This window comes from Cololabis saira, chromosome 18 (genome assembly GCF_033807715.1).
Source record: "Cololabis saira isolate AMF1-May2022 chromosome 18, fColSai1.1, whole genome shotgun sequence".
In the NCBI taxonomy this organism is placed as follows: domain Eukaryota; kingdom Metazoa; phylum Chordata; class Actinopteri; order Beloniformes; family Belonidae; genus Cololabis; species Cololabis saira.
The window spans coordinates 40,566,302-40,637,981 of record NC_084604.1 but is presented as its reverse complement, the minus strand read 5'-3'; the positions used below and the strand labels follow the sequence as shown (position 1 = coordinate 40,637,981).

The 71,680-nt window shown below is 44.0% G+C and overlaps 2 protein-coding genes across 7 annotated transcripts; one reads left to right on the top strand and one right to left on the bottom strand.

The window, feature by feature from the left end:
* Nucleotides 1-19,302: 19,302 nt before the first annotated feature.
* LOC133464841 (CXADR-like membrane protein) lies at nt 19,303-23,381 on the top strand. Its single transcript, XM_061747028.1, has 5 exons — nt 19,303-19,333; nt 19,646-19,960; nt 20,268-20,564; nt 23,060-23,194; nt 23,374-23,381. Exons 2-5 carry the CDS (start codon nt 19,831-19,833, stop codon nt 23,379-23,381), a joined length of 570 nt encoding a protein of 189 aa, XP_061603012.1. The 5' UTR covers nt 19,303-19,333; nt 19,646-19,830.
* A 2,735-nt stretch (nt 23,382-26,116) lies between these two features.
* On the bottom strand, nt 26,117-56,192 carry LOC133418485 (NACHT, LRR and PYD domains-containing protein 5-like). Of its 6 annotated transcripts, none has more exons than XM_061707194.1 (12): nt 56,168-56,192; nt 53,826-54,156; nt 43,087-43,212; nt 42,795-43,004; nt 42,475-42,594; nt 41,867-41,945; nt 40,998-41,205; nt 38,311-40,549; nt 38,008-38,181; nt 36,416-36,586; nt 27,058-27,104; nt 26,117-26,954 (listed from the first exon to the last, which is right to left on the bottom strand). In XM_061707194.1, the coding sequence occupies exons 3-12, from the start codon at nt 43,167-43,169 to the stop codon at nt 26,404-26,406; spliced, it is 3,882 nt and encodes a 1,293-aa protein (XP_061563178.1). In that variant the 5' UTR covers nt 43,170-43,212; nt 53,826-54,156; nt 56,168-56,192; the 3' UTR covers nt 26,117-26,403. The 6 variants fall into 6 exon arrangements, with proteins under 6 accessions (XP_061563178.1, XP_061563177.1, XP_061563179.1 ...); XM_061707193.1 differs by lacking the exon at nt 56,168-56,192 and adding an exon at nt 54,819-55,050 and having other exon boundaries at nt 53,826-54,163; XM_061707195.1 differs by lacking the exon at nt 56,168-56,192 and adding an exon at nt 54,819-54,835.
* Nucleotides 56,193-71,680: the final 15,488 nt, after the last annotated feature.

Below are 71,680 nucleotides of genomic sequence, written 5' to 3'. Positions count from 1 at the left end.
CTTTTCTCTTTCAAAAGTGTTACCGTGGCGACGCTAGACGCCAAAAGGCGCGCCCCCCCTTCATGTGATTGGTCCATATTTGATAGTTCCCCAAAAGTCACCAAATTTTGCATGCAAGGCTGGCCTGGCAATAAATTTGATATTTCATGGTTTGCATTAATGGGCGTGGCCTAACGGCTCAACAGCGCCCCCTAGAATACTATTCTCTGCCATAACTTTTGAATGGTTTGACATAGAGAGTTGTGGGTGGTGTCATCGGACTCGATATTGAGTACTTGACCATAATTGGTGAAAATTAGCTCCGCCCCTTCTTCTGATTGGTTGTCCATATTTCCTGTCATAAATTTTTAATGTTTAGACATAGAGTTGTGGGTGATGTCATTTCTGATATGCTTATGGGGGGCGGTGGCCGTGAGTGCGAGGGCCCGTTCATCGCTGCTTGCAGCTTTAATTTGTGTTGAAATCTCTTCTCTGTGCTGACAAACATAAATATGTAGGTTAAATATGTTTCTTGAGTCAGGTTGATGTGTGAAGTGTAAAACTTTTTCTCTGCAACAGGAATCTGTGGTGTACAGTATTGGCTCTATTGGCCTGGAAGTCGCCTCGTTTTACCGTCTAACGTTGGTTCAACATCCAACCAATGTTCTGATGTTGAATGGATTCATTACAAAGATCTAAAGGCAAACAGACATGTCACGTTTCTTTATGGAAGTACTGTGAAGACGTCACCTGGAGCTGACAGGATGAGTTTGAGCAGTGACTGCTCTCTGATCATCAACGGCCTCACTGCTGAAGATGATGATTGTTACAGGTGTAGGATTGGAGATGAATACTGTTCCAAATATATGTGTGTGATTGTTTTAACAGGTGAGTGTTTTGACTTAATAACATCCAGACTGTCAGTTTGAATCCTCCTCATCAACTCTGAGTGAAACGCTGTTAAAAGCTTGTGTGGATTTGTCAGCGACATGAACGTCTGGTGTGTTTGGGATCGTCCTCAACATGATGGATCCTCTCAGAGGAACTGGACCACAAACACCTGACGTTTATTTACACGTTGAAATATTTGATGTTTCCATCAGAGAATCACTCAGTAAAACTGGATCAGTAAAATTGACTTTTCTAATTTTTCGGAGTGTTTTTCTCTGCAGCAGGAATCAGTGATGAAATCGTTCTCCATCACAGACCTAGAGATGACGTCGTTTTACCATCTAACGTTAATTCTTCATCCGGCCACTGTCCTACACTTGACTGGGTTTACAGCAGCATTCAAAATACAGAGCGACACTTCAATGTTCATCATGGAAAGATTGTGAAGACGTCACCTGGAGCTGACAGGATGAGTTTGAGCAGTAACTGCTCTCTGATCATCAACAACATCACTGCTGAAGATGCTGGTTATTACAACTGTTGGATTAGAAATACTGTTGGTTCCTCCCACACAGGACGTGTGTTTCTGAGTGTTTTAACAGGTGAGTGTTTTGACTTAATAACATCCAGACTGTCAGTTTGAATCCTCCTCATCAACTCTGAGTGAAACGCTGTTAAAAGCTTGTGTGGATTTGTCAGCGACATGAACGTCTGGTGTGTTTGGGATCGTCCTCAACATGATGGATCCTCTCAGAGGAACTGGACCACAAACACCTGACATTTATTTACACGTTGAAATATTTGATGTTTCCATCTGAGGAGTTTCTCATAATCAAGTGGCTAAAATAACAGTTTTTTGTCTTCTTCCAGTCTCTCCATCTCCACCAGATGTGGATCCAGGAAGGGATGGAGACGTGACATTACGCTGTTCTCTGGTGAGATTCAGTGGTTTCGGTCCCTGTAAGCAGAACAGCATCATCTGGGTGGATGAGACAGGAAGTGTGCTGCTTGGTGAAGGTGATGGGTTTGTGTCTGGAGGACAGAACAACTGTGTTTCTGATCTGATGGTGAAACATCAGAGACGCTCCAAGAGAAGATTCACCTGCCAGGTTGTTGAAGGAGACAGAGTGGAGATAGATGCTGAATACACGCTGGACTTTACAGGTAAGACCCTGAAATCATGGAGACCAGGAAACTAGGTGAACTGGAAACCCGTTGCCGCTCTGACAGTCCATAATCAGATCATAATCAGTCCATAATTTTAAAGACTAGGTCATTTACACGGCTCATATGTTATGTGAGGTACTCACGCGACATATCTTTGGAAATTTAAGATTCTTGTGATTCCAGCAATATAAACCATTTCAGGATATAATCATAGCAGCTGGTAAAAATCAACACCACAAACACGAACGTGTAAGTGCTGTAACTTCCGCTGTGCACATCTCCAGACCAGAGTTCTCAGTCTCAAAATGGAGCCTGCACCCCCCCCTTTTGATTGAAACCTCATTGATTGATTCGACCATACGGGAGCTTCCCTTTCCTTTTGATTGACACCTCATCCGACCAATAGGAGCTTCCCTGTCCCCTCCACAGCCTACATAGCGAATGAGCGCCTTTATGCAAATTAAGTGCATGTCCATCTTTTGTCATGAAAAAGAAATTTGCCAATTGGAGCAATCGCTCTGATGACTGGCACATTGTATAGCCAATGAAATGCTGAACACAACGATGTGCAGCTTCAGGGGGTGGGAATAAAACCCACAGCTGGGAAGTCAATGCAAAGCAGTGAATCACTGCAGCAAATGAGACGTGCGTCCGTGTTTTGACTCTTTTATATGTATTTATTTATTTTTATATATATATCATATATCATCAATATTGATAGTGAATCTGGATACATGATGTATACCTCTAAGTGTCAGCTTTTATTAGATGCCAACACTATGACTTTATGTTGAAAGGTTCAAGAGTTCTGTCCTTTTATCCAGGTATTTTACCTGGTTATCCAAGAGTCTTTATGGCGTCTCCAAATGGCCATTTTTGGAAAGGTCTAGACATAATCTTACAAAAACATGTGTAAAATACACATTTTTTGTGGTATTGTTATCAAACTTGAACTTGCACTAGATAAGGCTTCAGGCTGTAGGACCATTGTCTTTTCCAGCTAATAAATCACAGATTCTCTCATCTGCAGAAATCTGGTTAAAAAAAAAATTCCAGCGGACATAAAAACCTTCTATTTCACTGTGTTCAAACTTATATGACTCAATGCTAGTAGCCGTTACATTGATTCTTACAGTTGGGGGAAAAACTTCAGAGAGTTACCTTTCAAAAGAGACCAAAACCATCCATGTACTTCAAACGGTTCAAGAACAACTTTCAAATTAACTTTGGGTATAACTTGGATAGGCGTTTTAGGCAAATTTACAGGAGTGGCAAACTAGGAGTGGAATGGAGTTAATGAAAAGGAAATAAGTGTTGGGAGTTGGGCTTGTTAAAGTCCAATGTTGCTTTTCTGAGTTGACAAACCTAAATATCTGCGTAAAATCTCTTACTTGGTGTGTTGAGTTTAAAATGTTGTGGTTTTCTCTGCAGCAGGAACCGGCGTGAGAACAATCATTCTCTACCACAGGGCTGGAGATGACGTAGCTTTGCAGAATAACGTTGACTTATCGTCTTCCAACTGCTCCGATGTTGAGTGGATTTACAGCAGAGACACAAGTTCAGCGTCTCATGAGGAGTTTTGTTCTGGAGGAGCTGAGAAGACGTGGCCTGGAGCTGGCAGGATGGACAGGAACTGCTCCCTGATCATCACCAACATCACCGCTGGAGACGCTGGTCTCTACGAGAGCCGGCTGAGGGACAAGTACAACACCGTTGTGTATCTCAGTGTTTTAACAAGTGAGTATTTAGACTGTGTGGGAAACAGTGCAACCAGAAACACCCAACCCTTGCTGGGTTTGTCCGTCCCAGGAAGGGTTTCCCTCTTTGGACCCTGACATTGAACGGGATGGAGAAAAAAACATTCATCATTTATCATTACGCAATGATTGATAATATTTGTAGCTTAATAAAACAGTTTAGGAAACTATCTGTGGATTTTGATTCTTTGAAACAAATCTATGTCCTGTTTGTTACTGTAGCATAGCTGAGCGGAGCTTAGCGGACTAGAATATCTTCCGTTGCTAAGTCGTATCTCAGGTCCATCCTAGTTACTGGAGAAGTCAACTCTGGTTCCATTAAGGAACTTATGGGACGGTAATGATTGTTCCAGGTATTAGTCAGACCCTCAGGTGTTAAAAACTACCAGGTTCTTATGGGACAGTAGTGATTGTTACAGGTATTAGTCAGACCCTCAGGTGGTAAAAACTAACAGGTTCTTATGGGACGGTAATGATTGATCCAGGTATTAGTCAGACCCTCTTAATATTTTTGTTTTTTGGTAAGTGACCGTGGTATAAGCGGGATAATTCCCTTCCAGGTGGACATTAACAGAAATATATGGACTTCACAGAGGCAAACCGCCGACGGTTCACACACCCCCGTCCTCCATATATTTCTGATAATGTACACCTCGTCAGGCATTATCCCTTACATAACTCAGCAAAGCTGAAACGGTAAGATGAAGAATAATTCCTCACATGTTAGAAATAAGGTTTTTGAGTGAAACTACAGTGTTTTGTCTCCTTCCAGTCTCTCCATCTCCACCAGATGTGGATCCAGGAAGGGATGGAAACGTGACATTACGCTGTTCTCTGGTGAGAGACCGTTACTTCGGTCCCTGTGAGCAGAACAGCATCATCTGGGTGAATGAGACAGGAAGTGAGCTGCTTGGTGAAGGTGATGGGTTTGTGTCTGGAGGACAGAACAACTGTGTTTCTGATCTGATGGTGAAACATCAGAGACGCTCCAAGAGAAGATTCACCTGCCAGGTTGTTGAAGGAGACAGAGTGGAGATAGATGCTGAATACACGCTGGACTTTACAGGTAAGACCCTGAAATCATGGACATAATAAAAACTGGATGTCATCATTCAGACTTTACACTTTTAAACAGTTAAAGAGTTGATATTGACTTTCTGACCATTTTGTTGAATCTTTTGATTCCAGATGAAACCGGATTGATTATTGGATGGGTGGTCGGGGGACTGATGGTGGTTCTGGTCAGCATCGTTATGTTTACCATTTACAGGATGAAAGTTAAAAGGAACAATCCCAGAAATCAAACAGGTGTGTTTGACCTGCCTGTCAGGTTGTTATTTAATTTCTGAAGTTAGACTGAGTTGAACTCTGAAACAAAATCAACAAACAGCATATTATCAAACTGGAATGAAGCAGTTAATGTCAAGAAGGTTGTAGTGAGGACCCAGATGCAGGAGAGCAGGATACAAAACCAGGTCAACACACAGTCAAAGTTCAGGAGGCAGTCCTCTATGCCGGGCCGACCGGCGAAACAGTTCGGGAGGCCGTCCCAGGGACTTTGGCTTGGGCTGTGGAGTGGAACTTGGCTTGGGGAGTCCAAGGGGCCTGTTTCAGGGGATGCCGGGTCCTCGGCAGAGGCCTGGGCGTCGGCCAAAGTGCATCCTGGACCATCATTGGAACAGTAACAGGAACTGATGCCTCCGGGACCACCACCGAAACAGGAACTGGTGTGTCCGGGACCAGCGCTGGAACAGGAAGTGATGCGTCCGGGACCACCTCCGGCCAACCAGGAATCCAGAGTTCTGCCTCCCGGTACACATATTGCCAGAAGGCAAAACTTTCTCTCGTTGGGTCCATGCTGGCTGCTCCGTTCTGTCAGGAAGGTTGTAGGGAGGACCCAGATGCAGGAGAGCAGGATACAAAACACAAAACATGAACAAGAATCCAAAAATTACAGAAAAACCTGACTGTGGAAACATGGAGGTAGAAACAGTCCGGACCAGCAGGGAGCAGAGGAAAGACAAGACCAGATATACACAAGGGTTAACGAGACACAGATGCAGACGATCAGGGCAGATGGAAACAGGAAAGTCAAGACAGAACTCAAACACAAAGACATGGGCTTCAAAATAAAAAAGGAAAATGTCAAATCAGGACAGTTAAAGATGTGATTGTTTGTGAAAGTTAATTAGAAGTTATATTATTGATAATAATAATGACAGGATAAAGATATTAAATGTGTAATCTTGTCAACTAACTCTAAGAATTTAACATTCTTTGTTCCAGATGTTCAGTTGCCAATGCAGCAGTATGTGAGTATCTTCACTAATATTTCATATTTTATATATATCTATCTTTAAAATATGAATATATATGGAATATCCAGGTTCATCAATCGTTTCCTGTTTGTTCATTTCTATCAACATTTGCTGCTGATTATTCTGATTTTCTGTTAATAAACATAAAATACCAGAGAGTCAATCATTATCGTTGTCTTAGTTGACTAACAAGACATTAAATAAACATTTATAGCTGCTCACTTTCGTAAATGTTATTAAGGAATGATTTTTCTGGTTTTTATTCAGATATTGATGCTTAAACAGTTATGATTGTAGATTAATTGTATAATTGCAGATCAATTTCACAAGAACCATTAAGAACGGTCCATTATCATGTAAATATAATCTTAATCCCCTTCTGGTGGTGAAAACATGAATTACAATAACATTGTATGTTTCCACAGGTGAACAAGGATGAAGATGATGATGATGTGTTGATCTATGAAAACGTTGAAAACATGTATGCCTCTGTCCGATCCACAGATCAATAAATCAGCTGTGTGTGATGGAAACATTAGCGTTAGCCTGGATACAGATCATCAAAAATACTCTTTTCCTCTTTTCCTCGGCGTCTCTCCTGCATCGAGGCGCCTGATGGATGTTTGAGCCGCTAGCATGCTAACGATGTATTAAATCTCCTAAACTGGGATCATCTCTCTTTATTCCTGTTAGTTTCATGCATATATTAATCATGTTTGTAAAATAGCATTTTCACAAAGATTAGGAACATCCTCTCGCAGAGCGACGCGTGTTCTGACCTAGTTGGAACCATTTTAGTAAATATTTAGCCACTAGGGGCCGCCTTCTTGGTTTTTCTTTATTGACTGTGACCGATTGTAGAGCTGTGCGGGCAGCGGATCACATCCATCCTTTTTTGGGGAATCAGTTGAAGGCATTGTCTGTAAGTACAGTTTTAAGATACATATATTATATTGAAGTTACATTTGTTTTAATCTGAGTTTGTATTTTGTTTCATTCTGTTTATCAGTTGTAGTTCAGTCAACTAAAATCATTGGTAGTGCTCTGTCAGCTATATTGCAGCTTTATATTTGTAGCCTCACGTGCTTTATACCTTTAAGGTACCGAGAAATATGTTGATTGATGGGGTTTATCCAATAAGTGTTCATTGTTGTATTCCTTTTATTTCAGTTTTACCCAATTCATATGCTGTACACAATAAAGCCATCATTATCCGCTACAGTTTGTGGAAGGAGTTATCTGTCTGCCTAGTTGAGGAAGGGGGTGTTATGGGGTGAGGGGTGAGGTGCATATATGGGTGATTATTTAATTAAGGGAGTTTTTCTGTCCCCAGGGTAGATTTTCAAGAAAAAAAATATTTTTAGAAAAAACAATTATTGCATTTGTTAAAGTTAGGTTGTAGTAGCTATGAAAAAAATAACTGTGTCTCAATGATGACATTTTAATACTTTTTCAGTGTGTTGAAAACTCAAATGTGCAAGAATTTCACTGTTTTGGGTTTGTCCCCAACCCAGACTTTTTGACCGCCCCTCTATAATAAAGCAATAAAAAGTGCTAAATTCATTAAAACTTTACTTTGCATTTCCTTGTAACAACTTAAAAAGGCCTTTTTCAAATTCATATAATTTATATTTGTTCAATTTGCAATTTATTTATAGTTAAATATCGCTGTCCCTCATACATCTGTCATTACCATCACACGCAACATTTTAGAGAGCAATAAAGTTTTTACAAACAGTTATTTACATTGTTGCATGCAAATTAGATGCTCCACAGGAACATTCCCAGACATGAGGCAGAAGCCTGATCTTTTGATGCTCACATATGTAAGTAATTTGATGTTTTATACATCCTAATCTGAGAGTAGGTTTATTAGGCGTCATTACCAAACAAGTCACTAGTTGAGTATTTTAATTCATTAATAGGAGATTTCCCTTTATTTACATATATTCAGTGTACAGTGTGCCTAGCTAACCAGTTAGCTTAGCTAATCAAAAAAATTTGCCAACATTTTCTGCAAAGAGGGAGAATTGTCATTACCATCACGTGTCATTACCATCACAAAAGTGACTGTGATGGTAATGACTATCAGTGATGGTAATGACAATTTATCTGTTAATCACCTTATAACTAGAATATATTAGCTTAATTTATCATGCACTACTTTACTATGATACATAATTGAACAGTGACAAATCATAATTTACATTATTTTTGTTTGAAGATGTCAACATGGCCCCAGCTAAACCAGCTCAACGGTCAAAGAAATACAGAGACAAAATCAAGGAAGATCCTGAAAAATATCAGCAATATCTTGAAAGAGAAGAAGAGATACAAAAAAAGAAAAGAGACAGGAAAATTGAAAGCCATCTCACAATTATCAAAGCGGGAACAAAGATGCAGGAGACGACAGTGGAAAGTTAATCAAAGAAACAGTAGGGCCAGTAATAATTCTGCAGTGTCTGTACAACCGCCTGGATGAGCCATCCAGTGTGATGTGGATCTACGAGCCAATAAGATTCGCCGCGTTTTCATTACGTAACCAAAATGCAAACCACGCCCACAACTATAAAACCGTGTAACTGCATGCGAGCGTCCGACTATCGTAGCACTGCATGACATCAGACGCTCTCTGTCCATCTCCCTCCAGCAGCTGCCACTTAATTGAGGTTTTTGTAGTGAAATGAGGAAGAATCATAGAGATAACTTCTCATTTCAACTAACTGGATCAGCCGTTCCCCATCCGTGACCGTTTCCTACAGCGCTTTCAACCGGCTTTCAACGCGAGCGACAGGAAGAAAATAGAAGCAGGGCCAACAAATGTTCAGCTCAAAACGGCGCACTGCGTCGTGCTGCGTCGCTGCGTCCAGTTAGGACAGTCCAATAGAAAATAAAGACATGGAATTGATTTTGTCGCTGGCGCTCGCTCGCATCGCATAAAGCCTGAATTATGGTTCCGCGTTAAATCGACGCAGAGCCTACGGCGTAGGGTACGGCGTAGGGTACGGCGTAGGGTACGGCGTAGGGTACGGCGTAGGGTACGGCGTAGGGTACGGCGTAGTGTATGGCGTAGCCTACGGTGCGCGTCGCCGCGTACCTTATGCCGTAGGCCAGGGGTGGGCAATCCTGGTCCTCGAGGGCCGGTGTCCTGCATGTTTTAGATGTTTCCCTGCTTTAACACACCTGATTTGAATTAATCAACGTCATCAGCTTGTCATCCAGGGCTGCACAATTCTGTTAATGACACGGTCACTTGTATCATGTTCCAATGAAGCAGGGAAACATTTAAAACCTGCAGGACACCAGCCCTCCAGGACCAGGATTGCCCACCCCTGATGTAGGCTCTGCGTTGGTGTAACGCGGAACCATAAATCAGCCTTAACTCCGCCGGCTGGAGCTTCCACCATTTTTTCGTAGCGGTGTATCTCGTCATTCAGGCAGCCAATCAGCACAGTGCCTCATTATCATAGCCCCGCCCACTCAGAATCCCACATAGAGAATGAGGTTAGAAACGGTAAAGATAAAGACATGGCCCAGAGGCTGAATTTCCAATTTATTTAGAAAAAAACAATCAAAAGCTTGTTTTTAAGACATTCAAGGCCTGTTTAAAAAATACATTAAATGCCATAATAGATCCCCTTTAATATGGGTCACGCCACTGTTGCTGTGCATGAATTAAAATGCTACACACTAATTTGAGAGTGCTGAAATCTTTATTTTCTATTTTATCAATTTTGGATTGACACCCATCATATGGGAAATTTGAGTTGAGCATGCCAATTCTCTTGTTTGATCCTTTTTTATGTCAGAATCGAACCAGCCCGCCCGAAGAAGATATTATTACATAAGCAATGCTGTGGTAGTTCACCAAATAATTATTTTAGTGGAAGGTTAAGTGTTCAAAAGGTGTTGTTTTTAAAAAGTAGTGTTTTCTTTATCTTTGTTGTCAAAAAAACAACAAAAAAAACACCAGTGTTAATTTTTATGTCATTACCAAAACATGTTGTCATTACCGGAATACATTGTCATTACCGTCACAATACACTTTTTGACAGAAAAGTTTGCTTTTTTGTTAACTTGGGTTTTACCTCAATCATTGTGGTAATGTTTAATTGTCTACATTTGCATTTTCTGAAAAAATATGCATTGCAATTCAAATATTCTCATTAGTATGCAATATTTCATTGTTGTGACGAGGCAATATATTAAAAAGTTAGAGAGAACATGGTGTTAAAATGTATTTTAAATGTACTTACAAATATTTAGAACATGATTCTTAAAGAGCATGTTTTGTACTTACTGGAATGATTGTGAAAACTTTGCTTGTCAAATCATTTTGTTTTAAAATCAGTGTTTTGTTTTTGTGATGGTAATGACATTTTACTGTGACAACTTTGAAAAAAGCATCATAATATCAAAATGATCATGAAGTACAATCAAAGCTATGCTAAGATCTTTGTTCCAGACCAATTGATAAACCTTTTGAAATAGAAAAAACAGAGATTAAAGAACTTTTTTTTTTCAAAATTCCAAAAGTCAAAAGTGCCCCGAATTGAAGAATCACCCATATATATATATATATATATAGTGGACATACAGTATAAGTTACTGCAATAAAATTACTTATTTGCCCTCTAGCGGACATATAAGTTATTGCATTAAAATTACTTATTTTTAAATTCAATTCAATTCAATTTTATTGATACAACAGATGTTGTCTCTCGATGCTTTCCAGAGATCCAGAACATGAACATAAACATAAATATAATTATAAATGTAATTATAAATATAATCCCCCGAGCAATTATTACATAAACAATGGCAGGTAAAAACTCCCTTAGTGGGAGAAAAAGCCTTTAGCCAAACAGTGGCAAGAAAAACTCCCCTTTAGGAGGAAGAAACCTTGAGCAGGACCAGGCTCATAAGGGGGGACCCTCCTGCCGAAGGCCAGACTGGTGGGTCAGGGACGTCAGCAGCACAGCAGGCAGGTGGAAGCAGTAGCAGGATGACCAGAGGGGGGGGACGCAGGCAGGCGGAGCAGCACTCTAGTGGACACATAAATTACTGCATTAAAATGACTTATTTGCCCTCTAGTGGACACATAAATTACTGCATTAAAATTACTATTTTCTTCTTAACAGAAACATGGTTACAGGAGGAAGAGTATGTTAGTTTGAATGAATCGACCCCGCCCGGCTACTTTAATCATCATATTCCTAGAAACACGGGCCGAGGCGGAGGAGTTGGCATTAAAATGCATTTACTTGCCCTTTTAGTGGACACATATATAACTGGATTAAACTTTATATAATTGCCCTCTAGTGGACAAATAAATTACTGCATTAAAATTACTTATTTGCCCTCTAGTGGACATTTAAATTACTGCATTTAAATGCATTTATTTACTCTCTAGTGGACATATAAGTTACTGCATTAAAATGACTTATTTGCCCTCTAGTGCAGTGATTCTTAACCATAGGGCCGCGGCCCAATGTTGGGCCGCGAGCGCCATCTAGTGGGCCGCAAAAAAAAAATCAGTTTTGTAAGTGTGGGCCGCGGGGGCCGCGGGACTGCATAGCAACTCCCGACCAAATGAGGAGAAGACACTCAGCTAGCTGTACGTGTAATAGTAAGAGAAATGGTGTGTTTTTACAGAAAAAAATCCTTTATTTTGCACAGAGTAGGTTTAGATCCGCCAGGATCAGGGATCCTACGGCGTAGGGTCTGCGTCGATTTACGCGGAACCATAATTCAGGCTTAAGGCGGACGTAATTGAAGCCACCATGAGAAGGGGAAAGGGGGGCGTGATTTGCCAGTGATTGCCCGGCGGCGGCTCCGTGGGGCTCGCTGCCGAGAAGGAGACGAGACTCCCGGGGGAGCTGCCCCGCAGAGGCGGGCCGGAGAGCCGGAGGAGCCGCCCGACTGAGCGGGAGCCGACGCGTCCCCGCGGCCGCGGAACCCGCTGCCGCTCGGGCGGCGGCGGGTTCCGTCGTTACTGCTGAAGGATGGTAGATGCGTGGGCTGAAGTGTCTGCTGGACTGGACTGTTGTTGCAAAAGCATCGGAAAGTGACTGGGTTGCAGCGCGGAGAGCTGCGGGCTCGGATGAAGCCCGACACGCTGAGTCCTGACAACTGATTAATTTAATATCTTAAATAAAATAAATCTTAAAACACCCATGTTTGAGTCCAGATACAGCTGTGAGGCAGCTTTCTCCACAATGAACATACTTAAAACTAAATATCGTTCCAGGTTCACCAGCAGCACCTTCACATGAGAACCTGACACCATCCAGCCCAGATTTAAAGTCCTGACAGGAGAAAGCTCAGTTATCTCACTGAACAACAGAAAGTGGGGGCATAAGATTATAAGAGGGGAAGAAAGAGAAACTGCAAAACTGTTAAATTGTTAAGATGTGTTTATATTAATTTAGTATAAAAATGTGTTGAGACAATTAAAAAAGAAAAGGGGAAATCCAAACTGCTGGTAGAGAAATAAAATAAGATAGCATTTGAAAAATAAAATAAAATCAATTTTATTTTTAAGAGAAAAAAATATGTGTAATTCAAGTTACACATGTTAAGTGGCAAATATTTTTGAAATGTACTTTTTTAATATAACAGTCAGATGCAGATGTTGATACAACTATGAGGCTACTTGAATATATACACACACATAATATATATATATATATATATATATATATATATATATATATATATATATATATATATATATATATATATATATATATATATATATATATATATATAATGATGTTCTGGACCTTCGCTTGAGTAAATCTTCTCTAAATGGACCTCTTAAAGTTTTAGTTGAATACCCCTGCTATACAATTTTAATATTTAACGGGCCCCGGGCCACTCTGTACTGAAAAAATTGGGCCCCAAGGTCAGAAAGGTTAAGAACCCCTGCTCTAGTGGACACATAAATTACTGCATTAAAATGACTTATTTGCCCTCTAGTGGACACATAAATTACTGCATTAAAATGACTTATTTGCCCTCTAGTGGACACATAAATTACTGCATTAAAATTACTTATTTGCCCTCTAGTGGACACATAAATTACTGCATTAAAATTACTTATTTGCCCTCTAGTGGACACATAAATTACTACATTGAAATACATTAATTTACTCTCTAGTGGACATATAAGCTACTGCATTAAAACTACTTATTTTCCCTCTAGTGGACACATAAATAACTACAATAACCCTGAAGAGATCCATCAGAACCCTGGACAGCTCCATCAGCGACCGGCTTCGTCACCCGCGATGCGTCACTGAGAGGCATCGCAGGTCCTTCCTCCCCGCTGCCATCAGACTTTACAACCAGGCTGATCTCAGTAGCTAACGGACAATAAATAACATGTTCAATAACAAGATGTGAAATAACCATAATATGCAATATCTGTCTGTCTACCTCACACTCACTCTACCTACTTTTTTGCACAGTTTTTTTCCCTTTGCACTACTTTTATTTCCATCACAATGTATATACTGTCTATATCTTGTAATTATATATATTTTTTACTTTTTACTTTTTTACCCCCTTCCCTGCATGTTGTGTTAAGTTACTGCTGCTAACATGTGAATTTCCCCATTGAGGGAGAAATAAAGGACTAGCTTATCATATCTCTTATCAAACCACAAGCCATTTCTGTGTTTCCAACTGTGTCTGTATTTATTTTCCTCCTACGCCAAACAAACAGTCAAAAGCAAGGCAAGATATTCACTCTCAATTTGTAGACATTTCAAGCAGTCAACAAAAAATGACACTCTCCCTCCTCCCCCTCTTTCCATGCAGCCGCCGCTGTGAACAGGTGAATATTCATCCATTCATTCAATTACTCCAATCACCCGCTTGTAGACTTTCAACAAAGTTGGGGGCTGCGTGACATCATCGTGTCATAATTAACCGTTATATCTTGAAAACTAAAGCAGCACAAATTAAATCTCTTTCTGCACAAACCACCACAAACCACCCAAGGCAGCACAAACAAACAAGACCATTTCGGTTAATTTTGAACAAAGTCGGGGGCTGCGTGAACTTAGAATGACCCTTGAAATATAACGTGATATCTTAAAAACTAAAGCAGCACAAACAGAATTTCCTTATGCACAAACCAGCACTAATGCAGCACTAACGATTGAGAGTATTTTCACTGAGTTTTGCGTGGGGGGGGGGGGGGGGGGGGGGGGGGGGGGGGGCAGCTTCACGCAGGTGTTTGCCCACTGTGTCATCTTTATAATCCTGCAAATTCTCTGCCTCACCTGTTGCTTGTTTGTTTCGCAGCCAACTCTGCAGAGATGTGCTTCCTTTAGCTGCCTCCTTGAATTGTCCGTCTCTCTCCCGGATGCGTGTCTTTTCCGTGGGCATTTCGAATTGTCTTCATTTTAACGAAACATACAAAATTAGATTGCTGTTTAATCACATTGAGTGAATGATTTGAATGGTGCATTATTTCGATCATCCATCTTGCTTGATAAAACAAAATCAGCAGCTGGCTGTCGGATTATTTAGGCTCACTAAACGTCCCAAACTTGACATTGGATTTCAGAGAAGTTGATTGTGATCATTTGTTAAACTGTGTAGGCTGTGTGTGTGTCTGCTGCGTGTGTGTGTGTGTGTGTGTGTGTGTGTGTGTGTGTGTGTGTGTGTGTGTGTGTGTGTGTGTGTGTGTGTGTGTGTGTGTGTGTGTGTGTGCTGTGTGTGTGTCTAAAGGTGAACACTTGCACATAAGAGGGTGGACCTCGTCCCGGGTCCTGCAGAGCTGCTGTCCTGCAGGTTTGACATGTTTCCCTGATTCAGCAAAAACCCTGAGGGCGTCCAAATAGTGCAACAGACCGGATAGATGGACATATACTGATGAAAAATGAAAATGATTCTATCAAGTGGAGGATATTGAATGTTGCTTCTCTGTTGACAAACCTAAATATGTAGCTTAAATATGTTTCTTGGGTCAGGTTGATGTGTGAAGTGTAAAACTTTTCTCAGAGTGTTTTTCTCTGCAGCAGGAATCAGAAATTCCCTCCTTGCTGCTGCTGCTCGTCTCCTCCTCAGAAGAACTATACTATATACTATACATACAAAATGAATGGGAAAGCCGGCGGCAGCTGCCGCTGGGCGTCCTCTATGTGAAAACCGCTTAAGAACGGTCAATTATCATGTAAATATGATCTTTATCTCCCTTTGGTGGTGAAAACATGAATTACAAGAACATTGTATGTTTCCACAGGTGAACAGGGATGAAGATGATGATGATGATGTGGTGAACTATGAAGACGATGAAGACCTGCCTGCTTCTGTCTGATCCACAGATCAATAAATCAGCTGTAAACCTCTAGTTAATATTAGTAAACCTCTAACCTCGGGCGAAGAAACGGGCGAAGAAATGGCATAAATTGCACAATTAATTCAAAATGGCCGACTTCCTGTTTGGTTTCGGCCATGGTGCATGAGACTTTTCTTTAAGTTGTGACATGATACAGGTGTGTACTGATTTCCGTGTATGTACGTGAAACCGTATTGTGGGGCTTGAGGCACAAAGTTTTCTAGGGGGCGCTGTTGAGCCATTAGGCCACGCCCATTAATGCAAACCATGAAATATCACATTTTTCACCATGCCTGGCTTGGTGCAAAATTTGGTGACTTTTGGGGCACGTTTAGGGGGAAAAAGGACCTCATTTGGTCGGAAAAATAAAAACGAAAAAAATTCTTCAGATACAATAGGGCCTTCGCACTGTAAGTGCTCGGGCCCTAATAAATGTTCAACCATTGACACAGGATGACTTACATACTGCAGAACTGGAAATTGCACGCCTCTGCCAACAGCAAACATTTCACAGGGAAATCTCTCTCTTGGAGAAAGCAGCATCATCTGTGCCAACCAACAGTGACATCTACAGGTTGGATCCCATACTCCAAGATGGGCTGTTGACAGTAGGAGGTCGTCTGAGAAAATCCATGCCTGAGACAGTAAAACATCCAATAATTCTGTCTAAAGATCAACACATATCCAAACTTATGGACCCAATCACATGATATCTACACTTCGAAAAACCTACTGGATAACAAATGCAAACTCAGCCTGCAGAAAAATCATTGCTGATTCTGTTACCTGTTGTCGTCTTCAAGGGAGAGTTGGAGAACAAAAAATGTCTGACCTTCCAGCTGGAAGACTCCTGCCAGATTTACCACCATTTACCAATGCAGGTGTGGATTATTTGGGCCCTATTTGTGATGCCAAGAAACTTAAGTTGCGTTTAGTTTTGTCTTGTGTCTATGTTGTCTCGTGGCTTCCTGTTTTATTTTGAAATCTAACTCTCCTCTCATTTTGGGTAACTTGGCCTTTCCCCTCGTGTGTTTTCCTGCTGTCTGATTGTCGACCCCGCCCTGATTTGTTCCACCTGTTTCCCATTACCTTGTGTGTGTGGGTACTTAGAGTTTGTGTTCCGCTCTGTGCCAGTTCATCTTGTCTGCTGCGTCAAGTGTTCGAGGTTCCATGTCAGGCAATTTGTTAAAGTCAGGTTTTGCATTTCTTTGTGTCTTTGCAGTTTGAGACTTTTCCTCTGTGGAGTGATTTTTTGTTGATACTTTGCATTAAAAGATTGTTTTATTTTGAACTTGTCTCTGGTCGTGCATTTGGGTGCAGAGGGGGATTCCAGGAAGCGGGTTTTGTGAAAACTCTGAGTTTGTTAAGCCTGGGAAACCCGGAGTTCTCAGTTCCAGAAAGTGACGTAACTCAAACTCTGAGTCAGTTACTATGGCAACTAACCCTGTGAACCTAACCTGCTCGCTAGCAGGTTTTCTTCAATAAACGCTGATTTTCTCTCTGTCTCCTCCCTCAGTGGCGTCAATTCAGCCAATGGGCCTGTACGCAATACACAACCGTTTTCTGCACCACGGACAGCAAGCGGCAGAGTTAGAGAGCAGAAAAAGCGTATCTGACAAACGCAATTTAACTCATTGGGTTCACTTTATTCACTATGTCAGTGCAACAATATCACAGGGACATCCGAGTTTAACTTCAAACAGTTAAAGTCCAAATGCAAAAAGGAGAGGGAGGAAGCAGAAGACAGAAAGAGAGAGAGAGTAAAAAAGTCAAATATTTCCCTTAAACAGATTTATAAGAGGGTAGGGTGATTTGATATCTTACCTTAAAATGAACTTGCATAATTAATCCATCAGTGGCTAACAGCCTCGTTAATATCTTCTGATGCTGGGGCAACATTGGACCATCACTTGCCTTCTTTCTTTTTTTTTAATTGCGTGGTTGTCTGTTTCCTTTTCATTTTTGTAAGTTAGTAACACTGCAGAGCTAAAAACCAGATTGATAGCGACCACTGTCGTCAGGGACTCTGGGACATCACATTTCAAGATATGAGGGGGGGGGGGGTACAAGTGTTGGGAAAGATAAGATAGATAGATAGATAGATAGATAGATAGATAGATAGATAGATAGATAGATAGATAGATAGATAGATAGATAGATAGATAGATAGATCTGAAATATAAGGTTTTTAGACAAATATCATGTAAAGTGCAAACTAAAATATAGTCCAGTTGTGGCAGAGGTGAGTGTGTGAGACTGAGTTCAGGAAGAGTTAAATAGTCTTATGGCTGTGGGGACGAAGGATCTCCTGAACCGCTCGTTCTGCAGCGCAGTGAGAGGAGCGACCGCTGCAGCAGCTCCTGCTCCTCTGCTGCTGCAGGAGGCTGTGGAGAGGGTGTCTGCTATTGTCCATTATAGCACTCAGCTTGTTCAGTGTGGCCCTCTCCACCACAGATCTTAGCGGGTCCAGACTCCTGCCCAACACTGAGCCCGCTTTTTTCACCAGTTTGTCCAGTCGCTTGGTGTTTTTGATTGCAAAGCTGCCCCCCCAAACACAGCAGCAAAAAAGAGTGCACTGGCCCCCACCCTGTGGTAGAACATGGTCATCATCTCCACACACACATCAAAAGACCTCAGTGTCCGCAGGAAGAACAGGCGGCTCTGCCCCCTCCTGTAGAGGGCGTCGGTGTTCGGGGACCAGTCCAGCTTGTCATCCAAGAGGACCCCGAGGTATTTGTAATGTATGGACAATACCTAGTGAAATCCATCATGTTGTTCTGATATGCATTTGTAGTTATTTTATATGTATTAAGTAATAGAATAAATCAATACAAATAGACACAGAGTAATTCCATAAATGTATAAAAAAAAAACATTTACATTTTCCCCTGAAGCCGAGGTGTGGCGACTGCCCCTGATCTAAATGACAATGAAATTTAATTCAATACCATTCCATCACTGTTTTCATCGGTAATATTACAAGACAGTGAGCTTAAATGTTAAATGAATAGTGCATTCAAACTTACACATTGACTGCAGCAACTTTCTCCCACGCCAATTGTCTCCTTTGCTGCTGCAGCTGTGTTTTTTCTGAAATATGCTGTCATACTCGCCATACGCACATATTAACACTTCTAACTCCAGTGGCGTGAAGTATGTGGATCTTTTGTTGTCGCCGGTTACCATGGTGAATCGTTGTATCAAGGCTCCATTGATGATGCTTTTTATTTTCTTCACGCACGCGCTTAACTCAAGGTTAACAAACTCAGAGTTGATTGAACTAACTCATATCCTGGTCTGGAACCGAAAACTCTGAGTTTCCTATCTCAGGGTAAGTCAACTCAGAGTTCAGGTTTAGACTCAGAGTTTGATGAACCTGCTTTCTGGAATACCCCTCTGATCACTGATTTCAGTACGTTCAAATAAGCCGAAGTTTCTGTTTCTGTTTCTGAGAAATAAATCAAAAACAAGAATGTTTTGCTCTTTTTTATTATTTTTATTTTATTGGAAACCAAATCTATTGCTATTATACAACAAATCCACCTTAAGGGTCAACTAAAATGTAACAACAGTAAATCGTCAACAGAAACACCTTTGCATGTTCACTTTTAAACAATTCAGGGTTGTTTCCTGTAACTTTGACTTGTTGTCATATATTTCAGGAAACAAAGACACATTGGGGGTTGTTGGTTTTATTTTACCCAGAAACAGGAAGTTCCACCTTAAGAAACAGGAAATTCCACCTTCACGAACAGGAAGTTCCTTCATCACGTACAGACGTGCAGCAGAGAGAAGCATCATTTCATCCAGCAGAGACAGAATGACTCCACGACTGCAGCTCTTCATCACTTTACTGCTTCACTTTGGAGGTAAAGATCAACTCTGACTCATGTTTTAGGGTTTCATTTGATTTAAAAAGACTGTAAAAACCACTCTGAAGTTGTCGTGTACCGTTGAACGTTGCTGTGTCACTAAATGTGTTTTCTTTAATAAAACTCACCTCTGTTACAATCAGACCACTTAAAGACGACGTTACATAACTCTGAATGATTCACCAGAGATTATGTGTATTGAAGTCTCTTCTCTGTGCTGACAAACCTAAATATGTAGGTTAAATATGTTTCTAGGGTCAGGTTGATGTGTGAAGTGTAAAACTTTTCTCAGAGTGTTTTTCTCTGCAGCAGGAATCAGTGATGGAATCATTCTCCATCACAGAGCTGGAGATGACGTCGTTTTACCGTCTAAGGTTGGTTCATCACCCGACCAATGTTCTGATGTTGAATGGTATCATTACAACGTTGAAGACAATATAAAATACATCGTTCTTAATGGAACTATTGTGAAGACGTCACCTGGAGCTGACAGGATGAGTTTGAGCAGTGACTGCTCTCTGATCATCAACAACATCACTGCTGAAGATGCTGGTCAATACATCTGTAGGATTAGAAAAGGTGTTGGTTACTCTGTCACATATGTGTATGTGAATGTTGTAACAGGTGAGTGTTTTGACTTAATAACATCCAGACTGTCAGTTTGAATCCTCCTCATCAACTCTGAGTGAAACGCTGTTAAAAGCTTGTGTGGATTTGTCAGCGACATGAACGTCTGGTGTGTTTGGGATCGTCCTCAACATGATGGATCCTCTCAGAGGAACTGGACCACAAACACCTGACGTTTATTTACACGTTTAAATATTTGATGTTTCCATCAGAGAATCACTCAGTAAAACTGGATCAGTAAAATGAGGAGTTTCTCATATTCAAGTGGTTGAAATAACAGTTTTTTGAGTGTTTTTCTCTACAGCAGGAATTGATCTCCATCACAGAGCTGGAGATGACGTCGTTTTACCATGTCACATTGAATCTTCATCCGACGACTGTTCTAATCTTGAATGGATTTACAACAACATTCAAAATGCAGATGAACACTTCAAGGTTACTGATGGAGATATTGTGAAGACGTCACCTAGAGCTGACAGGATGAATGTGAGCAGTAACTGCTCTCTGATCATCAACAACATCACTGCTGAAGATGCTGGTCATTACATCTGTTGGAATGGATATGGTGATTCCACATCTGTGTATCTGAATGTTTTAACAGGTGAGTGTTTTGACTTAATAACATCCAGACTGTCAGTTTGAATCCTCCTCATCAACTCTGAGTGAAACGCTGTTAAAGCTTGTGTGGATTTGTCAGCGACATGAACGTCTGGGGCCTCATTTAAAATGGAGTGCGTAGGATTCATACTAAAAGTGCACGTACACTCAAAAGCCGAAAATGCCGTGCGCAAAAAAAAAACCGGATCAATAAAACCGTGTGCACGCAGATTTGCACGCAACGTTCCTTTATGAATCACAGACCAGCTGGAAGGCTGCGCAGTTGAATCCACCGCATATCCCGCCCTCTACACGCCCATAAATGCATATGGATGAGCCTACTGAGCATGTGCAGTGGCTTCCTGCAGCCTGTTTGGCGTCAGAATGAATTAGAAGTAGCAGCCACCGTGACACTGACTTTCACGGAGACCTAGATGTTGTAGATGATGTGGCGGACAGGAAAACCACATTATTTGGTGGTCACAGTAAAAGTTAGAATAAGTATATAAATAGTATACAATAAAATAAAGTGAGTGGGTGGCAGCACGCCGTTGCTGCGCTAAACGCCGTGAGTTCCCCGGCGCAACAGGGGGACACACGTCCCCCCGTCTTTTCAAAATCATGTTTTTTTTCCCCTTACTTTTTACAGTTCTCAGCCTTAAATTGAAAATTATCAAGACACTGTATGAAAGCGATACGAAAACGGCCCCGCAGCCCCGCTTCACCCCCCGCTCCCTCTCCTCCTCTCCCGTCTCCCCTCAGAGCTGCTCAGGGCGGGTTTATGGTTCTGCGTCACCGACGCAGAGCCTACGGCGCAGGTGCGCGTCGCCGCGTACCCTACGCCGTAGGCTCTGCGTCGTTTTAACGCGGGACCATAATTTAGGCACCATACACCTGCACGTAAAGGTTTCACGCGCGCGTAACACTCATATGAAAAAAAATCTGAGTCCCTTTAGAGACTCCGTGGGGCTCCCTAAACGCAGCCCCTCATTTGTTCTGTCCTAAAGCGGTGGGTGAAGGAGGTTCCCGGCGTGTCACCGCGGCTGCAGCTCCAGCAGCAACAGAGTCCTGACTGACTGAGCTTCACACACAGAGGAACACGATCAGCACTATTTTATTAAGTCTGATATATGTTGTGATATGTGATGACATTATTAAGAGTATGACATGAATCTGGCTTCATTTCACCACCTCACCGCCTGCGTCGCCATTTCCCCGTGTCTTAAGTAAATTCTTACGGGAGGGTCGGGGTTGCCGTAAAGATACGCAGATTTTTCGGTTAGTTTTTTCTTTTTAGATCCGAGGCTTTGCGTAGAAGGTGGCTTCCGCAACTTTCAGGCGCTTTTTCTGCGCAAGCAAGCTTTATAGATGAGGCCCCTGGTCTGTTTGGGATCGTCCTCAACGTGATGGATCCTCTCAGACAGTGGCGTCAATTCAGTCAAAGCTAAGATACGGCAAGGTTACGAGTCACAGAATTTAACTACAGTATCAGTCAACATGCCCAGCAAATCACATAATTCTGCTATGTAGCTTACTATTTTTTTACTTTTTCAATTGCAGCCTCACTCACATCCTGCTAACTATGAACACTACACTTTAACAACGAGTGGATCAATTCAGCCAACGCGCCTTTACGCATCCGTTTTCTGCACCACAGACAGCCAGAGCAGAGTTAGAGAGCAGAAAAAGCGTATCTGACAAACGCAATTTAACTAATTCTGTTCACTTTATCCACTATGTCAGTGCAACAATATCACAGGGACATCCCAGTTTAATTTCAAACAGTTAAAGTCCAAATGCAAAAAGGAGAGGGAGGAGCAGAAGACAGAAAGAGAGAGAGAGTAAAAAAAAGTCAAATATTTCCCTTAAACAGATTTATAAGAGGGTAGGGTGATTTGATATCTTACCTTAAAATGAACTTGCATAATTAATCCATCAGTGGCTAACGGCCTCGTTAATAGCCCGACTCCCTCCACTGCTGGGGCAACATTGGACCATCATTTACCGTCTTTAAAAAAAATAAATTAGTTAGTAAAACTGCAGCGCGCTAAAGACAAGATTGATAGTGACCACTGTCGTCAGGGACGCTGGAACATTTCAAGATATGAGGGGGAACAAGTGTTTGGAAAGATAATACCTAGTGAAATAGATCATGTTGTTCTGACTTGCATTTGTAGTTATTTTATATGTATTAAATAATAGAATAATCAATACAAATAGACCTTGCCGTAACCAATTGACACCCTGTCTCAGAGGAACTGGACCACAAACACCTGACGTTTATTTACACGTTGAAATATTTGATGTTTCCATCAGAGAATCACTCAGTAAAACTGGATCAGTAAAATGAGGAGTTTCTCTTATTCAAGTTGCTGAAATAACAGTGTTTTGTCTCCTTCCAGTCTCTCCATCTCCACCAGATGTGGATAAAGTCCAATAAAGTCAGTTAAAGTGTTAATATCGACTTTCTGACCATTTTGTTGATTCCTTTGGTTCCAGATTCCAGTGTGATCAATACCAGATTGATTATTGGATCGGTGGTCGGGGGGCTGATGGTGGTTCTGGTCAGCATCGCTACGTTTCTCATCATTTACAGGATGAAAGTTAAAAGGAACAATTCCAGAAATCAAACAGGTGTGTTTGACCTGCCTGTCAGGTTGTTATTTAGTTTCTGAAGTTAGACTGAGTTGAACTCTGAAACAAAATCAAACAGCATTTTAGCAAACTGGAATAAAGCAGTTAATGTAAAGAAGGTTGTAGTGTAGTGTTAATTGGTCTAAATCCACAGTTTTGTGTGTTAACTGCAATTTTAGGAATATAGCCAATACTAGATTACAATCAGGGAGCATTAGATATTTAGGCATAAACATCTCCTCTAGGCTGTCAGAGTTAATAAAATTAAATTATGTTCAGCTTTTAAAGAAAATAGAAGATGATCTTTCCAGATGGAGCTCTCTCCCCATTTCGCTCATGGGTAGAATATTCACCATTAAAATGATGGTTTTACCAAAAGTAAACTATTTTTTCTCAATGATACCATGCAAACCCCCTCTTTCCTGGTTTAAATCATTGGACTCATTTGTATCTGTGGAAAAATAAAACACCACGTATTAGTTTGAAGACATTGCAAAAATCCAAAGAATATGGAGGTTTAGAGTTACCTAATTTCCAGTATTACTTCATAGCTAATAAATTACAGTATATTGTAAAATGGTCGAAAAATCATCCTTTAGAGTCAATGGCTGGACTCAGAGCAAGTGTTTTGCAACGAACTAGAAATCTCAGAGTTACCATTTATTAGTCAAAGCATTAAACATCATCAATGTTTCAAAAGCATTAATATTAGCACAACTCTGACAGCCTGGTGGGAATTCCTTAAAGTAGCTAAAATTTCACTTTTTCCATGTGTTGATTCCCACCGGTGACGCTGTGGGTGCTGAAGTGCGTGTTAGTTCCCCCATGACTTCAGCACCCACACCCTGGGTGGGGTTGGCGAAACGGCCTTTCTGTGTGGAGTTTGCATGTTCTCCCCGTGTTCCCTTATGGCGCTTTTCCACTATCACCTACTCAGCAGGGCCTGTCCCGGCTCCACCCGTTTTGTCCTCGTGTGTTTTTCCACAGCCAGGTGAGAAGTGTGCAGGTTGGGGTGAAGCTGCTGTGACGTACTCGATTGCGCAACAGCTTTGTTCGTGTCGGCGCTGATCAGAAAATCAGCTGGAGGCGCGAACAGCTGAGAATAAAACAGAGCTCCTGGTGGATCTGATCGTTCCTTATCGCCCGTCTACATCCCTTTTTTAATTCTCTCGTCAGCCACCAGGTTTATGAACATCTGCACCTCAGAGTTGGATCACCAAACAGACGTTTGCGCTGTATAATAAAATTGCTGCGAGCAGCGAGTCGTTCTCGCGCTGACTCCCACTTCCTGATTCAAACGTCTGACGGCCCCGCCCCCCGACCAATCAGTGGCGTGTATTGTGGTGACGTCAGATATAGTGCTGGCTCAGCCCGCTTAGAACCTTGGCAGAATGGTTACAGAAAAACTATCTGCTTGGAGCGACTCCACCCGCCTTGGCCCGTAGTGGAAAAGCGCAAAACGGGGTGTGGCGGGTAGAAGCAAGCTGAGTAGATACTAGTGGAAAAGGGCCATTAGGTAGCTAATGTGAGCTTCCCTCACAAAAACATGCACCAGTCCTGGCTCTACTGCCCCCTCTGGCCAACCGGGGAACAGATGGGGTGGGGAGGATCCGGCCGGAATAACGTGATCCTTCCACGCGCTACGTCCGGCCGGAGAAACCCCACCCTGTCTGGTGAAAAGAAGCTGCTGCTCACTCCTCAGGTTAAGGAGGAGACCTGAGCTCAGTGCAGGAACTCCCGGGGTTGGTAGAGGATGGAAATGCCCAGGACTGTTAGGTAGGAGCTCTGGGTGATGAAAAAAAAAAAAATGGGAAAAATCGGGGATAAAAATATTTAAGGAAAAAAAGAACGGTCCATTATCATGTAAATATGATCTTGATCTCCCTCTGGTGGTGAAAACATGAATTACAAGAAAATTGTATGTTTCCACAGGTGAACAGGGATGATGATGATGATGATGTGGTGAACTATGAAAACGATGAAGACCTGCCTGCTTCTGTCCGATCCACAGATCAATAAATCAGCTGTGTGTGATGGAAACATTAGCGTTACAGAGCAGCAGACGGATGTTTGGTCTCTGAAAGCTCAGCTCTGTTTATTTTGTGATCTTCAAAAATACTATGCAACTTTTACTCAATATCACTCCTGCATCGAGGCGTCTGATGGATGTTTGACCCACTAGCATGCTAACGATGTATTAAATCTCCTAAACTGAGATCATCTCTCTTTATTCCTGTTAGTCTCATGCGTATATTCATCATGATTGTAAAATAGCATTTTTCCATCTCTGTAATATCACAAAGATTAGGAACATCCTCTCGCAGAGTGACGCGTGTTCTGACCTAGTTGGAACAATTTTAGTTAAATATTTAGCCACTAGGGGGCACTTGTCTCATTCGTGAGCCTCATGGTCTGTCTGCCCCCCCCCGGAACCCCCTCGATGTTCCGGGACCTCTTCATGGACAAATTAAGCACTGACCAGCACCAAGAGAACATGTGACCTCCACCCAGGAGTTGAAGGTCAGAGAGGAAGAGGAGTCATCACTTCATCTTCACACTGATCCAGTACTTGAATATTTTTACACATGCTGCTGATGTTTTTACATGTTGGATGTTACATGAATATTTCCATCTTCTCACCTCATTTTTACATCAACAACTTTGAAAACTGAAGGAATCCAATTAAAACAATCAGATATTCAGATATATCAGATATATCATAATCAATCAAATATTGTAAAAACTGTAAAAGTTGAATGTAAAATGAAAATGTTTAGATTTGAAGCTCAAACTTTCTTTCAGGGAAGAAACAAGACTTTAAGAATCTAGAGTCAAACATGAAAACATTTAGAGACAGAATCAAGAATAAAACAAGAATAGATAGATACAAATCTTATTTATGATCAAACATCAACATCCAGTAAATTATTTAATGTTTAAATGCGAAAAAGATCAAATAAAAATACAATAAATCAAAAAATGTAAGATAAATGGTGATTATCTCCTTCTTCTTCATCATCATCATCATCATCATCATCATCATCATCATCATCATCATCATCATCATCACCATCATCATCATCATCATCATCATCATCATCATCACCATCATCATCATCTTCATCATCATGGAGACACTGAGGAACTAGAACCAGAGTCCAAGTCCAGGATCCAACAGAGACAGTTTCTCTGAGCGGAGACTCTGGAGACTAAACTGGACACAGAGACACTGAGGAACCAGAACCAGAACTGTAGAGTGTAAATCCAGCAGAGAGAGGTTCAGAGAAGCTGGTGTTGAAGGTGTGGAGGTGGATCAGTCTGTCAGAGACAGAGACTTCATAGAAGGACAGAGTTCCAGCAGGAACGTCCACGTAAACTGCTGCTCTGTTAGAGTCTGAAGATGGAGATGAGTAGGTGGTGGATGTTCCTCTGTTATTGTGAAGGACACTGTACTGATAACCTGGATAACAGTCCAGCCTCCAGGAATGATCGTTTCTTCCAAACCAACAGTCATCAGAGTCTCCTTTCCTGCTGATTCTTCTGTAACTCACTGATACAGAAACCTCTCCGCTCCACTGGACCTCCCAGTAACAGCGACCCGTCAGAACTTCTCTACACAGCAGCTGATCCCAGTAATCAAACCTGTCTGGATGATCAGGATACGACTGATACTCCAACAAATACGTCATCTTCCTGTTGTCATCAGACAGTTTGATGCGTTTGTAGACTGTGTTTGTGTCGACGGTGAGTTGACAGGAATCTGATGGAGAGAACAAACAAGCAGCTGCAGTTATTATTGATCAGTTATTGATCACTGATGGACTCATGAAGGAGTGAAGATGGTTGAATAAAAACACACGTACACTTCCTCAGACCTGGTGTCAGAAATCGTTGTCCAGCAGGCTCCACCCTGGAAGGAGGAGGAGGAAGATCAGACCAGATCAGTCTCTCTCAGAGGAAGCAGCGATGAGAGTGTCCTACCTGAGAGTGTCCTACCTGAGAGTCCTACCTGAGAGTGTCCAGTCTGAGAGTGTCCTACCTGAGAGTGTCCTACCTGAGTGTCCTACCTGAGAGTGTCCTACCTGAGTGTCCTACCTGAGTGTGTCCAACCTGAGTGTCCTACCTGAGAGTGTCCTACCTGAGAGTGTCCTATCTGAGTGTCCTACCTGAGTGTCCTACCTGAGAGTGTCCTACCTGAGTGTCCTACCTGAGTGTCCTACCTGAGTGTGTCCTACCTGAGAGTGTCCTACCTGAGAGTGTCCTACCTGAGTGTGTCCTACCTGAGAGTGTCCTACCTGAGTGTCCTACCTGAGAGTGTCCTACCTGAGAGTGTCCTATCTGAGAGTGTCCTACCTGAGTGTGTCCTATCTGAGTGTCCTACCTGAGTGTCCTACCTGAGAGTGTCCTACCTGAGAGTGTCCTACCTGAGAGTGTCCTACCTGAGTGTGTCCTACCTGAGTGTCCTACCTGAGAGTGTCCTACCTGAGTGTCCTACCTGAGTGTCCTACCTGAGAGTGTCCTACCTGAGAGTGTCCTACCTGAGTGTCCTACCTGAGAGTCCTACCTGAGAGTGTCCTACCTGAGAGTGTCCTACCTGAGAGTGTCCTACCTGAGAGTGTCCTACCTGAGTGTCCTACCTGAGAGTCCTACCTGAGAGTGTCCTACCTGAGTGTGTCCTACCTGAGTGTGTCCTACCTGAGAGTGTCCTACCTGAGTGTCCTACCTGAGAGTCCTACCTGAGTGTCCTACCTGAGAGTGTCCTACCTGAGAGTGTCCTACCTGAGTGTCCTACCTGAGAGTCCTACCTGAGAGTGTCCTACCTGAGAGTGTCCTACCTGAGTGTCCTACCTGAGAGTCCTACCTGAGAGTGTCCTACCTGAGTGTGTCCTACCTGAGAGTGTCCTACCTGAGAGTGTCCTACCTGAGAGTGTCCTACCTGAGAGTGTCCTACCTGAGTGTCCTACCTGAGAGTGTCCTACCTGAGAGTGTCCTACCTGAGTGTCCTACCTGAGTGTCCTACCTGAGTGTGTCCTACCTGAGTGTGTCCTACCTGAGAGTGTCCTACCTGAGAGTGTCCTACCTGAGAGTGTCCTACCTGAGTGTGTCCTACCTGAGTGTGTCCTACCTGAGTGTTTCCTACCTGAGTGTGTCCTACCTGAGTGTTTCCTACCTGAGAGTGTCCTGTGTCCTACCTGAGAGTGTCCTGTGTCCTACCTGAGAGTGTCCTGTGTCCTACCTGAGTGTCCTACCTGAGAGTGTCCTACCTGAGAGTGTCCTACCTGAGTGTCCTACCTGAGTGTGTCCTACCTGAGAGTGTCCTACCTGAGAGTGTCCTACCTGAGTGTCCTACCTGAGTGTCCTACCTGAGTGTGTCCTACCTGAGAGTGTCCTACCTGAGTGTCCTACCTGAGTGTGTCCTACCTGAGTGTCCTACCTGAGTGTGTCCTACCTGAGAGTGTCCTACCTGAGAGTGTCCTACCTGAGAGTGTCCTACCTGAGTGTCCTACCTGAGTGTGTCCTACCTGAGAGTGTCCTACCTGAGTGTCCTACCTGAGTGTGTCCTACCTGAGAGTGTCCTACCTGAGAGTGTCCTACCTGAGTGTCCTACCTGAGTGTCCTACCTGAGTGTGTCCTACCTGAGAGTGTCCTACCTGAGTGTCCTACCTGAGTGTGTCCTACCTGAGTGTCCTACCTGAGTGTGTCCTACCTGAGAGTGTCCTACCTGAGAGTGTCCTACCTGAGAGTGTCCTACCTGAGTGTCCTACCTGAGAGTGTCCTACCTGAGAGTGTCCTACCTGAGTGTCCTACCTGAGTGTCCTACCTGAGTGTGTCCTACCTGAGAGTGTCCTACCTGAGTGTCCTACCTGAGTGTGTCCTACCTGAGTGTCCTACCTGAGTGTGTCCTACCTGAGAGTGTCCTACCTGAGAGTGTCCTACCTGAGAGTGTCCTACCTGAGTGTCCTACCTGAGTGTGTCCTACCTGAGTGTCCTACCTGAGTGTGTCCTACCTGAGTGTGTCCTACCTGAGAGTGTCCTACCTGAGTGTGTCCTACCTGAGAGTGTCCTACCTGAGTGTGTCCTACCTGAGAGTGTCCTACCTGAGAGTGTACTACCTGAGAGTGTCCTACCTGAGTGTGTCCTACCTGAGAGTGTCCTACCTGAGAGTGTCCTACCTGAGTGTGTCCTACCTGAGAGTGTCCTACCTGAGAGTGTCCTACCAGAGAGTGTCCTACCTGAGAGTGTCCTACCTGAGTGTCCTACCTGAGAGTGTCCTACCCAAGTGTGTCCTACCTGAGAGTGTCCTACCTGAGTGTGTCCTACCTGAGTGTCCTACCTGAGAGTGTCCTACCCAAGTGTGTCCTACCTGAGAGTGTCCTACCTGAGTGTCCTACCTGAGAGTGTCCTACCTGAGTGTCTCCTGTGTCCTACCTGAGAGTGTCCTACCTGAGTGTGTCCTACCTGAGTGTCTCCTGTGTCCTACCTGAGAGTGTCCTACCTGAGAGTGTCCTACCTGAGAGTGTCCTACCTGAGTGTGTCCTACCTGAGAGTGTCCTACCTGAGAGTGTCCTACCAGAGAGTGTCCTACCTGAGAGTGTCCTACCTGAGTGTCCTACCTGAGAGTGTCCTACCCAAGTGTGTCCTACCTGAGAGTGTCCTACCTGAGTGTCCTACCTGAGAGTGTCCTACCTGAGTGTGTCCTACCTGAGTGTCCTACCTGAGAGTGTCCTACCCAAGTGTGTCCTACCTGAGAGTGTCCTACCTGAGTGTGTCCTACCTGAGTGTCCTACCTGAGTGTCCTACCTGAGAGTGTCCTACCTGAGTGTGTCCTACCTGAGAGTGTCTCCTGTGTCCTACCTGAGTGTCCTACCTGAGAGTGTCCTACCTGAGTGTGTCCTACCTGAGAGTGTCTCCTGTGTCCTACCTGAGAGTGTCCTACCTGAGTGTCCTACCTGAGAGTGTCCTACCTGAGTGTCCTACCTGAGAGTGTCCTACCTGAGTGTGTCCTACCTGAGAGTGTCCTACCTGAGTGTGTCCTACCTGAGAGTGTCCTACCTGAGTGTGTCCTACCTGAGAGTGTCCTACCTGAGAGTGTCCTACCTGAGAGTGTCCTACCTGAGTGTCCTACCTGAGTGTCCTACCTGAGTGTCCTACCTGAGAGTGTCCTACCTGAGAGTGTCCTACCTGAGAGTGTCCTACCTGAGAGTGTCCTACCTGAGAGTGTCCTACCTGAGTGTCCTACCTGAGTGTGTCCTACCTGAGAGTGTCCTACCTGAGTGTGTCCTACCTGAGAGTGTCCTACCTGAGAGTGTCCTACCTGAGTGTGTCCTACCTGAGAGTGTCCTACCTGAGAGTGTCCTACCTGAGTGTGTCCTACCTGAGAGTGTCCTACCTGAGAGTGTCCTACCTGAGTGTCCTACCTGAGTGTGTCCTACCTGAGTGTGTCCTACCTGAGTGTGTCCTACCTGAGTGTCCTACCTGAGAGTGTCCTACCTGAGAGTGTCCTACCTGAGTGTGTCCTACCTGAGTGTGTCCTACCTGAGTGTCCTATCTGAGAGTGTCCTACCTGAGAGTGTCCTACCTGAGTGTGTCCTACCTGAGTGTGTCCTATCTGAGAGTGTCCTACCTGAGAGTGTCCTACCTGAGAGTGTCCTACCTGAGTGTGTCCTACCTGAGTGTGTCCTACCTGAGAGTGTCCTACCTGTGTGTCCTACCTGAGAGTGTCCTACCTGAGTGTGTCCTACCTGAGAGTGTCCTACCTGAGAGTGTCCTACCTGAGTGTCCTATCTGAGAGTGTCCTACCTGAGAGTGTCCTACCTGAGTGTGTCCTACCTGAGTGTGTCCTACCTGAGTGTGTCCTACCTGAGTGTCCTATCTGAGAGTGTCCTACCTGAGAGTGTCCTACCTGAGTGTGTCCTACCTGAGTGTGTCCTATCTGAGAGTGTCCTACCTGAGTGTCCTACCTGAGTGTGTCCAACCTGAGTGTCCTACCTGAGTGTCCTACCTGAGAGTGTCCTACCTGAGTGTCCTACCTGAGTGTCCTACCTGAGAGTGTCCTACCTGAGTGTCCTACCTGAGAGTGTCCTACCTGAGTGTCCTACCTGAGAGTGTCCTACCTGAGTGTCCTACCTGAGAGTGTCCTACCTGAGTGTCCTACCTGAGTGTGTCCAACCTGAGTGTCCTACCTGAGAGTGTCCTACCTGAGAGTGTCCTATCTGAGTGTCCTACCTGAGTGTCCTACCTGAGAGTGTCCTACCTGAGTGTCCTACCTGAGTGTCCTACCTGAGTGTGTCCTACCTGAGAGTGTCCTACCTGAGAGTGTCCTACCTGAGTGTGTCCTACCTGAGAGTGTCCTACCTGAGTGTCCTACCTGAGAGTGTCCTACCTGAGAGTGTCCTATCTGAGAGTGTCCTACCTGAGTGTGTCCTATCTGAGTGTCCTACCTGAGTGTCCTACCTGAGAGTGTCCTACCTGAGAGTGTCCTACCTGAGTGTGTCCTACCTGAGTGTCCTACCTGAGAGTGTCCTACCTGAGTGTCCTACCTGAGTGTCCTACCTGAGAGTGTCCTACCTGAGAGTGTCCTACCTGAGTGTCCTACCTGAGAGTCCTACCTGAGAGTGTCCTACCTGAGAGTGTCCTACCTGAGAGTGTCCTACCTGAGAGTGTCCTACCTGAGTGTCCTACCTGAGAGTCCTACCTGAGAGTGTCCTACCTGAGTGTGTCCTACCTGAGTGTGTCCTACCTGAGAGTGTCCTACCTGAGTGTCCTACCTGAGAGTCCTACCTGAGTGTCCTACCTGAGAGTGTCCTACCTGAGAGTGTCCTACCTGAGTGTCCTACCTGAGAGTCCTACCTGAGAGTGTCCTACCTGAGAGTGTCCTACCTGAGTGTCCTACCTGAGAGTCCTACCTGAGAGTGTCCTACCTGAGTGTGTCCTACCTGAGAGTGTCCTACCTGAGAGTGTCCTACCTGAGAGTGTCCTACCTGAGAGTGTCCTACCTGAGTGTCCTACCTGAGAGTGTCCTACCTGAGAGTGTCCTACCTGAGTGTCCTACCTGAGTGTCCTACCTGAGTGTGTCCTACCTGAGTGTGTCCTACCTGAGAGTGTCCTACCTGAGAGTGTCCTACCTGAGAGTGTCCTACCTGAGTGTGTCCTACCTGAGTGTGTCCTACCTGAGTGTTTCCTACCTGAGAGTGTCCTGTGTCCTACCTGAGAGTGTCCTGTGTCCTACCTGAGAGTGTCCTGTGTCCTACCTGAGTGTCCTACCTGAGAGTGTCCTACCTGAGAGTGTCCTACCTGAGTGTCCTACCTGAGTGTGTCCTACCTGAGAGTGTCCTACCTGAGAGTGTCCTACCTGAGTGTCCTACCTGAGTGTCCTACCTGAGTGTGTCCTACCTGAGAGTGTCCTACCTGAGTGTCCTACCTGAGTGTGTCCTACCTGAGTGTCCTACCTGAGTGTGTCCTACCTGAGAGTGTCCTACCTGAGAGTGTCCTACCTGAGAGTGTCCTACCTGAGTGTCCTACCTGAGTGTGTCCTACCTGAGAGTGTCCTACCTGAGTGTCCTACCTGAGTGTGTCCTACCTGAGAGTGTCCTACCTGAGAGTGTCCTACCTGAGTGTCCTACCTGAGTGTCCTACCTGAGTGTGTCCTACCTGAGAGTGTCCTACCTGAGTGTCCTACCTGAGTGTGTCCTACCTGAGTGTCCTACCTGAGTGTGTCCTACCTGAGAGTGTCCTACCTGAGAGTGTCCTACCTGAGAGTGTCCTACCTGAGTGTCCTACCTGAGAGTGTCCTACCTGAGAGTGTCCTACCTGAGTGTCCTACCTGAGTGTCCTACCTGAGTGTGTCCTACCTGAGAGTGTCCTACCTGAGTGTCCTACCTGAGTGTGTCCTACCTGAGTGTCCTACCTGAGTGTGTCCTACCTGAGAGTGTCCTACCTGAGAGTGTCCTACCTGAGAGTGTCCTACCTGAGTGTCCTACCTGAGTGTGTCCTACCTGAGTGTCCTACCTGAGTGTGTCCTACCTGAGAGTGTCCTACCTGAGAGTGTCCTACTTGAGAGTGTCCTACCTGAGTGTGTCCTACCTGAGAGTGTCCTACCTGAGTGTCCTACCTGAGAATGTCCTACCTGAGAGTGTCCTACCTGAGAGTGTCCTACCTGAGAGTCCTACCTGAGTGTGTCCTACCTGAGAGTGTCCTACCTGAGTGTGTCCTACCTGAGAGTGTCCTACCTGAGTGTGTCCTACCTGAGAGTGTCCTACCTGAGAGTGTACTACCTGAGAGTGTCCTACCTGAGTGTGTCCTACCTGAGAGTGTCCTACCTGAGAGTGTCCTACCTGAGTGTGTCCTACCTGAGAGTGTCCTACCTGAGAGTGTCCTACCAGAGAGTGTCCTACCTGAGAGTGTCCTACCTGAGTGTCCTACCTGAGAGTGTCCTACCCAAGTGTGTCCTACCTGAGAGTGTCCTACCTGAGTGTGTCCTACCTGAGTGTCCTACCTGAGAGTGTCCTACCCAAGTGTGTCCTACCTGAGAGTGTCCTACCTGAGTGTCCTACCTGAGAGTGTCCTACCTGAGTGTCTCCTGTGTCCTACCTGAGAGTGTCCTACCTGAGTGTGTCCTACCTGAGTGTCTCCTGTGTCCTACCTGAGAGTGTCCTACCTGAGAGTGTCCTACCTGAGAGTGTCCTACCTGAGAGTGTCCTACCTGAGTGTCCTACCTGAGAGTGTCCTACCCAAGTGTGTCCTACCTGAGAGTGTCCTACCTGAGTGTCCTACCTGAGAGTGTCCTACCTGAGTGTGTCCTACCTGAGTGTCCTACCTGAGAGTGTCCTACCCAAGTGTGTCCTACCTGAGAGTGTCCTACCTGAGTGTGTCCTACCTGAGTGTCCTACCTGAGTGTCCTACCTGAGAGTGTCCTACCTGAGTGTGTCCTACCTGAGAGTGTCTCCTGTGTCCTACCTGAGTGTCCTACCTGAGAGTGTCCTACCTGAGTGTGTCCTACCTGAGAGTGTCTCCTGTGTCCTACCTGAGAGTGTCCTACCTGAGTGTCCTACCTGAGAGTGTCCTACCTGAGTGTCCTACCTGAGAGTGTCCTACCTGAGTGTGTCCTACCTGAGAGTGTCCTACCTGAGTGTGTCCTACCTGAGAGTGTCCTACCTGAGTGTGTCCTACCTGAGAGTGTCCTACCTGAGAGTGTCCTACCTGAGAGTGTCCTACCTGAGTGTGTCATACCTGAGAGTGTCCTACCTGAGTGTCCTACCTGAGAGTGTCCTACCTGAGTGTCCTACCTGAGAGTGTCCTACCTGAGAGTGTCCTACCTGAGAGTGTCCTACCTGAGAGTGTCCTACCTGAGAGTGTCCTACCTGAGTGTCCTACCTGAGTGTGTCCTACCTGAGAGTGTCCTACCTGAGTGTGTCCTACCTGAGAGTGTCCTACCTGAGAGTGTCCTACCTGAGTGTGTCCTACCTGAGAGTGTCCTACCTGAGAGTGTCCTACCTGAGTGTGTCCTACCTGAGAGTGTCCTACCTGAGAGTGTCCTACCTGAGTGTCCTACCTGAGTGTGTCCTACCTGAGTGTGTCCTACCTGAGTGTGTCCTACCTGAGTGTCCTACCTGAGAGTGTCCTACCTGAGAGTGTCCTACCTGAGTGTGTCCTACCTGAGTGTGTCCTACCTGAGTGTGTCCTATCTGAGAGTGTCCTACCTGAGAGTGTCCTACCTGAGTGTGTCCTACCTGAGTGTGTCCTATCTGAGAGTGTCCTACCTGAGAGTGTCCTACCTGAGAGTGTCCTACCTGAGTGTGTCCTACCTGAGTGTGTCCTACCTGAGAGTGTCCTACCTGTGTGTCCTACCTGAGAGTGTCCTACCTGAGTGTGTCCTACCTGAGAGTGTCCTACCTGAGAGTGTCCTACCTGAGTGTCCTATCTGAGAGTGTCCTACCTGAGAGTGTCCTACCTGAGTGTGTCCTACCTGAGTGTGTCCTACCTGAGTGTGTCCTACCTGAGTGTCCTATCTGAGAGTGTCCTACCTGAGAGTGTCCTACCTGAGTGTGTCCTACCTGAGTGTGTCCTATCTGAGAGTGTCCTACCTGAGAGTGTCCTACCTGAGTGTGTCCTACCTGAGTGTGTCCTACCTGAGTGTCCTATCTGAGAGTGTCCTACCTGAGAGTGTCCTACCTGAGTGTGTCCTATCTGAGAGTGTCCTACCTGAGAGTGTCCTACCTGAGATTTTCCTACCTGAGAGTGTCCTACCTGAGAGTGTCCTACCTGAGAGTGTCCTACCTGAGAGTGTCCTACCTGAGATTTTCCTACCTGAGAGTGTCCTACCTGAGAGTGTCCTACCTGAGAGTGTCCTACCTGAGTGTCCTACCTGAGAGTGTCCTACCTGAGAGTGTCCTACCTGAGAGTGTCCTACCTGAGTGTGTCCTATCTGAGAGTGTCCTACCTGAGTGTGTCCTACCTGAGAGTGTCCTACCTGAGAGTGTCCTACCTGAGTGTCCTACCTGAGAGTGTCCCACCTGAGAGTGTCCTACCTGTGAGTGTCCTACCTGAGAGTGTCCTACCTGAGAGTGTCCTACCTGAGTGTGTCCTACCTGAGAGTGTCCTACCTGAGTGTGTCCTACCTGAGAGTGTCCTACCTGAGTGTGTCCTACCTGAGTGTCCTACCTGAGTGTCCTACCTGAGAGTGTCCTACCTGAGATTGTCCTACCTGAGAGTGTCCTACCTGAGAGTGTCCTACCTGAGAGTGTCCTACCTGAGTGTCCTACCTGAGTGTCCTACCTGAGTGTGTCCTACCTGAGAGTGTATCCTGTGTCCTACCTGAGTGTCCTACCTGAGAGTGTCCTACCTGAGAGTGTCTCCTGTGTCCTACCTGAGTGCCCTACCTGAGAGTGTCCTACCTGAGTGTGTCCTACTTGAGTGTGTCCTACCTGAGAGTGTCCTACCTGAGTGTGTCCTACCTGAGAGTGTCCTACCTGAGAGTGTCCTACCTGAGTGTGTCCTACCTGAGTGTGTCCTACCTGAGAGTCTCCTACCTGAGAGTGTCCTATCTGAGAGTGTCCTACCTGAGAGTGTCCTACCTGAGAGTGTCCTACCTGAGAGTGTCCTACCAAAGAGTGTCCTACCTGAGAGTGTCCTACCTGAGTGTCCTACCTGAGTGTGTCCTACCTGAGGGTGTCCTACCTGAGAGTGTCCTACCTGAGAGTGTCCTACCTGAGAGTGTCCTACCTGAGAATGTCCAGTCTCCAGCGGGGATCCTCCAGTCTAGACAGAAGCGTCCCTGCTGACTCTCCTGGATGGTTGTAGCTCAGGTCCAGCTCTCTCAGGTGGGAGGGGTTGGAGGTCAGAGCTGAGACCAGAGAAGAACTTCCTTCCTCTGAGATCAGACAGCCTGACAGCCTGCAGACAAACAACACAGGTCTGCTGCATGTTCTCTACTCAGGTGTCCTGCTGCAGACACACAACACAGGTCTGCTGCATGTTCTCTACTCAAGTGTCCTGCTGCAGACACACAACACAGGTCTGCTGCATGTTCTCTGCTCAAGTGTCCTGCTGCAGACACGTTTAGCAGCAGGTTCACTGGACCTGGAGAAGACTTGAATGATTCCTGACCTGAGAGACTCCAGGTGACAGTGTCGACTCTCCAGTCCAGGACACAGCTGCTCCAGTCCAGAATCCTGCAGGTCGTTGTTGCTCAGGTCCAGTTCTGTCAGACTGGAGGACTGAGAGCTGAGAACTGAGGACAGAAGTGGACAGATGTTCCCTGAGAGGTGACAGCCACTCAGTCTGCAGACGGAAGAAAAGAACAACCACCAGGTTATTTCACTGTTATGGAAGAAAATGTAGTTGTGTCTCCAACTGTTCTGCTGGTCTCAGTAAAGTTTGTGTTAAATCATATTTCAGCAACAAACAACTCAAGCTGCTTCACATGAGAAAGCCCTGAAAAGTAAAGAGGAAAAGATAAAAATCATGAGTTTTAGGGCAGTTGGCTACAATTTAGTCCTGAAATCAACAGTTTAAATCTGAATTCAGATGGTTTCAATATCCAATAAAGGCAGCTGTAAATAGAGGTGTAATCTGGATTTTAAAGAACTGAGGGTTAAAGTGTTTCCTTGTCAGAGTTCATGCTTGTGTTTGATTTTAGGTCCAATATTAAAGTCACCGGAAATGAAAGAACCAGCATAAACTCACTCATCTGAGGTTGAGTTGAAAAAAAGACCCTAAACAAGTGAAGAAGACATGGGGGGCGGCAGTAGCTCAGGTGGTAGAGCGGGACGTTCAATGATCGGAAGGTCGGCGGTTCAAATCCCGCTCTGTCCCAGTTGCTGTCGTAGTTTCCTTGGGCAAGACACCTTACCCAGCTGCCCCGTGTGAATGTGTATGAATGTTTGGTGATGGTCGGAGGGGCTATTTTGTGCAATATGGCAGCCACGCTTCCGTCAGGCTGCAGGGCAGCTGTGGCGATAAAACGTAGCTACCACCACTGGTGAGAATGTGGCCAAGTGTAGCACCTTGAGATTCATTGAATGTAAAGTGCATTATAAGTTAAATTCATTATTATTATTATATGAAATCTGCTGGTAAAACCAGACGTATTCAGAAACTAGCCTCCGCTCCAGAGAAGAACTTCCTTCCTCTGAGATCAGACAGCCTAACAGCCTGCAGACACACAACACAGGTCTGCTGCATGTTCTCTGCCCAAGTGTCCTGCTGCAGAGACACAACACAGGTCTGCTGCATGTTCTCTGCTCAAGTGTCCTGCTGCAGACACGTTTAGCAGCATGTTCACTGGACCTGGAAAAGACTGAATGAATCCTGACCTGAGAGACTCCAGGTGACAGTGTGGACTCTCCAGTCCAGGACACAGCTGCTCCAGTCCAGAATCCTGCAGGTCGTTGTTGCTCAGGTCCAGTTCTGTCAGACTGGAGGACTGAGAGCTGAGAACTGAGGACAGAAGTGGACAGATGTCCTCTGAGAGGTGACAGGCACTCAGTCTGCAGACAGAAGAAAAGAACAACAACCAGGTTATTTCACTGTTATGGAAGAAAATGTAGTTGTGTCTCCAACTGTTCTGCTGGTCTTCAGTAAAGTTTGTGTTAAATCACGTTGAGGTTGATACTTACAGAACTTTCTTGGAGGCTTTGACCACCGGCAGCAGCCTCCGTAGAGCCTCCTCTGAAGCTGAGAACTTCTTCAGGTCAAAAACCTCCAGATCTTCTTCTGATGACAGTAAGATGAAGGCCAGAGCCGACCACTGAGCAGGAGACAGTTCATCTGTGGAGAGACGTCCAGACCTCAGGGACTGTTGGACCTGCTCCACCAGAGACCGATCGTTCAGTTCATTCAGACAGTGGAACAGGTTGATGCTTCTCTCTGCAGACAGATCCCCACTAATCTTATCCTTGATGAATTTGATAGTTTCCTGATTGTTCTGTGAACTTCTTTGGTTTGATGTCATCAGACCTCTTAGGAGGTTCTGATTGGTCTCCACTGAAAGACCCAGGAGGAAGCGCAGGAACAAGTCCAGGTGTCCGTTTGGACTCTGTAAGGTCCAGTCCACAGCTGTCTGATAGAAACCGGTTGAAGAACGGTGAGTTGTTCGTTGATCTCCCAGCAGGTTGACTCCAGAGTTGATGAAGGTCTGATGTCCGTTTGGACTCTGTAAGGTCCAGTCCACAGGTGTCTGATAGAAACCAGTTGAAGAACGGTGAGTTGTTCGTTGATCTCCCAGCAGGTTGACTCCAGAGTTGATGAAGGTCTGATGTCCGTTTGGACTCTGTAAGGTCCAGTCCACAGGTGTCTGATAGAAACCGGTTGAAGAACAGTGAGTTGTTCGTTGATCTCCCAGCAGGTTGACTCCAGAGTTGATGAAGTCCAAATGTCTGTTTGGACTCTGTAAGGTCCAGTCCACAGGTGTCTGATAGAAACCGGTTGAAGAACGGTGATTTGTTTGTTGATCTCCCAGCAGGTTGACTCCAGAGTTGATGAAGGTCTGATGTCCGTTTGGACTCTGTAAGGTCCAGTCCACATGTGTCGGATAGAAACTGATTGGAGAAGGGTGAGTTGTTAGTTGATCTCCCAGCAGGTTGACTCCAGAGCTGATGAAGGTCTGATGGACATGAAGAGCAGCCAGAAACTCCTGAACACTCAGGTGGATGAAGCAGAAGACCTGGTCCTGGTACAGGCCGCTCTCTTCTCTAAAGATCTGGGTGAAAACTCCTGAGTACACTGAAGCATCTCTGACATCGATGCCACACTCTCTCAAGTCTGGTTCATAGAAGATCAGGTTTCCTTTCTGCAGCTGCTCAAAAGCCAGTTTTCCCAGAGACTCCACCATCTCCCTGCTCTCTGGACTCCAGTGTGGATCCGTCCCAGCTCCTCCGTCATACTTGACCTTCTTCAGTTTGGCCTGGACCACCAGGAAGTGGATGTACATCTCAGTCAGGGTCTTGGGCAGCCGCCCTCCCTCTCTGGTTTCCAGGACGTTCTCCAGGACCGTAGCAGTGATCCAGCAGAAGACTGGGATGTGGCACATGATGTGGAGGCTCCGTGATGTCTTGAGGTGGGAGATGATCCTGCTGGTCTTCTCCTCTTCTCTGAACCTCTTCCTGAAGTATTCCTCCTTCTGTGGGTCAGTGAACCCTCTGACTTCTGTCACCATGTCAATACAGTAAGGAGGGATCTGATTGGCTGCTGCGGGTCGTGTAGTGATCCAGAGACGAGCAGAAGGAAGCAGGTTCCCCCTGATGAGGTTTGTCAGCAGCACGTCCACTGAGGTGGAACTTCTGGGGTCACTGAGGATTGTAGAGTTGTGGAAGTCCAGAGGAAGTCGACACTCATCCAGACCATCAAAGATGAACACGACCTGAAAGTCTTCAAAGCTGCAGATTCCTCTGGTTTCAGAGAAGAATCGATGAACTAGTTCCACCAAGCTGAACTTCTCCTCTCTCAGCACATTCAGCTGTCTGAAGGTGAATGGAAGCAGGAACTGGATGTCCTGGTTGGTTCTGCCTTCAGCCCAGTCCAGACTGAACTTCTGTGTTAGGACTGTTTTCCCGATGCCGGCCACTCCCTTCGTCATCACCGTTCTGATTGGTCCTCCTCTTCCAGGTGGGGGTTTAAAGATGTCTTCCTGTCTGATGGCTGTTTCTGCTCCGTCTGGTTTCCTGGAAGCTGCTTCAATCTGTCTGACTTCATGTTCTTCATTGACCTCTCCGGTCCCTCCCTCTGTGATGTAGAGCTCCGTGTAGATCTGCTCCAGAAGGGTTGTCTTTCCTGCTTTAGTGATCCCCTCAGACACATGCTGGTGCTTCTTCTGCAGCTGAACTTTGAGTTTGGATTGACAAACGGCAGCAACGGTATCTAAATAAAGATGAAATAAAGAAAACCTTAGTGATTAAACCCAGCCCACAACAAGTTCTACTTCCTCTAAAGAATCAACATTTCAACATTCACTGATCAGCCGTTCAATGGGGAGTATTGAAGCGTTTTCCTCCCAAAAACCCTCCGATCAATCAGAGGAACAACAACAGTGTTTCCTCTATGATTCACTTCAGACTCACAAGTTGTGTTTGTTTTGTGTTTGCTGGAACTGAATATTGAATCTACACGGTTCAACACTTTAGAATAAAACTTTAATTTACTGGGATATTAATGAGCCTATTAATGAGATGTTCCTAACAGAAGATGAGCTGAGTTCCTCCACCTTCCAGTGGGTTTAATGTTGTGTCTGATCTGTGAATGTTGCTCATCTACTGAGACATTGGGTGTTGTTTATCCAGCAGCTCAGATGTTCAGAGAAACGTCTTACTGCTCTGCAGGAGGTCAGCCAGCTTCTCCTGCTTCCTCCTCCTCAAGAACTTCACTGTGATCTTCACGAGTGTCTCTCTGATGCTCTTCTGCTCTTCATCTTCATCCTCCTCCAGACTCTCTGAGGATTCTGGGTAATCTGGACTCAGAACCTTCTGGATCTTCTTCAGCTCGCCCTTCACAAACATGATGATGTCGTCCTCCAGCAGCTGGAACAGAAGACCACATGAAGGACACAATCAGACTGAAATCATGGAGACAAACATCAGGTCCATGATGGACAGACTGACAGTCCACTGGTCTCCAGAGACCAGCATGGAGACAAACATCAGGTCCATGATGGACAGACTGACAGTCCACTGGTCTCCAGAGACCAGCATGGAGACAAACATCAGGTCCATGATGGACAGACTGACAGTCCACTGGTCTCCAGAGACCAGCATGGAGACAAACATCAGGTCCATGATGGACAGACTGACAGTCCACTGGTCTCCAGAGACCAGCATGGAGACAAACATCAGGTCCATGATGGACAGACTGACAGTCCACTGGTCTCCAGAGACCAGCATGGAGACAAACATCAGGTCCATGATGGACAGACTGACAGTCCACTGGTCTCCAGAGACCAGCATGGAGACAAACATCAGGTCCATGATGGACAGACTGACAGTCCACTGGTCTCCAGAGACCAGCATGGAGACAAACATCAGGTCCATGATGGACAGACTGACAGTCCACTGGTCTCCAGAGACCAGCATGGAGACAAACATCAGGTCCATGATGGACAGACTGACAGTCCACTTGTCTCCAGAGACCAGCATGCAGATGGACATCAGGACAGATGGAGACAGTTGTTGTTCATGTACAGACCTGAAAGACGGAGTCCAGCTGGGTCTGATGCTGCTGGACAGACGGACCACTGGGGGACTCTGAGATCTGCTGGTCCACTCTGTGGAGGAATCATGAAGAACTAGGTCACATGATGTCTGAAGGTCCATGGAGTCATGTTTGGATGAGGACAGTCCACCAGAGGACTTCCTGTCATGTTAAAGGTTCTCTGGTCCTCCTGAGACTGAGAACGTCCACGTCTTACTCCCAGTACCAACTCTCAATCTGGTGGTACAAGAAGGTCCAGCAAGTGTCCACAAAGACCAGCTTCTCAACAGATCAATGTTCACATGGTTCCAGGAACCATCTGTGCTCCTGCATCCAGCAACACCGTCCACCTGAGGAGAACTTCCTCCCTAAATGATGTTGCAACCACAGCAGAAAGATGCCCCCTGCTGGACAAACCGCTGAACTACAGTCACTCAGAAGAGACTCCAACACCCCCTTTATAGTCTGCTGTGTTTCTGGAAACATCAACAACCATCTAAGAATGGCAGCAAAACAGAGAAATGTTCACTTTAAACATGTTACCATGGAAACCTTTCAGTCTCAGTTACGTTTTTCAGAAACAACGTTTACAAACAACTCACTCTTTAAATAGGATAATGCACTCCTTTGATGCATCACTCTTGAAGGACACAAAGCTGGGTTCAGGTTCAGGTTCAGGTCCAAGTTCAGGTCCAGGTCCAGGTCCAGGTCCAGGTTGTCTCCTGTAATAAAGGTGTTTGGTGACGTGAGGTCATGTTCTGGTCTAGATCCTAGACACAACTTGTATTGTAATAGATGCTTTATAGATAAAACTGAACTCAAAATTATCAGGACACATATTTCTAAAACTAAAATAATCATGTTACGATAAAAACATTTCAGTCTCTGTTACATTTTTCAGAAACATTTATGTAAAACTCACCTCACTGAGGGAGAACGTCGGGTATCTTTAAAATCCCAATAGAATTCCTTTGATGCATCACTCTTCAAGGACACACAGCTGGGTTCAGGTCCAGGTCCAGGTCCAGGTCCAGGTTCAGGTCCAGGTCCAGGTCCAGGTCCAGGTCCAGGTCCAGGTCCACGTCCACGTCCACGTCCACGTCCACGTCCACGTCCAGGACGATGTCGTCTCCTGTAATAAAGGTGTTTGGTGACGTGAGGGCTGAACTCTGACGTGCAGAAGAGTCATGGACAGTTAGAGTTGAACATCTCACCTCTCTTCTTCTCTCCCAGGTTTTCCCCTCAGGGAGGTTTTGGAGGGAAGGACTCCCTCCTCTCTGTCCTCACACTGATCCATGCTGCTGGATTCACATCAGCTCACACACACCTTCTACCTTCATCTGCAGAGGAAACACACGTCATGGTAGATGAACAACGAGCAGATCTGACTGATCTTCTCTTCAGCTTCATGTCCGACAGCAGTGAGGAAGCTGCTGCACTTCTCCTATCCGACCACTAGATGGAGTCATGGAGCTGCAGCTCAGCTCACACCCTCAACCCACATTTACACTCCATTTAATCACACGTTTGCTCTTATGGCGCTTATCCACTAGTACCTACTCGGGACGCTCCGTCTCGCCTCCACCCGCCTCTTCCCCGTTTGTTTTCAACACCCAGACCAGAAGTAGGAGGTTGGAGCGAAGCTGCTGTGATGTATTTGATTGTGTATCTAAACAGAGAAGACAACACTAAAGATGTAGAACCTGGAGGAAATGATAAATGTGCTGGTAGGTCTGTGGCTTGTGTTCGACATCAAGTTAAAAAATTAGAGTGAAAGAAGCTTCAAGCGGCGACGCTTTTTTTTATTTCATTTTGTTCATTGGCGCTGATGAGAAATCACGAGCAGCTGAGAAGTGACAGAGTTCTTGGTAGATCTGGTGGTTCCTTATCTCCTCTAGATCTTTTTAATTCTCTCCTGGTAGATCTGGTGGTTCCTTATCTCCTCTAGATCTTTTTAATTCTCTCCTGGTAGATCTGATGGTTCCTTATCTCCGTCTAAATCTTTTTAATTCTCTCCTGGTAGATCTGATGGTTCCTTATCTCCGTCTAAATCTTTTTAATTCTCTCCTGGTAGATCTGGTGGTTCCTTATCTCCCTCTAGATCTTTTTAATTCTCTCCTGGTGGATCTGGTGGTTCCTTATCTCCGTCTAGATCTTTTTAATTCTCTCCTGGTAGATCTGATGGTTCCTTATCTCCGTCTAGATCTTTTTAATTCTCTCCTGGTAGATCTGGTGGTTCCTTATCTCCGTCTAAATCTTTTTAATTCTCTCCTCAGCACCAGGTTTATGAACATCTGCACCTCAGAGTTGGATCACCAAACAGACTTTTGCGCTGCCATTGCCTGTCGGATAAAATGAAGAGCCGCGAGTCATTCTCGCGCTGACTCCCGCTTCCTGATTCAAACGTCTGACGCCCCCCCGACCAATCAGTGGCCTGTATTGTGATGACGTCAGATACAGGGCCGACTCAGCCGCTCAGAACCTCGGCAGAATAGTCGACGAGTAGAAGCGCGCAGAGTAGGTACTTGTCGAAAAGTGCCATTAGTTTCTGTCTCCTAAACAAAAAAAATCAATACCCATTTTATTTATTTATTTATTTTTTGGGGGGGATGACATCCGGTGCTAATCCAAGGCGCGAGGGGGGCGAGGGATGATTGAATGAATGAATGAATGAATGAAAATATATATTTCGGTCAGGTCATTCATAATGTAGTCACCAACTGAAAGCATTATTTCCCATAAAAAAAGAGAGACCTAACCGAAAAGGAATAGGCTGAAGCTATTGCTTATTTACGCCTACCCTTCTCACATGATCAACTTATTCAGATCAAACATACAAAACATAATATAAAAAAATAAATCATATTGTTTACACAATCCCGAACATAATTCCGTAATAGTATCATCTACTGGATCCCTCATATTTTTCAAGCACATTAAACTTAAACAAACGTTTGAATGCATACATCGACTGGCACATCTTCAATTTATCATCAAGTGCATTCCATATATTTACTCCCCTTACAGTAATACATTGATCTTTAATTTTAGTCCTAGACTTTGGTTTTTCAATCATACGTTTCCCTGGAAGCTCAAATCTACTTACCCTTATTTTAAACATGCTTACAATTTTACTAGGTAACAATCTGTTGAACACTTTGTACATTATCAATGCTATTTTGTATTCCACTAAATCCAAGAATTTAAATGCCCTTAATTTAATAAATAGTTAATTTGATGGTTCTCTATAATTTGATTTTGTGATAATCCTTACCGCTCTTTTTTGAAGAATAAAGATCGGTTTAGTTTGGGTAAAATATGCACTCCCCCATATTTCTAAACAGTATGTAATGTAGGGAATACACATAGTACAATACAAAATATACAAAGCACGCTGGTTCAACATATATTTTACCTTATATAATATGGCTATCGATTTAGCTAATTTAGATTTGACATGATTAATATGCATCTTCCAATTTAATTTATGCTCCATGATGACACCTAAAAATTTTGTCTCAAACACCCTTTCTATTTCTTTATCTTCTATTCTCAATTTAACTACCTTATCTATTTTACGGTTCCAAAATATCATAAACTTTGTTTTACTTATATTTAAAGATAACTTATTTACATCAAACCATTTCTTTACGAGTTTCATCTCATTTTCAACAGTAGCTATAATTTCAGTTAACTGGTCCCCGGAACAAAAAAAATGCCTTTCATCCCTGGCTGGCCACAGGACCTCGTCCACGTCGATGTTCTCCCTGGCCGAGCAGCGGGGGAACAATCTCCTACAATGCCGCATGAAGCCTTGACAGGCCTCAGCAGTGACATCGCCACATGTGTCCTCCGTGGCCTGCAGCAGTGGGATCCGTGTCTGAGGATTTCTCTCATATACCTTCCATCTCCAGGCAGAGAAAAACTCCTCAATTGGGTTGAGGAAGGGAGAGTATGGAGGGAGATATAGGACATCAACTTCTGGATGGACCGTGAACCAGTCACGGACCAGAGCAGCCCGGTGGAAACTGACATTGTCCCAGATAACAACAAACCTGACCAGCTCTGTGTCCTCCATCTGGTCTGGCTGGACAATGATATTGTAGAGCTGGTCCAGGAATGCTAGAAGAAGTGCAGTGTTGTAGGGGCCAAGGGTAGCATGGTGATGGAGGACGCCGTGGTGATTGATGGCAGCACACATTGTTATGTTCCCTCCACGTTGGCCAGGGACCTCTGTGATGGCACGCTGGCCGATGATATTCCTCTCTCTGCGCCTTCTTTTTACAAGGTTGAACCCCGCTTCATCAATGAATATGAATTCAATGGCAAATTGCTGATTACATGTTGCACAACAGCCTTTGGAGTTTAGAAATGTGACTGACTGTGTGTTCTGTGTGATCAGCAAGAGAGGGAATTCAGGAAGAGTGTGCAGGGTATTGGGAATTGTGTGTAGTGTTGTGAGAAATGTGTGGTATGGAATGGGAATTTGAGTTTAGAGCAGTAAATGTGCTTGGAGTTCAGCAGGATTGGTTCAGCCACCTGAAAAATGAGTTTCAGGTTGTGCACATTGTGTCTGATGTTCCAATAAATGTGTTTAAACAATTGTGAAAAACTGTATTATTTGTTGTTACAGTACAGAATTGTGTGTTGTTTTCTATTTGAGTAGCCTATACATAAGAATACTATATGGTGATATATTACATCCAACAGCTGAAGGCATAACACTGAGGCATTCATATAGTGTCTTCCATTCATACTATAGTGTCTTCCATTCTGCACATCAGTGTTCAGTGGGTGCTTAGAAATGTCTATCAAATGATGTATGTGTTTGGCATTTGAGAAGGAAATACCATTTAGTGAAGAGTTAACACTGTTTTGAGGGTAGAGTGTGCTTTTGCAAGAGAAGTGTAGGGTTTTGCATTTTGTGTGTGAGTTTTGCAATTTTTGTTTAGAGTTTTGAGAAAGTGAGGTAGTCAATCAGGAAATGTGTTTAAACAATTGTGAAAAACTGTAAATGTAATGTTTGTTGATGAGAGTTAGCCTGTTAGCTGAGCTGTGATGTCATAAAGTACGCTGATGTCTCCAACTGCAGAAACACTGAACTTTGTCCTCCATACTGCAGTAAAACTTTTTATTAGATTAATATTTAACACCCAGCAGGCAGAAGCTGCAGCCACCACCTTTAGTTAACCGCTAACCGCTATGGTCCGGGGTCAGAACTCTGAGAACAAACACTTCATCACGGTTCAGAAAGAGATGTTTACAATATATGTCTTAGCAACTACTGAAGACAACAGCAGTTAGTTCGTAGGCCAAAGAGAGGACTGGCCCTTTAACGGACCCTCATCACACAAACCTGCCCCCCCAGGCACCAACTTCCCTGTGTTGCTGCGTTGAATATTTTATCTTTGAATGTTCACGGCCTTAATATCCCTCATAAAAGGACAAGTATATTAGAGATACTGCGGCAAAAAAGGGCAGATATTGCCTTATTACAAGAAACCCATCTGGTAACCAAGGATGTAACTAGAATGAATAATATATTATTTCATGTTATAGGTTTTTCCTCAGCAAACACAAATTCTAAAGGAGTAGCTATTGTAATAAAATGTAAACTCAATATTAAAATTATAGAACAAATCCAAGATACTCAAGGAAGGATTGTGATAGTCAAAATGCAGTTATATAATAAGAACATTGCATTGGTGTCAATTTATGCTCCCAATTCTTTTGATAAGAAATTCTATGATACTCTCACTAAAATGCTTTTAGATCTCACAGATTACTCTCTTATAGGAGCAGATAATAGGAGCAGCTTTTAATGCTGTTTGGAATCATGAAAAAGATAGGAATGGCATATATGAAAATAGTGAGCAAAAATCTGCATCAGCGGCTCTACGTCAATGGGCATTTGATCTTGGAGTAATAGACATCTGGCGTATGGTCAATCCAACTGAACGTCGATTTTTCCCATCTTTCTTGTCTTTGCCACAAAGAACATTTTCTCTAATATTATAAATTGTTCATTATTGCCTATGACTATCACAGATCACAAGGTGTTTTTTTTTTGCTCAGTATCCATTGACAACACTACAGCTTAATACAACCTTATTGAAGTATGAGAAATTCAAAATACAATTTGAGGAAAAATGTGGGTGGATGAGATTCGCCCTGAGTACCTCCAGTCTCTGGATGTCGTAGGGCTGTTTTTGTGGACACGCCTCTGCGACATTGCATGGAGGAAGGGGACAGTACCGCTGGAGTGGCAAACCGGGGTGATGGTCCCTCTTTTTAAAAAGGGGGACCGGAGAGTGTGTTCCAACTACAGGGGGATCACACTTCTCAGCCTCCCCGGGAAAGTCTACGCCAGGGTACTGGAGAGGAGAATACGGCCGATAGTTGAACCTCCGATTCAGAATGCGGTTTTCGTCCCGGTCGTCCCATCTCTGCTTTTTGCAGATGATGATGTCCTGTTGGCTTCATCAGACCGGGACCTCCAGCATGTGCTGGGGCGGTTTGAGGCCGAGTGCGACGCGGCAGGGATGAGAATCAGCACCTCCAAGACCGAGGCCATGGTTCTCCACCGGGAAAGGGTGGCATGCCTTCTCCGGGTGGGTGGAGAAGTCCTGCCTCAGGTGGAGGAGTTCAAGTATCTCGGGATCTTCACGAGTGAGGGAACGATGGAGCGGGAGATTGACAGACGGATCGGTGCAGCGTCCGCAGTAATGCGGTCGATGTACTGGACCGTCGTGGTGAAGAAGGAGCTGAGTCGAAAGGCGAAGCTCTCGATTTATCGATCAATCTACGCCCCTACCCTCACCTATGGTCATGAACTTTGGGTAGTGACCGAAAGGACGATATCGCGTATACAAGCGGCCGAGATGAGTTTCCTCCGCAGGGTGGCTGGACGCTCCCTTAGAGATGAGTTTCCTCCCTTAGAGATGAGTTTCCTCCCTTAGAGATAGGGTGAGGAGTTCGGTCACCAGGGAGGAGCTCGGAGTCGAGCCGCTGCTCCTTCACATTGAGAGGAGTCAGCTGAGGTGGCTTGGGCATCTGTACCGGATCCTCCTGGACGCCTCCCTAGGGAGGTGTTCCAGGCATGTCCCTCCTCCCTAGGGAGGTGTTCCAGGCATGTCCCTCCTCCCTAGGGAGGTGTTCCAGGAATGTCCCACCGGGAGGAGACCCCGGGGAAGACCCAGGACACACTGGAGGGACTATGTCTCTCGGCTGGCCTGGGAACGCCTCGGACTCCCCTCGGAGGAGCTGGAGGAAGTGATGGAGGAAGAGATGGAGGAAGTGTCTGGGGTGAAGGAAGTCTGGGCATCTCTGCTGAGGCTGCTGCCCCCGCGACCCGGGAACGGATAAGCGGCGGACGATGGATGGATGGATGTACAGAATTTTTACAATTTAATATGGAATCAGTGAATGATCCTAGGATTCTCTGGGATGCCACTAAAGGATTTATCCAAAATAATGTTATTCTATTTTCATCCAATTTCAAAAAAGATAGACTTCACAAATGACAGCAGCTTGAATCTAAATATGCAGAACTGGATCATGCATTACAAAATAGTTAGTCAGATACCACAGCTAGTTAAAAAAGAAATAAATTCCCTAAATAGGGCTCAGTCAGAATTTTATATTCACAGAGTAAGACAGAAATATTACTTTCATGGATCCAGACCTAGTCATATATTAGCAATGAAAATTCGATCTAGCGATCAATTTGCTGACATCCCAACCATTAAATCTAAAGATGGGATCTTGGTAACAGATCCTAAGCAAATCAACTCTGTATTTCAATAATTTTATGCTGAGCTTTATAAATCAGAAGTAGTATATAATAAATCTACCTGTGATGCTGTGGCAGGGTGGAGGAGCTGCAGCCACTCAGGCTGACGGGACACAGGTGTGGCCCGTCAACCTCTCCACCCGTCAGCCTGAGTGGCTGCAGCTCCTCCACCCTGCCACAGATGCATTTCTTAATAAGCTAGAACTACCCTTTTTATCTGAAAAAGAGGCAAAGAAGGTCCCGCGGCAGGCTGGTGGCTCCAGAGCCTGCATGGCACCGCAGCCACCGCCACCCGCGCCGGCGCTCTCCGCCCTCGGCGGGTGGAGACAGGCGTCTCGGAGGCTTTTGCTTACAGGCTTAAAGAAACGATGCATGTTGGCGAATCAGCGATGTCGCTCTCTTTCTTGATACCAGCAGAGTGGGCAGACGGGAGCACCGAGGCAGTGATTACAAACTTTATTTTCTTTTAGACAAAAAAACACTGAAACGTATTTTCTCATTTCTGTGTTTGAGCATGTAGAACTCCTGATTCGTGGATCTGTTGCTGGAGGCGTTAAGGTTATGTGTAGGGGGTTTTCCACGCGGCTCAAGGCTGATTTATGGTTCCGCGTTACACAAACGCAGAGCCTAGCCTTGAAGCAGTCGTGAACTTTCAGCGCTCTTTTCTTCGTGTATGTGTGATTTTTTTTTGTTTTGGTTTTTTGCACAATGTCCTTATCTCTTTCTTTCACTGTGACCAGAAAAGTCGGATAAACCATTCAGGAAAAGATCGCGAACTAGCGGTCGCGGGGGGTACTGCACCGAGGCGAAATGGAGTGACTCACAACGGCGTCACGGTGACGGCGTAGGCTCTGCGTCGATGTAACGCGGAACCATAATTTAGGCTTCATCCCTCAGCTCTGTGTGCTGTTCTGAACTTCTCTGTTGTGCTAATTTTGATGGGACGCCGGGTCAGAGACACAACTTTTGCGGTATGCGTTCATTGTTGTGTCTAAAAATGATGCGCAGTGCTCACCCAATCAGAAACGGTACAGATATTGTGTGATATTTTTTTATATATATAAAAAAATAAAATTAGAAAAAAATAAAGGATCCCCATAACCTTTGATTGGGTGGGCAGGACGCACGTTTGGGTGGGCACAGCCCACCCCTGCCCCCCCCCCCCCTAAAACTAAAGCCACACACACATCTCCCATTGGTATCTGACCTTCCTTGAAATTATCTACCAGGAAATATCTACAGCCCCAATCCATAATGCAAAACAACAAAATATTTTATTTCTGTTTATGGCAGCAGATAAAATTAAGGCCAAACTTGAAAGATGTATTCAAAATTGATATAGACGACCTTGGTGCAGCTATCCTTGTCCAGTTTTTGATATTATTATGTTTTGCCTTTTTTTTATTTTGTCCTTTGTTCTATTATCTTTGTAGTATCTGTTTTTCTGTTTTTCTTCATTATATATATATATTTTTTTTCATCGAATGCTTAGGTCCAAGGGGTGGGTTTTGAAGGGGCTGAGAATACGTGTTAATGCTTGTTTAACATCATTGTGGATGCCACCGTTGATAAGAAAATCATGAAAAATAAATAAAAACATTTGATCACAAAAAAGTAGAAAAAGAGAAATAAAACTCACAGTCAGAAAACACTTCATCCTGATGAGTCCTCGCTCCATTCTGAGTTGTATTAATGTACAGATGGTTTATTTTATGTTAATTAAATGTAATGTTTGTTGATGAGAGTTAGCCTGTTAGCTGAGCTGTGATGTCATAAAGTACGCTGATGTCTCCAGTTGCAGAAACACTGAACTTTGTCATCTATACTGCAGTAAACCTTTTTATTAGATTAATATTTAACAGCCAGCAGGCAGAAGCTGCAGCCACCACCTTTAGTTAACCGCTATTGTCCGTGTGGCAGGGTGGAGGAGCAGCCACTCAGATGATTGGGCACAGGTGTGCCCAACCCTGCCTGCCTTCATAAAGAGCAGCTGCACTCCAGCAAGGGGCTGCTGGGAGAGGTCTCTGCTGAAGGTTCTGCTGGTGCACGTGTTTCTGGTGAAATAAAGGAGTTCCTGCACTAAACCCTGTGTCCTCTGTCCTGTCGCGTGACCCCCGTAGCACTAGCCTTGCTACAGTCCGGGGTCAGAACTCTGAGAACACACACTTCATCACGGTTCAGACAGAGATGTTTACAATATATGTCTTAGGAACTACTGAAGACAACAGCAGTTAGTTCGTAGGCCAAAGAGAGGACTGGCCCTTTAACGGACCCTCATCACACAAACCTGCCCCCCCAGGAACCGACTTCCCTGTGTTGCTGCACACAGAACCACGACACACCGTAGGCTACGCAGTACACTCTGGTATTAACATGCAGGTAAACACACCTGGATCCTCCCAGCTACTCTGGTATTAACATACAGGTAAACACACCTGGGCCCTCATTTATCAACAGTGCGTAGAAAAGGTTCTAAATTCTGTCGTAGGAGTGAAATTTAGAATGTGTGTAAGTACAAAAAAATCCGGATCTATCAAACGTGCGGACGCTGGTCGTACGCACATCAGCGATGATAAATCCCACCTGTTCTAAACTGCCGTGCTCGTGCACGGTTACCGTCATTTACATACAGAAACGCCTCCAATTGACCATATATGGAGCAACAACAGCTCCCGCTTGGAGGTTTACAAACTTTATTGAACAAAATTCTGTAGAGTTTACAACAAAAGGCAAATGAAACAAAATAATCAATTATCTACAAATATTCAACATTTGGGGGGGTTGAGAGCAAAAAAAAAAGAGACATTTACTGACAAGCTATGAGAAGTGTATTAATAAAAATGAAGAAACAAAGACATCGTTTCATATAAGCTTTTGGCAATATCGTTTTTTTCACGCATCGGTTTAAGTTTACATTCATTTTTCAGATGTACAATGGAGGGTTTGCTGTTATTCCATTTGCATTAATGTATGTGATATTTGGCTTGTAAAATAATTATGTTGACCATGTTTGATATATTTCTTGGAAGATTATCCATATAAATTAAGATTTGGTTGGAGTCAAAAGCTCCTGCTTGGAGGTGCAAACACCAACAGAGCTGTTCTGCAGAATAAATGAGTGTTGCATTCCTCCAGGCCACCGGGCAACGACGGGCAACAGAGACATAGTTGCATCGCAGATTATTTGTGCATTGATTGAATGAAATCCTTTCGTGTTCACGTAACTAAATTCATTGTGTGATGGTGCTTTTATTGTGATTTGGGTGCAATATAGCTCCAATTATGATTGGGAATCCGGCGATGGCGTGAAATCCTCGTTTAATTTGGGCTTGTTGGTGATGTGTGTATGGAAACTGGGTGTAAATTAGGGCCAGAGAAATTATTGCATACAACACTGCCGGCATGATTCTGCTGCGAAATGCCGCATGTCTCCAATCTCTCTCTGAAATGTTCCGGTGGACAAACATCCCAGGGTGGACAGGAGCTGGATGTGACTGGGATGGAGTTGTAAATCACAGCATAGATCCATCAGAATGTTTTGGGGGAAGCGGTTCCTGCTGAGAAGCCGCTCCGTGCTCTCACTGATCAACAGATCAGCGCGCTCTTTGAAAACGCGCTCTCTGCGGAGCGTGTTTTTGCGGAGCGCACGGTCTCTAAATCCTCCAACAGTGCAAGATAAGCCATGGTACTTGTATTTTCTTTTCAGTTCGTCCTGCCAAAGCTGTCTTTTATAGCTTTTCACACCAATTATTCAAAATGTCTGAATTACTTATGGAGAATTTTTATTAATTGGAGGAAACGGGGAACATGTGCACATGTTCCCCGTTCAGTCACAGTTCAGCGATCTCAAAATTTGTAGTTTCAGTGTTCTACCACTAGGTTTTGTGTGTACGCATGGTCGGAGCTGTGCGTATATTTACACGTGTTTCTGCGCACAAATACATGTTGATAAATACCATACTTTGCGTGGAAATGCTCGTACGCACGCTTTAAGCACAGATCTGTGCGTACGCACGGTTGATAAATGAGGGCCCTGGATCCTCTGGTATTAACATGCAGGTAAACACACCTGGATCCTCCCAGCTACTCTGGTATTAACATGCAGGTAAACACACCTGGATCCTCCCAGCTACTCTGGTATTAACATGCAGGTAAACACACCTGGATCCTCCCATCCTTCCTGAGTGCAAACAACCATCCTGGTCTCTGACTACAACAAGTTCTGCTTCCAAGCCTCTCTCCTCCTCTTCTTTCAGACGTTCATCACTGCAATCCAGTCCAGCTGAGAACAAAAGCCTCCAGAGTCTCAGCAGCAGCAGAACTCAGGTGAGGCTCACTCTCATGAGTCGCCATGGCAACGGACACACCCACCAAACCAAGGCCTCTGTGGTTTTAGACTTTGTCCTCCAGAGTACTTTGTCCTGAGTCACGTTCCCAGCAGGAACTCTCCAGAACTCATGTCTTGGAGAACCTGGAACCTGGAACCTGGAACCTGGAACCTGGAACCGACCACAGTCGTGTTCATTTCATGTTCAGACACCACGACAGTGAAAACTAAAGGACGCAACGAGATGGAGACCAGGAGGAGTTTCTGGTCACGTTCATTTCCTCCTTTTAGGCCTGAACCTGAACTTGGACCGTTAGTCTCCACAGATTTCTGATCTATTCGGACCAGCAGCTCTTTCTTCCCCCACAAACACAATAATGATCTGATACTGAGCTCCTTCTCCGTCTCCGCGGGTTCAGAGTGTGGGACAGCGGGAGAGCAGCGGCTCAATCTCCGCCTCCTCCACACGGACGGAGGCGGTAAAGCTGCTTCAGTCACCAGTTACAGCTCTGGAGCTCTGATATGAAGTACTGAGTTTGAGATAATGCAGATATGTTTTTTCATATACCCAAACTTCCACCATAATATCTAAACACTCTTACTGTAAAAGAAAAGGATTAAACACTTTTCTTTTAACATCTAAATTTCAAACACCTTACTTTTCTAAAAAAGTCATTCTCCTTTTTCGCCTCAGATTCTGTGTTGCAGAGACTATAAAAATGAATTCACCATAATTTCACCAATACCTCACATTTCCCTCTTCACAACTACAATCACTACAGACACAGTGAATTTCAAACAATTTTACTGTAGAAAAATGTAAATACCTTCACACGGAGCTCCACGCCCAGAAACCCGTCCAGGAGGAAGTGAAGGTAAACTTGACTAAAGTATCTGTGACACAACCAGGGTTGCCAGGTCTGACGAGGAAAAGCAGCGACCGAGACTCTGAAAAGCAGCCCGACACAAGCAGCCCAAAACCACAACATAGAACATTAAGAAACAACGATATTAGTTGGAGAATTGACCTGAATGTATTTATTTCTGCTGCTAATGAATGAACTTGACAGTAACATGAAGACCTGTGGTTACTTATAACCTCCAACATGCTTTTAATCACTCTTTCAACTCAAATATCTTCCTCATAACACGACTGAATTAAACTCAATGAATGTATAAAGTTGAAAGTATAAAGTCACTACACTGAAAAGAATGAATGAAAGTGCATGTAAATATAACATAGGCTATCTAAATCTGTGATATTAAAAATTAAAAATGAAGTTTGTTGCTTTACATGAATGCATCTAGTTTTGAACTTAATCTGCATTTGTTCAAAAAACAAGACATTGTGCATGTTTTCCTTAACCAGCAGTATTTCTGTAATCCCAGTAATCTTTTCATTTACACACAAACAACAAGCAATGATCTTGTAGTATTTACTTTTCCTTTAACAATTTTAATCTATTGGGCAGATTGACCAACGTTTAGATTAAACATGCTTTATTTGTTTAAGTAGAAACCACAGTAAAAAATATCTGGCTCTATCTACATAATAATCTCATGCAAAAAGTTGACTTATTTTTTTTCAGTAGATCAAGCACAATATATTTTGAGTTTCTGGTCACGTTCACTTCCTCCTTTTAGGCCTGAACCTGAACTTTGACCGTTAGTCTCCACGTATTTCTGATCTATTCGGACCGGCAGCTCTTTCTTCCCCCACAAACACAATAATGATCTGATACTGAGCTCCTTCTCCGTCTCCGTCTCCGCGGCGGCGCTTCTTCTCCGGGTAACCGCTATTACATTTCATGTGCGCTTCTATTTCAGCCTTTACGGCAAATGAATGAGTGCGGCTCAGAAACAGAAAGATATGAAGTACTGAGTTTGAGATAATGCAGATATGTGTTTTCATATACCCAAACTTCCACCGTAATATCTAAACACTCTTACTGTAAAAGAAAAGGATGAAACACTTTTCTTTTAACATCTAAACTTCAAACACCTTACTTTTCTAAAAAAGTAATTCTCCTTTTTCGCCTCAGGTTCTGTGTTGCAAAGACTATAAAAATGAATTCTCCTATAATTTCACCAATACCTCACATTTCCCTCTTCACAACTAGAATCTCTACAGGCACAGTGAATTTCAAACAACTTTACTGTAGAAAAATGTAAATACCTTCACACGGAGCTCCACACCCAGAAACCCGTCCAGGAGGAAGTGAAGGTAAACTTGACTAAAGTATCTGCGACACAACCAGGGTTGCCAGGTCTGACCAGGAAAAGCAGCGACCGAGACTCTGAAAAGCAGCCCGACACAAGCAGCCCAAAACCACAACATAGAACATTAAGAAACAACGATATTAGTTGGAGAATTGACCTGAATGTATTTATTTCTGCTGCTAATGAATGAACTTGACAGTAACATGAAGACCTGTGGTTACTTATAACCTCCAACATGCTTTTAATCACTCTTTCAACTCAAATATCTTCCTCATAACACGACTGAATTAATCTCAATGAATTTATAAAGTTGAAAGTAAATCTCCATTTATAAAAAGATGAATATGTAAAGTTATTTCTTCTGACTTCTTTTCTTTTTTTTAGCTGAATTGAAAATCAAAAATATTTGATTGTATAAAACAGCCTGTTTGTGCAGAGACATAGGAGAATAACCAGAGGAGGAGGAGGAGGAGGAGGAGGAGGAGGAGGAGGAATGGGCCCAGAGGATGAGGAGGAGGAGGAGGAGGAGGAGGAGGAGGAGGAGGAGGAGGAGGAGGAATGGGCCCAGAGGAGGAGGAGGAGGAGGAGGAGGAGGAGGAGGAGGAGGAGGAGGAGGAGGAGGAGGAATGGGCCCAGAGGAGGAGGAGGAGGAGGAGGAGGAGGAGGAGGAGGAGGAGGAGGAATGGGCCCAGAGGAGGAGGAGGAGGAGGATGAGGAGGAGGAGGAGGAGGAGGAGGAGGAGGAGGAATGGGCCCAGAGGATGAGGAGGAGGAGGAGGAGGAGGAGGAGGAGGAGGAGGAGGAATGGGCCCAGAGGATGAGGAGGAGGAGGAGGAGGATGAGGAGGAGGATGAGGAGGAGGAGGAGGAGGAGGAGGAGGAGGAGGAGGAGGAGGAGGAAGAGGAGGAAGAGGAGGAGGAGGAGGAGGAGGAGGAGGAGGAGGAGGAGGAGGAGGGCCCAGAGGAGGAGGAGGAGGAGGAGGAGGAGGAGGAGGAGGAGGAGGAGGAGGAGGAGGAGGAGGAATGGGCCCAGAGGAGGAGGAGGAGGAGGAGGAGGAGGAGGAGGAGGAGGAGGAGGAGGAGGAGGAGGAGGAGGAGGAGGAGGAGGAAGAGGAGGAAGAGGAGGAGGAGGAGGAGGAGGAGGAGGAGGAGGAGGAGGAGGAGGGCCCAGAGGAGGAGGAGGAGGAGGAGGAGGAGGAGGAGGAGGAGGAGGAGGAGGAGGAGGAGGAGGAATGGGCCCAGAGGAGGAGGAGGAGGAGGAGGAGGAGGAGGAGGAGGAGGAGGAGGAGGAGGAGGAGGAGGAGTTGGAGGGCCCAGGCCAACACATGGTCCAAGTTCCGGGGTCTGAACTCGGGGCCGGGCAGACGGGTCAGAGGGTCGTTCTCGGGACCGAGCGCGGGGGAGTTCTCAGGACTGGGGCCTCGGCTTTGGGGGAGACAGAACCCGAGGAGCTGGTTACGGGGACACTGGTACTGAACTGGTACTGAGCTGGTACTGAGCTGGTACTGAGCTGGTACTGAGCTGGTACTGAGCTGGTACTGAGCTGGTACTGAGCTGGTACTGAGCTGGTACTGAGCTGGTACTGAGCTGGTACTGAGCTGGTACTGAGCTGGTACTGAGCTGGTACTGAGCTGGTACTGAACTATTATGGAACTGGGTCTGCACTGATTTTAAACTGGTGTGTCTGTGTATGTCCGTGTGTGTATGTCTGTGTGTGTAACTTGGGTGAATTGTGATGTGCTTGTGTCTGTCTGTGTGTGTGTGTGTGTGTGTGTGTGTGTGTGTGTGTGTGTGTGTGTGTGTGTGTGTGTGTGTGTGTGTGTGTGTGTGTGTGTCTGTGTGTGTGTCTGTGTGTGTGCGGGGAGGGGGGAGGGGGGCAGGGCATTAATACGTTCTATGTTTGTATTAGTTTTATGTAAAGCACTTTGTGCTGCATTCTATGCATGAACGGTGCTTTATAAATAATGTTTGATTTGATTTGATTTGGTACTGCACTGGCATTGCATTGGTAATGAACTGGCTTTTCACTGGTACTTAACTGGTATTGCACCTGTACAGCACTGGTACTGCCCTGGTACTGTACTTGTATTAAACTGGTATTGCCCTGATACTGTACTTGTATTAAACTGGTATTAAACTGGTACTGTACTTGTATTAAACTGGTGCTGCCCTGGTACTGTACTTGTATTAAACTGGTATTGCACTGGTACTGTACTGAACTGGTACTGAACTGGTACAACACTGGTTCCTGAACAGCATGCCATACCTGCCGGGCCGCCGTTGCCATGGAGATGGTGCCCGTTGTTATGCTAGTGTGTGCACTGCATTGTGGGTAATGTAGTGTGAAGACGTCGTCTCGTTGAGTATTTTAAATGTGCGCGCTGCCCGCTGGTGAAATGAGAAGGAGGATTATTCCGTAATAATTGGACCTAAACAGCGAAGCTGAAACTCATAATCTGAACAGTTCAAGTTCCAGTTCGTTATCTGCAGATCTGAACAAGTTCAAGTTCTTTATCTGCAAATATGTCACGTTCAGTTCAACGTTCTCACAGAAATGAACGTGTTCAATGAACACGTTCATGCACAAAACACGAAGTAGCATCATCACATGGGCCTACAGACCTGCAGAAGAGAAAAAAGTATTTATATCACTGACCAGAGACGGATCGACACCACGACTGGATTTGATGGGAAATAAAATATTGTTGTGCGTACAACAAAAATAGGTTTTTGTGTATCAGTTTGTGGAATTCAACTGTGGAACATTTAACTGAAAAATGTTTTTTTGATGTTGGTTTTCTTTGTGTGGTGGAATGTAACCTGGATTTGTTTTCTTGTCTTTTTTCTTGCTTTTTATACATGTCCGAAATAAACGAAAACGAACGAACGAATGAAAGAACGACAGATTTGGTTTCAGATGTTTAGGTGTTCAGATAATCCGTCCGTCCACCTAAACGTTGAACTTGAACTCCTGCTGGTTGTGTGTTCAGAGGATTTACAGAAGTGTGAGGACGGTGGGTGTTGGTGTGAAGATGTTTTTAGCCAACAAGTGAAAAAGAAACAGGAACTAACTGTTCATATAGAGAGGACAAGCAGAGAAAAGTATAATTTCCTCCGGCAGAGACAAAATGACTCCACGGCTGCAGCTTTTCATCACTTTACTGCTTCACTTTGAAGGTAAAGTTTAACTTTCTTTCACATGTTTTGGGGCTTTATGTGATTTAAACCAGGGGTGGGTAATCCTGGTCCTCCATTATGTCTCTAATGGACAGAGGGGGTGTCGTTGGCGCAATTTATTTAGATCTTCGAAAAGCCTTTGACACTGTTAATCATAATATCCTTCAGTCTAAATTTGGCCAATTTAATTTTTCTCATTGTACTTCCAACTGGTTCAAGTCATATCTCACTAACCGATCTTAGTGTGTTCAAATAAAAAATATAACATCTACTTTCAAAGATCTTGTCACAGGTGTTCCCCAAGGTTCAATCCTGGGTCCAATCCTCTTCAGTCTGTACATAAACGATCTACCATCAGTGTGATGAGGATGTGAGGTCATTATGTATGCTGATGATACCGTGATGTTTGTAAAGGGTAAAGACAACTCTGAGGTTGCTCAGTTTACAAAGGTCATGGTAAACGTTACAAACTGGTTCAATAACTGTTATTTACAACTAAACTCCTCAAAAACTGTCGCTAAGTTTTTTGCTAAAACAAACAAATCGTGTATGTGTGGGAGGGGAGGAGTTATGTGTACTGTTGCTTTTAAATATTGTACCTATGACATGTATTTGTTTTTACTGTCATTTGTTGCTTTTATTACTACGCCTTGTGTTCCTTCTGGCAGGGGTCGGACTGCCAATGGAAATTAACCTTTTGGCTACAATTGGGTGCATTTACATTTTAAAAATGTTCTCTAATGTACATTATCCCTCTATAACAAATAAGTGCAAATCAAATCAATCGATCCAGGGTCGTGTCCTGCAGGTTTTACATGTTTCCCTGCTTCAGCAAAACCCTGACAGACACGTCTGAGTCGTTACCAGAGCCGTGCTGACCTGGACAGGTGTGTTGAAGCATCTAAAACCTGCAGGACACGGCAGGTGTCTTTCCTCAGCCTCCGTCCTCCACCGACACTCCTGTCATCTGTGAGACGCCCCCCGGTGGTAGCAACTGGTATAACATGTAGACGTGGATCGGTGGAGGACCGGCTCGTTGTTGGAGAACAACGTTCACAGCTTTGTTAATGGACTGAAACCAGTGACCTGTGGGTGTGAACTTCACACCCACAGGTCACTGATTTCAGTCGGTAAACAACAGAAGCTCCGACGGTGTTGGGGGTGACCATAGAGGTATGGTGGGGCCCTGGCCCGGCTTGAAGGGCCGCCCCCTGTCGACTTGGACGGCCGGCGGAGGAGTGTGGGCGCCTTTCCAGGGCCGGCTCTACTAGCCCTGCCTCCTGGCTTCGGCCTCCGCTCGCCCTCCTGCCCCCCCTACATGATTCATACTCAGACAGGCAAAGGGGCGGGGGGTCCGGGGCGTGGGAGGGGGAGGGAAACGGTCCTGGAGCCCCCCGGGGAGGGGGAAACGGTCCTGGAGCCCCCCGGGGAGGGAAACGGTAAATACCCTTTAATTGCTTTTCCTCTTTCACCTTTGGCTTGTTTATTCCTGCCTTTTGTGCTTTGAACTTACGGTATAAAAAGTCCTGTTGTCAAACCATTCGGGGTCAGCACACCAACCCAGCCATGCACTGCGTTGGTCCGCTCACTGCCGGCTACTGAATAAAACTTACTACACCACAGTGGATTTCTGAACTGGATTTTATATTATTCCTCAACAATTTATACACATACACGCAGGCAGATGGATGTATTCAACTGGTATTCCCTAAACTGGTAATGCACTGGTATTTCACTGGCCTTGTACAAGTACTGACATTACAAATGTACTGCACTAGTACTGAACTGCTATTGCATTGGAATTTAGGGTTGATTCCTGTAACTTTGACTTGTTGTCATATGTTTTTTTCTGAATATATTCCAGGAAACAAAGACACATTGGGCGTTGGAGGTTTTACTCTGAAGATGGATTTAGTGATTAAGTTGCGCAGAAACAGGAAGTTCCACCATCACGTACAGACCTGCAGCAGAGAGAAGCATCATTTCATCCAGCAGAGACAGAATGACGCCACGACTGCAGCTCTTCATCACTTTACTGCTTCACTTTGGAGGTAAAGATCAACTCTGACTCATGTTTTAGGGTTTAATTTGATTAAAAAGACTGTAAAAACCACTCTGAAGTTGTCGTGTACCGTTGAACGTTGCTGTTTCACTGAATGTGTTTTCTTTAATAAAACTCACCTCTGTTACAATCAGACCACTTAAAGACGACGTTACATAACTCTGAATGATTCACCAGAGATTATGTGTGTTGAAGTCTCTTCTCTGTGCTGATAAACATAAATATGTAGGTTAAATATGTTTCTAGGGTCAGGTTGATGTGTGAAGTGTAAAACTTTTCTCAGTGTTTTTCTCTGCAGCAGGAATCAGTGGATGGATCCATCTCTATCACAGAGCTGGAGATGACGTCGTTTTACCGTCTGACGTTGATTTTTCACATTACCAATGTTCTGGTGTTGACTGGACTCATCAGTACGATCGATATGGAAATTACATCGTTCGTAATGGAACTATTAAGAAGACGTCAGCTGGAGCTGACAGGATGAGTTTGAGCAGTAACTGCTTTCTGATCATCAACAACATCACTGCTGAAGATGCTGGTTATTACACCTGTAGGATTAGAAATTTTGATTCCACAGCTGTGTTTCTGAATGTTTTAACAGGTGAGTGTTTTGACTTAATAACATCCAGACTGTCAGTTTGAATCCTCCTCATCAACTCTGAGTGAAACGCTGTTAAAAGCTTGTGTGGATTTGTCAGGGACATGTCTGTTTGGGATCGTCCTCAACATGATGGATCCTCTCAGAGGAACTGGACCACAAACACCTGACGTTTATTTACACGTTGAAATATTTGATGTTTCCATCAGACAATCACTCAGTAAAACTGGATCAGTAAAATGAGAAGTTTCTCATATTCAAGTGGTTGAAATAACAGTGTTGTGTCTCCTTCCAGTCTCTCCATCTCCACCAGATGTGGATCCAGGAAGGGATGGAGACGTGACATTACGCTGTTCTCTGGTGAGACACCATTATTCCCTGCCCTGTGAGCAGAACAGCATCATGTGGGTGGATGAGACAGGAAGTGTGCTGCTTGGTGAACGTGATGTGTTTGTGTCTGGAGGACAGATCACCTGTGTTTCTGATCTTATGGTGAAACATCAGAGAGGCTCCAAGAGAAGATTCACCTGCCAGGTTGTTGAAGGAGACAGAGTGGAGATAGATGCTGAATACACGCTGGACTTTGCAGGTAAGACACTGAAATCATGGAGACCCGGAAACTAGGTGAACTGGAATAGTTAATGAAAATGAAATAAGGGCTTGTTAAAGTCCAATGTTGCTTTTCTGAGTTGACAAACCTAAATATCTACGTAAAATCTCTTATTTGGTGTGTTGAGATTAAAACGTGTTTTTCTCTGCAGCAGGAACCGGCGTGAGAACAATCATTCTCTACCACAGGGCTGGAGATGACGTAGCTTTGCAGAATAACGTTGACTTATCGTCTTCCAACTGCTCCGATGTTGAGTGGATTTACAGCAGAGACACAAGTTCAGCGTCTCATGAGGAGTTTGGTTCTGGAGCTGGCAGGATGGACAGGAAGTGCTCCCTGATCATCACCAACATAACCGCTGGAGACGCTGGTCTCTACGAGAGCCGGCTGAGGGACAAGTACAACACCGTTGTGTATCTCAGTGTTTTAACAAGTGAGTATTTGGACTGTGTGGGAAACAGTGCAACCAAAAACACCCAACCCTTGCTGGGTTTGTCCGTCCCAGGAAGGGTTTCCCTCTTTGGATCCTGCCGTTGAACGGGACGGAGGAAAAAACAGTCATCATTACTTTCTGTAGAACATTTTTTCCTTCTGTTTTCACTTCGACTTCGTAATCAATCATAGCTTTTGGTGTTTCTATCAGACAATAGGGCTTGGTCGTCTTGTCGTCATCACCTGGGGGAGCCGCCATGTATGAAGCTAACTTAGCTGCTCTTCGGACCACTGTGTACAGACGTGCTCCCTCTTCGTTGTTTCTTACTCATAATCGTTACTTTCCGTTATTCTGTAACCATGGTAACCCGTTGCTGTGTTGTGGGGTGTTCTGTAACCATGGTAACCGTTGCTGTGTTATGGGGTGTTCTGTAACCATGGTAACCGTTGCTGTGTTGTGTTGTGCAGCAGCTCCACACATAACAGACGTGGGGAAAAGATCGCTAACGGTTTAACTTTTCACCGCTTTCCTGCTCGGAGGCAGAACAACGGAGGCCGAGTATCTGAGATAACGAAGTATTTGAGATAACGAAGTATCTGAAATAACGAAGTATCTGAGATAACAAAGTATCTGAGATAACAAAGTATCTGAGACAACAAAGTATCTGAGACAACGAAGTATCTGAGATAACAGAGTATCTGAGATAACGAAGTATCTGAGATAATGAAGAGTCAACGGTTTGCTTGGATCGCAGCTGTAAGACGAGCAAACAAAACCAAACAAACACTCACACAGACCGGGGTCGGATCAAAACACGGGTTTTATTCCCCACTTCTCCAGCTAAATGCAGTTGCTGGCCAGCTCTCTGCGCTGCGATTAACCCCAATCTTCAGATAAAACTAGTTTGTTGAGGAAAAAATATTAACTCTATTTGTAGCTGCAGAGTAAAAAATAATCCCACGAGGAAAACAAAAATATTGCTCACGCCTCGGAGCCTCTTCAGCATAATATAGCAGTCAAAAAAAAGAAATGTCAATGTCAATTTTATTTATAAAGCACATTTAAAAAATGACGAGGTCGACCAAAGTGCTGTACAGCATACAAGAAAATAAAACAATACCAAAAGAAAAACACAGTACACAGTGTAGAAACAATAAAATCACTAACATACTAAAATGATCAATAAAATAGTAATAAAAAAAATAAATAATAGAGAATAGACGACAAAGAACGGACACATAAAGTGCACAATCACTTCTCACAGATGTGGGGAACTAAGTTGTCACACACTAAAAGCCAAAGAAAATAAATACGTTTTCAAAGAAGACTTAAAAACCACTAGCGTCTGGGCAGATCTAACATTTAGTGGCAAACTATTCCATAGCTTAGGGCCGGCCACCGCAAAAGCTCGGTCACCTCTAGTTTTGAGCCTAGATTTCGGGACGTCTAAAAGCAACTGATTTGACGACCTCAGAGCTCTGGCTGGTGTGTGAGAGTGGAGAAGTTCATTATGGTATTGAAAAGAAAAGAAAAAAGTAATCTTTATTTATATATTTATTTTTTGAATGAGTGAATTCATGACTGCGGAATTATTCTATTCCGATTTAAAATGGGAATAAACCAGCCACTTACTTCGGAATTAAGTTTAATTCAGAACGGCACGTTTTCATTCGGAATTAGGTGTTTACATGGTAATTTTTACTCATTTTAAATCAGATTTAATTTAAATTCTGAATTAAAGAGGAATTAAACTCCCCATGTAAACGCAGCCAATAACTCGTTTAAGGTTTTTGAGTGAAACTACAGTGTTTTGTCTCCTTCCAGTCTCTCCATCTCCACCAGATGTGGATCCAGGAAGGGATGGAAACGTGACATTACGCTTTTCTCTGGTGAGAGACCGTTACTTCGGTCCCTGTGAGCAGAACAGCATCGTCTGGGTGAATGAGACAGGAAGTGTGCTGCTTGGTGAAGGTGATGGGTTTGTGTCTGGAGGACAGAACAACTGTGTTTCTGATCTGATGGTGAAACATCAGAGACGCTCCAAGAGAAGATTCACCTGCCAGGTTGTTGAAGGAGACAGAGTGGAGATAGATGCTGAATACAGGCTGGACTTTACAGGTAAGACCCTGAAATCATGGAGATAATAAAAACTGGATGTCATCATTCAGACTTTACACTTTTAATCAGTTAAAGTGTTGATATTGACTTTCTGACCATTTTGTTGAATCCTTTGATTCCAGATTATACCAGATTGATTATTGGATGGGTGGTCAGGGGGCTGATGGTGGTTCTGGTCAGCATTGTTATGTTTACCATTTACAGGATCAAAGTTAAAAGGAACAATCCAAGAAATACAACAGGTGTGTTTGACCTGCCTGTCAGGTTGTTATTTAGTTTCTGAAATTAGATTGAGTTGAACTCTGAAACAAAATCAACAAACAGCATTTTATCAAACTGGAATAAAGCAGTTAATGTCAGGAAGGTTGTAGTGAGGACCCAGATGCAGGAGAGCAGGATACAAAACCCAAAACATGAACAAGAATACAAAAAATTACAAAAAGCCTGACTGTGGAAACATGGAGGTTGAAACAGTCTGGTCCAGCAGGGAGCAGAGGAAAGACAAGACCAGATATACACAAGGGTTAACGAGACACAGATGCAGACGATCAGGACAGATGGAAACAGGTCAAGACAGAACTCAAACACAAAGACATGGGCTTCAAAATAAAACAGGAACATGTCAAATCCTGTGTTAGGTCTAAATCAACATTACATACTTTCGTAACGAGGAAAGACACAAAGACTGCTTGGAATAGTTTTAACACACTTCTGCCGGAGGGGAGAGCAGAGGAGTGCAGAGCGACGAGCTCTCATTGAGAACTCCTGAGCTTCCCCAAAGTTCCTCCTCCTGCATGATGGTTTTATTGAGAAACTTGACAGGAACTGACCGTATATGGACAGTGAACAGTGAACAGTAGACAATGGGGAAGTGGAAGTGATAACGTGTGATTGAGTCCTGACATTACAGTAAAGTAAATCTGCAATTTTTAGGGAAAATCATTGAAAAGGTGGTCTTCCAGCAAATTCATGCTTTTATGATGCAAAACAACCTTTTTAACGCATTTCAGTCTGGATTTCGGCCACACCACAGCACTGAGACTGTACTCATCAAAGTGTTAAATGATATTCATCTGAATAATGATGCAGGCACATCCTCTGTTCTGGTATTACTGGATCTCAGTGCTGCATTTGACACAGTTGATCATAACATTCTTCTCAGCAGACTGGAAAAGTGGGTGGGACTTACCAGCACTGTGCTTCAATGGTTTAAATCTTACTTACAAGATAGGGCCTTTTTTGTGTCAATAGGAAACCATGAGTCTGAGAGAACCAAGATCACATGTGGGGTTCCTCAAGGGTCTATACTCGGACCGCTTCTATTCAACATCTATATGCTACCCCTAGCTCAGATTATGGAACATCATAACATTTCCTACCATACTTATGCGGATGACACACAGCTCTATATTTCAGTGTCACCACATGACTACAGCCCCCTACTCTCATTGAGTAACTGTATTCACCAAATCAATGAGTGGATGTGCCAGAATTTTCTCCAGCTAAATGCAGAAAGAGAGACAGAGGTGATAATTTTTGGCCCTAAAAATGAAAGGGAAAAGATCAGCGCTCACCTTGCTCCATGTCATTGACAGCTACAAATCAAGCCAGAAATCTTGGTGTAATTATTGACTCAGACCTGAGCTTCAACAGCCATCTAAAGTTTATCACTAAATCTGCCTATTACCACCTAAAAAACATTGCTAGAATTAAGGGGATTCTGTCTAAACAAGACATGGAAAAACGTATTAATGCATTCATTTTCAGTAGGTTGGATTATTGCAATGGCATCTTTACAGGCCTTAACAAGAAATCAATCAGGCAGCTGCAGCTGATCCAGAACGCTGCCGCCAGAGTCTTTACAAACACCAGGAAACTGGACCATATTACACCGGTCATGAAATCACTCCACTGGCTTCCAGTGAGTCAAAGGATAGAGTTTAAAATCTTACTGCTGGTCTACAAAGCACTGAATGGTCTTGGACAAAAATACATGGTTGATCTGTTAGTTCCTATGAAGCTCCCAGACCCCTGAGCTTCGTCTGGATCTGTTAGTTCCTATGAAGCTCCCAGACCCCTGAGCTTCATCTGGATCTGTTAGTTCCTATGAAGCTCCCAGACCCCTTAGGTCTTCTGGATCTGGTTTGTTGTGGTTCCCAAGAACCAGAACCAAGCAAGGTTCAGCAGCGTTCAGTTATTCTGCTCCTCACCGGTGGAACAAACTTCCTGTAGACCTGAGGTCTGCTCCAACTGTAGATCCTTTAAATCAGGATAAAAACATTACTGTTTACTGAAGTGTACTCTTAAATTAAACCTGCTGTATTCTACTGCCCTTATTTTTTTTAACAGCTTGTGCTTTTTATTATTTTACTTCTTTTCTTATTCTTACCTATTTGTTATTATGTCTTGCCGCTTTTAATGTCAATGTAAAGCACTTTGAATTACCTTGTGTTGAATTGTGCTATATAAATAAATTTGCCTTGCCTTGCCTTGCCTAAAGTGATTGAACCAGAACAGTTCAAACCCTGAGTAAATCAGGAAGTGGCTGTTCGGACATCTTTTTACAAAGCATGTGACAGTCTTCAGGAGGACAAAAACAAGTTTAAAGGTTAATTAACCTCACAATTCCCTCCTGTTGTCTTTTTGAAACTTCAACTAATATCTGTCCATTGGGCTCACACCTGACAGTTAAAGAAGTGATGGTTTGTGAAAGTTAATCAGAAGTTATAATATCATTAATAATAATGACAGAATTAAGATAATAAATGTGTTATCTTGTCAACTAACTAAGAATTTAACATTCTTTGTTCCAGATGTTCAGTTGCCAATGCAGCAGTATGTGAGTATCTTCACTAATATTTAATATTTTATATATATCTACCTTTAAAAAATAAATATGTATGAAATATCCAGGTTCATCAAATGTTTCATGTTTGTTCATTTCTATCAACATTTGCTGCTGATTATTCTTGGGTTTCATTTATTATGGAGGTAGATTTGTTTCTTAATTATTCAATCAAAAAAAAGATTGCCCTAATCGAAAAAAAAATATTCTCAATTCAAAAAATGTCACTTCAATCGAAAAAAATATTTCAATCAAAGAAAAAAAGTTATTGAACGCAAAAAATATTTTAGACTGAAAGAAATGCATTTGAAAACTGTTTTCTTTGATTGGAAATGTTTTCTTTGATAGAAGTGAAGTTTTTTTTGTTTGAAGCAACTTTTTTGATTGATGTTAGTGTTGTTTTGTATTTGGGCCATATTATTATGGGATGTTCATTTGTGTCTTTATCATTTAATCAAAAAAGATGTTTCTTCAAAAAGAAAAAAAATATTTTCAATAAAAAAATCACTTCAATAAAAAAAACTTTTTCAATCAAAGAAAGAAAGTATTCAAATGCATTTTTTGAGTCTCAAATATTTTTTTGTATTCAACACTTTTTTCCTTTGATTGAAATACATTTTTTTGATTGAAGTAATCTTTTTTTTGATTGAATAATTAAGAAACAAATCTACCTCCATATGTTAATAAACCTAAATACCAGATAATCAATCATGATTGTGATCTTATTTGACTAACAAGACGTTAAATAAACATTTATAGCTGCTAACTTTCATAAATGTTATTAATGGATGATTTTCTGGTTTTCATTCAGATATTGAGAAAGAGTTTATAATTGTAGATCAATTTCACAGGAACCATTAAGAACGGTCTATTATCATGTAAATATGATCTTGATCTCCCTCTGGTGGTGAAAACATGAATTACAAGAACATTGTATGTTTCCACAGGTGAACAGGGATGAAGATGATGATGTGGTGAACTATGAAGACGATGAAGACCTGCCTGCTTCTGTCTGATCCACAGATCAATAAATCATCTGTGTGTGATGGAAACATTAGCGTTAGCCTGGCTACAGAGCAGCAGACGGATGTTTGGTCTCTGAAAGCTCAGCTCTGTTTATGACAATCCTAGTGTTTAGTCTTCATCATTTTGTGATCTTCAAAAATCTTCTGCAGCTTTTCCTCGGCATCTCTCCTGCATCGAGGAGCCTGATGGATGTTTGACCCGCTAGCATGCTAACGATGTATTAAATCTCCTAAACTGGGATCATCTCTCTTTATTCCTGTTAGTTTCATGCATATATTAATCATGTTTCTAAAATAGCATTTTTCCATCTCCGTAATGTTACAAAGATTAAGAACATCCTCTTGATCTCCATCCTTTTTTGGAGAATCAGTTAATGAAGGAATTGTCTGTAAGTACGGTTTTAAGATACGTATATTATATTGAAGATACATTTGTATTAATCTGAGCTTGTGTTTTGTTTCATGCTGTTTATCAGTTGTAGTTCAGTCAACTAAAATAATTTGTAGTGCTCTGTCAGCTATATTGCAGCTTTATATTTGTAGCTTCACGTGCTTTATACCTTTAAGGTACCGTGACATATGTTGATCGATGGGGTTTATCCAATAAGTGTTCATCGTTGTATTCTTTTTATTTCAGTTTTACCCAATTCATATGCTGTACCCAATAAAGCCATCATTATTCGCTACAGTGTGTGGAAGGAGTTATCTGTCTGCCTAGTTGAGGAAGGGGGTGTTACGGGGTGAGGTTTTGGACCCAAATGCAGCACACGGAGCACACGGTGGTAGTTTGTATGGTTTTCTTTATTACCCTCAACGGGGAAGAGGAGCAGGCAGGAATACAAGACAAGGATCAGGCAGCAATCGGTGTCAAGTTCGGAAGACAAGGTCAGGCAACGGAGAGCAGGAGACCAGGCAGGGTCCAGGAACAGGCAGGGTGTCACCAAGGCAGAACAAAAAACAGGAATTCAAAAAACTAGAGGAGTACATGGAGGGAGCAAACAGTACACCAACAGCTTTGTCTATTCTGTAATAATTGGACCTAAACAGTGAAGCTGAAATTCATAATCTGAACAGTTCAAGTTCCAGTTCGTTATCTGCAGATCTGAACAAGTTCAAGTTCTTTATCTGCAAAGACGTCATGTTCAGTTCAACATTCTCACAGAAATGAGCATGTTAAATGAACACGTTCATGCACAATACAGGAAGTTGCATCATCAGATGGGCCTACAGACCTGCAGAAGAGAAAAAGTATTTATATCACTGACCAGAGACAGATCGACACCACGACTGGATTTGATGGGAAATAAAATATTGTTGTGCGTGCAACAAAAATAGGTTTTTGTGTATCTGTTTGTGGAATTCAACTGTGGAACATTTAACTGAAAAATGTTTTTTGATGTTGGTTTTCTTTGTGTGGTGGAATGTAACCTGGATTTGTTTTCTTGTCTTTTTTTCTTGTTTTTTATACATGTCCGAAATAAACGAAAACGAACGAAAGAACGACAGATTCTGTTTCAGATGTTTGGGTGTTCAGATAATCCGTCCGTCCACCTAAACTTTGAACTTGAACTCTTGCTGGTTGTGTGTTCAGAGGATTTAGCCAACAAGTGAAAAAGAAAAGGGAACTAACTGTTGATATAGAGAGGACAAGCAGAGAAAAGTATAATTTCCTCCGGCAGAGACAAAATGACTCCACGGCTGCAGCTTTTCATCACTTTACTGCTTCACTTTGAAGGTAAAGATCAACTTTATTTCACATGTTTCGGGGCTTTATGTGATTTAAACCAGGGGTGGGTAATCTTGGTCCTCCATTAAGTCTCTAATGGACAGAGGGGGTGTCGTTGGCGCAATTTATTTAATTCAATTCAATTCAATTTTATTTATATAGCGTCTAATACAACAGATGTTGTCTCTTGACGCTTTCCAGAGATCCAGAACATGAAAATAAACATAAACATAAACCCCCGAGCAATTATTATATAAACAATGGCAGGTAAAAACTCCCATATTTAGATCTTCCAAAAGCCTTTGACACTGTTAATCATAATATCCTTCAGTCTAAATTTGGCCAATTTAATTTTTCTCAGTGTACCTCCAACTGGTTCAAGTCATATCTCACTAAACGATCTCAGTGTGTTCAAATACAAAATATAAAATCTACTTTCAAAGATCTTGTCACAGGTGTTCCCCAAGGTTCAATCCTGGGTCCAATCCTTTTCAGTCTGTACATAAACGATCTACCATCAGTGTGATGAGGATGTGAGGTCATTATGTATGTTGATGATACCGTGATGTTTGTAAAGGGTAAAGACAACTCTGAGGCTGCTCAGTTTACAAAGGTCATGGTAAACGTTACAAACTGGTTCAATAACTGTTATTTACAACTAAACTCCTCAAAAACTGTTGCTATGTTTTTTGCTAAAACAAACAAATCGTGTATGTGTGGGAGGGGAGGAGTTATGTGTACTGCTGCTTTTAAATATTTTACCTATGACATGTATTTGTTTTTACTGTCATTTGTTGCTTTTATTACTACGCCTTGTGTTCCTTCTGGCAGGGGTCGGACTGCCAATGGAAATGAACCTGTTGGCTACAATTGGGTG

Bases quoted from the DNA above. Each gene is read 5' to 3' on its own strand.
- LOC133464841 (XM_061747028.1), top strand. From the start codon at position 19,831: ATGAGTTTGAGCAGTGACTGCTCTCTGATCATCAACAACATCACTGCT. The intron at 19,961-20,267 runs GTGAGTGTTTTG...TTTTCTCTACAG, and splicing joins GTATGTGAATGTTGTAACAG to CAGGAATTGATCTCCATCAC. The intron at 20,565-23,059 runs GTGAGTGTTTTG...CTTTGGTTCCAG, and splicing joins GTATCTGAATGTTTTAACAG to ATTCCAGTGTGATCAATACC.
- LOC133418485 (XM_061707194.1), bottom strand. From the start codon at position 43,169: ATGGATCAGTGTGAGGACAGAGAGGAGGGAGTCCTTCCCTCCAAAACC. The intron at 42,595-42,794 runs GTGAGTTTTACA...CCTTTATTACAG, and splicing joins CGACGTTCTCCCTCAGTGAG to GAGACAACCTGGACCTGGAC. The intron at 36,587-38,007 runs GTCAGGATTCAT...GTTTGTCTGCAG, and splicing joins TGTCACCTGGAGTCTCTCAG to GCTGTCAGGCTGTCTGATCT.